This window comes from Eptatretus burgeri, chromosome 10 (assembly GCF_056783735.1).
Source record: "Eptatretus burgeri isolate ZD-2024b chromosome 10, Ebu_testis_v1, whole genome shotgun sequence".
NCBI lineage: Eukaryota > Metazoa > Chordata > Myxini > Myxiniformes > Myxinidae > Eptatretus > Eptatretus burgeri.
In genome coordinates this window covers 101,972,109-102,044,197 of record NC_140970.1, presented here as the reverse complement: position 1 = coordinate 102,044,197, position 72,089 = coordinate 101,972,109, and the positions used below count along the sequence as shown (strand labels likewise).

Sequence of the window (72,089 nt, the reverse complement as noted above, 5' to 3'; positions counted from 1 at the left end):
AAAGAAAGAAGTAATAAATGTACTCCAGATCAGTGATCTTCCCAATTCTTTGAAGGGGGCCCGCTTTTGCTGATAAGACATCAGTGAGAGCCGCCACACCGCCTGCAGGACTCCAAAACGGCTGCTGTGAAGGCCCTGCCTCCACATACTCATGGGCTTTTTTTTTCATTGTAGTTACTGAGCTGCAAACATAATTCTTTGTCCACTGCCATCGACTGATGTAGTTATGCTACTTTTATGCATCGCATTGCAACACTCGTTTGAAACCATTGAATCAATTTCTATAGCATTTATGGCAGATGATGATGGGGGTGTTTTCATATTTGTGTATTATCGGCCGCACGTCAGGGGCCGCACTTTAGGCCATCAGGGGCCGCTAGTGGCCCGTGGGCCACGCAATGAACAACAGGACACGATACTCCTTCCTTACCGACTTCATCTCAAAATCTGTATGCTACAGATGATTTGATGAGGATGAGGATGTTGGTGTCGGGGATGAGGAGAGGAGATTGGGACCATACTCTGTGCAGAGCGTTGGTGCTGCTTAAGCAGTCTCCTTGGCTATTGGGCACAATCCTTGATGGGTCCCCACTCCGACACAGGAAACCAGCAAGCTGGCACTCATTTTGCTGACCTCTGAAGGATGACAGGCAGAGTCAACCCACCTGGTATTAATTCAACAGCCGAGTGGGATTTGAACTCAGGATCCTAGGATCCCAAGCCCACCGCCCTAACCGTTAAGCCAACACCACACATGCTGTTTAACACTAAACTGAAAGAGTGGAAACCCGACGTTCTTGAGGAATTATATGCTTATTGCGTCCCCCACAGACAAACGGACCTGAGCCTCGCTCTACTGTAATATATACAAATACAATTCAGAGGATAATAACATGACCCTTCCTGCCGCTTCTGCAGGGAGTCGGTGTACTTGTACAATTAAATAACGAATAATGTGCACATACACATCCAATGGATTCAAATATAATATCTGATTGATATGTTCTTTTTGCATCCATCGATGATTTTTATGGATCAAAACATTTTTTAAAACTTTTCCTTCCATCCACTTTGACTAAACAATGCCGATTTCTTAATTTCCACACTGTGAAAGGGCACATTGGAGGAGGTTGCTGTGATCCCAGAGTGTCGCAATTTTTATGGGGGACTATCCATTTATTTATTTCTTCATTTTTACATTTTGGGTGAATCAGTGGGTGGGGAAGGTGGGAATAGCACAGAGGGGACTGTCACCTCACCCTTTCCACCACATGACCCATCAATTCACAAGCACTTTCATCTATTAGTAAAAAGAGAAGCGTCTGTCCATCCGCGTGTCACGCACGCTTCTTGCAAAAGGATTCCTGCTGTCTGAGAATAATAATAAACAAAATAGTACCATTGGACAACCAATAATCGATTTAGTTAAACAAAAATTTGTGTCCGTTTAATCACAAAAATGCCTTAAAAATTTTTTTTCTTAAAATACAATAAAATAAATCGAGCCCTCTTTCCGAGATTGAAGACGAAGCGGTTCCAACGGTATCATCTATTATTCTACAACAGCAGGAACCCTTGAGAAGGACACCAAAGGAGCACACAAAATTATATATCGTAATATTCCTCGAAGCAATGGAAAAAAATATCTAAAAAGTAAACAGGAGCACAAAAAAAAACAAAAAAAAACTTGTGATAAAAGATTAATTTTTCACTTCTTTCACTTCATTTTACATTCTCATTGAGATTCACAGATAGACATGCAATATGTTTGTGACGTACAACATGCACTCCTTCGATTAAATCCACCGGTAATGCGACGGGCAGGCATGCCTCCAGTATCGGTGGCAATGGTTGGCCTGTTGGTGTATCCATCTGAACCTCTGGCTCATTATGCAGGAGAACTCAGGCTCAAATCCCATTTGTGATATATGTTTGCCCATTGTTTATTAATGTCTTTGTAATTAATGTAAAAAAAAGTATGCTGATGTGTTGTAGGGTCTGTGTCCTCAAAATAATCTATCTGCAAGCTCCACTCAAAGCCGAATGGAAAAAATAAATAATCAAATTGGTCTATGACAAAGAATGTTTGATTATCAGATTAAATGTAAGCTTTGATGGAGCAGAAACTACAATGCATTTTGTTTAACACCACCTCGACCGTCGTGAAAATGTATAGCGATGAAAGTGATGAATAATGAGTGAGAAGTTGTGGTTAAAATGCTGCCTTCAACACTGTCCCTTCGTTCTTCTTCCTTCTTTGTCGATATCTCATTACACCCACTGCTTTCCCTCTAACCACACACTTCTCTAATCCCAGTTTTATTCTCATTCTTCTGTGATTCCATTGTTTGTTTGTTTGTTTGTTTTTTTCTTTCTCATATCCAGATTGAATTTGAAGATGTGATAGCAGAGCCAGACAGCTCTCACAGCTTTGACAGTATCTGGAAGGCAAGCTTTACCACGTTTACCATCTCCAGGTAAAACCCTGCGTCAACACACAGCCAGACCATTCCCATGCATAAAGGACGGTAGTGTTGTCGATGTGCGAGGGTCGGTACGAAAGTAATGCCTCCTATTTTTCAGTTCGTAACCAAAACGGCATCGGAAAGCTATGCGAGATCACAATGAAAGGTTTGTATCTCCCGTCACCGATAAGTTGAGCGGCGCTGTGATCAGTCATGGTGGCAACATGACACCGTGTTTTCAAAATGGCTGCCACATTAGATGTGTGGACAAAGCAGAGGACAGTTAATAAATATCTTACTGCAGAAGAGGTTCCTCCAGTGGCTATTCATCGGCGTTTAAAGAATGTGCACGACAACTCTACCATTAGAGATTTGGCAAAGCGTTTCAAGAACGGGGAAACCAACATGGACGACAAGCGTCGAAGTGGTCGGCCTGCGTCTGCAGTAACACCGGAAAACAACAGTTGGAATGATATGCTCATTAAAGTGTGTTGCAGTTGTGGAAAAATAACTTCATATAAAAACAATAATAATTTTAAAAAATAAGAACAATAAACAATAATAAAGGTTTATTTCAAATCAACTTCCATTGTGGCCAAAGGCCGAATTCAAGTCAGCTTTACGATCATTAATCTTACAAATGAAACAGAAATACAAAAAAAAAAAATAGCAGATGAGAGCAAAAACATCAAATTAAAAACAAAGGAAACGGACAAATTACATGTGGATTTAAATAGATACATGACATCAGAGTTCAAAACTTAACAACCACTGGGATAAGTAGTAGTTCAGAAAGTAAATACGCTGGAAATGTGTAGTAGTTCAGTGGTTGTAAATCACTTCCGACGGATGCAATGTATGCATATTCCCTGTAATTAGTGTCTCCCCGAAGAGGATGTGAGACGATTGCAATGCACGTGTGCGTGTACGTGCGCGCATCTATATATTTTCGCTTACAATATTTTTTTTCTCTGCAATTGCTTGTCTGATCGATGCAAAACTTTAAACAAAGGATGGACTTCTGATGGAGAACATTTTAGTGATAACTCTGACGTCATACGTCGCCTGTTACGGCAGCCATATTGGATTAAAGTGCTCAACGAAAATAATTTAAACTTGGCATATGTCATCAACTCCTCCGTTGGGTATATAGGGTGACAGCGATGATGTCATCGGTGAAGTGGTATTCAAGCCATAATTGGTTGAATCAAAATCCTTATCCGAAAAATCTGAAACTTCATATATCTGGTCTACGACCCGATTTGAATGCAGAATTAAATTTATGATATCATCAGTCATGTGGTCTGGCAGCCATGTTGGATTGAAAATAAAAACCCCCCCAAAAATAAATAATTTCTCCAGAACCACTCAACAGATCGGTGCGAAACTTCGTACATGTGATCGACTAGTCATGGAGAATATAGTTTTCAATTTTTTTCATATTCATCTTGATTTACGCAATTTAGTCGAAATGTTCACAAATGTGGTCACTAAATTTCTCCTGAAAATCGATAAAGCTATGGATAATGGCAATGTATGTGACATAATTGGGTGCAAGGATGATATTGATATATGGACGATAATAGCAGTGGGCCTTAATGGTAGAGCGTTCAGAATGAGTGCGTGAGGCGAGACAATGCCCTCCATGAGTGCTGTTGTCATTTTCATTGTAATTGGAATTGTATTAAGTGAGAAATAAAATAAGAGGCATTACTTTCGTACCGACCCTCGTTTTATCTGCAAGGTCGAGGACATTGTGCTATTCAACGTCATCAAATGGTTCAACTGTGATGACTTTGAACAGAACATTGTCCACATTTACCAGCTGTTTGATAGAAGGCTTCATTACTGGCATAATGGAAACTGTTGCTGTTTTTTTTCAAAAAACACCTTTTACAGAGATGAAGGGAACAATGCAAAGAGTCATTTGTACAAAAACAAGAAGGGCACTCGGTGGAGCACATACCTTCACCAGGCTCAACAGCTTACGTTTTGTATCCCCTGGATAGGCCAGATCCGGATCCGGATCTGGATCTTCACCAAAATCGAATCAATTCTTCCTCGTCACATACCCAACGTGTCCACAAAATTTCGTCCAAATCCATCTAAAACCTTTTGAAATACCCTGCTGAGAAACAGGCACAAGCAAACCAGACAGACAGTGGTGAAAACCTAATGTCAGTCCACCTTCAGTGGCAGAGGCAGCAAATGAATATGCAACAGTGCTACAGACTAATGAAGTGTTATGCTAGAAAAAAGTTGTTGTCCCGATAGGTTGAGCAGAGATCGAAAAATATATTTCGGCCTGTTGTCTTAAAAAAAGAAATCATTGCAAACATCTCACCCGTCTTAAGGCTGGAAGCCTCGCTTTAGATATTGAAATATGGGCTGATATTTCTGTTCATGGTCATGATAATGACAGGGAAAACAGTGCTAATGACAGTCACGATGTTCTCCAGGTACTGGTGTTATCGGCTGCTGACGGCTACTATCGGCCTCCCACTGGCTCTGGCATGGGGCTTAATTTTCGCTGTGCTGTCCTTCCTGCATATCTGGGCCGTAGTTCCGCTGGTCCATGGGTTCCTCATACAGATACAGCCCATCGCTCGTATCTACGCTGTCTATGTCCACGCATTTCTTGACCCTGTGTTTGACTCCATGGGTCGATGCCTGCACCACTTGCGGAGTGTGCATCACAAGGATTCGCAACTCGCCATCGCCTGAGGTTATTCGGCCATCTTGCGCTGCCCGGCCTTCCATCGCTCTTTACTGCACCATTGTGTGTAGATTGGCACTGCCTTACTTTTTCTTGCAGGCTATCATCGTAACCACCATCACAAGTTCAATCCTTGTTGCACTCCATTTTTTTCTGCGCTGTGCTTGTGTCTAAACCGGTAAATGCCAATCCTTGTGTAACAGACAGCAGTGCACAGACTTTTCATTCCAGGATTTCATTGAAATGCAAACTTCGGTTTTTGCATACATACTTATTTGGCCACAGATTGTTTTTATTCTTCATTTTTTCTTTTCTTTCCAAAGCAAATAATATGCTTGCTGCAGGTGGTGAACTGAACGATGGCCTTTCTCTTTCTCAACAGAGCATTTTCAAACAAAACATAGGTTAACCAAGTGAACCAAAAACTGCTTGTTCATTCTGACCTCATAAATAACTCTCCAGTTGACTATTCCATCAAATGTTAGACGGACTACGATGTGATAACACGCAATAACGTAGTGAATTTTATTTGCTTGCACACTTTATTGAATGTATTTAAAGTTATTATACAAGCTTTAGGCAATGAAAACACTGAGTAAAGTTATTGATTGCACAAATGGCCAAAGTTCAGATGAACTTGCTTAAGTATATATATATATATATATATATATATATATATATATATATATATATATATATATATATATATATATATATATATTGAACTCTGATGTGCGTGCATCTGAGTGGACTGCAAAATTCGAAATTGTTCATAAATATATATAAAAAAAACTGATTCTTCAAAGTTTTTTTTGTCTTTCTTTTCATGCAGCAGATCAATAATTTGATATGGGAGGTAATACTATACTTGAACATAAGGCAAACTATCCGTCGATTGCAGCGACAACCTATCAGCACCACATTTGTCACCTGGAAGCCTTGGATCGACGATGTTTGCAGAAAATCCTGCACATAATAGGGAAGGAAAGAGTTTCCAATCTGGAGGTGCTAATTAAATCTGGCTGTGTGTCGGTGGAAAGCATCATCAAAAAACGACAACTGCAGCGGGCTGGTCACCGTGTAAGAATGAGGGCCTTAAGGATCCCGAAACAGTTATTTTATGGGGAACGGGCCATGGGCAACGTGGCGTGGAGAAACCTAGAAAGCGCTACAAGGATCGTCTAAACGCGACTCGAAAAACCTGCGATATTGACCTGGCCAAGTGCGAACATCAAACCGCAGATCGCTCGTCTTGGAGGAGAATTGTCAACAAAGGTGTTACGAAATTTTAGGAGATGAGAAGTAAGCGTGATCACCAGGCGCACTTGAGGAGTAAGAATCCAGACTAAGCGGCATCGACCAGATTCTAGTGTGACATGTGCGGGAGACCGTGTGGAACTGGTGCTAGTCTCACTGCGCATTCTTGTGCTCGCCACAGGAGGTAATAACCCACCAGTCTTCATCAGACTCGACGTGACTTCCATCATAATCATCATCATATTAAAATGCAGTGGAATAACTGCGTGGCCACAGATACCTGTGCGATCCAATGGGTTGCAAATGTTACAGCGCTCCCGTAGCCACTTGATTTAGAATTACCAGCCTGGCAGGGTTATGTTTCCATTGTTACACATTACCTTTCCATGAGCATGCAAATCTAACTAGGGGCTATGCCCTCAACAACCACCCATCTATTTATTTAAGGCCGAGCGAAACCAGAGATGGCTTTTGGCTAAACCTGGAGCCAATGAAAGGGGTACAAACCTCCCGTCTAATGAGGCTTATACACTAGGTTGGACCAATGGAAGAAAAGACAAAAGTGAGCTGGTTGGTCTGAAATGCCTCAATCATTAAGACTGTCTAAGGGAGCTCCGTAAGTGTTCTCTTTCAGTAAACAGAGGACATGACGCGTGTAAAACGTGTATTCTTTGAAATGAAAGGTTTTGATATGGTGGAAATAAAAATAATCAAACCCCTTTTGTCCATTAATTACATTCATGGATGGCAGGGTACAGGATACTGGATAGAATATTGGATACTACTGAATAGATAGATGAAGAAGGGAAAGTCCGAGCTAAACCCACACAACGCATATGTCCCTCAACCCTCTAAACATGGGGAGAAAAAAAAGCAAATGTAATCTATGAAGCTAATTAATGACTTCGCTCACTAAGGCAACCTACGTGTCTGTACGCTTGGGGTGTATTTGCAAAAATTCTTCAATATTTATCGGCCAGTGTGTGTGTGCACATGGAAAGGTTTAGCACATCAAACAAAATAATGCTGTCTGTGTGTATATATATATATATATATATATATATATATATATATATATATATATATATATATATATATATATATATATATATATATATATATATATATATATATATATATATATATATATACAAACAAACAAATAAATTAATCGAATCTAATTCAAAAAAAAATTTCCAAACATGAAAGAAAGCACCCTACAGGCATCGACTGTATTTTACATCATTCACTGAACCAAAATTAATTTGCACACCAAGCACGTACAGCAAGGTCGGGGTATCAACTTCAAAAAAAAACACTTTACATGGTCATGGTTTGGAGAAGCGACCTCTATCAGACTTTAAAAAAGTTTTTACACTTCCACTTATTGTGGTGGCATGATTTCATGCTTTCAACTGGCTATAATCAACGGTGTATCGCCACTATCGTGTATGGGGGCACCGCTGATGCTGTGCCCCTATACCAGTACACTGGTACTCATTTTGTCAACCTTGCAAGGATGACAGGCCGAGTCAACCCCACCTGGTGTTAATTCAGCAGCTTATGGGGTTTGAACTCAGGACCCTAAGGTAAAACTAAGATCCCAAGCTAGCCACCCTTACGACTAAGCCAACACAAGGCTTCATATAAGGCTTGGTGAAGCCCAAATATGGCAAATTATTGGGGTTAGCAATGCTGGGATATCCTGCAGTAAAGTTTGATGTTAATTTGGCTTCCATCGGACTGTTATTAACCGATTGGTCCACAGACATCAACAAATTGACGTTAAAGACAGACCTCAATCTGGATAATGAGAGGTATCCTCCAACAGAGAAAATGCAGCCTTGATCAAGCTTGTTAGACGTATTAGTTTTGCCACATTCAATGTGTTGCGGAATTAAAGGAATCTCCCTCAAAGGTTATCCATGTGAACCGTCGAGAACTGGCTTCATTCTGCGGGAGACAAAGCTTGGAGATCAATAGGACACCCTCTTCTCACTGCAGAACAGCATCCATCAGGGCATGGTGCCAGGTACATCAACGCTGGAATCTCATATCCTGGAGAAAGATCCATTAATCTGATGAGAGCCGATTTCTCCTGCATGCGACTGATGGTATCACTGGCATTTGCGGAAACCTAATACAGCTTATTCACCCAAGAATATTGTAGATTCAATCCCATCCGGTAGCGGATCCGTAACGACGTGACGAGTCAAAATTTGACCACGTCACTGCACAGGGTAACCCGACAGGTGAAACGTACCGTGGGGACATTTTGGATCAAGTTGTTGTTCCACATTCTGATAGCCACCAACGTCTCACAAAAAACAAACAAACAAAAAAAACTATTCATGGATGACAATCGATTCATTTTATTGGTCGACACAAGACCAGACCCCATCATTCTCGTGCAGTTCCACGTTACCTTTCCATGAGCATGGAAATCTAACTCGGGGCTATGAACTCAAAAACCACCCATCTATTTATTTAAGGCCGAGCGAAACCGGGGATGGCTGTTGCAAAACTTCTTGCAAAACAATGACATCTTAACATTGCCCCTGCCAGCAAAGAGCCAAGATTTAAATCCAGAAGAGCAAGTTTGTGACATTCCTGGGCATATATTTAATAAAATGAACCCTCCTGTGTCGACCGGCTTTGTACCAGGGAACCAGTAATGGCAACAACTCCATTTGGATTTTTCTCTGGAGGCTTCTTCAAGGGATGAAGATGGTTACGGCAGTCATTCATTCTAATCGGAGATATTCCATTTTTAACCTTTTTGAGATGTTCATTACGATCTGACATCATTGGTCACGAGTCCGACATCACATGGCGTGTTCCCAGCAGCCCCATTCTCACGCCATCATGTTTGTTGGTGTGAATGAGTGCCATGACAGACATCCTCATTTGGTAAATTTTTTAGTAAAAATCCACAAAAACTCTGAATTTGAAGTGATTTGCGAAACCTGCTTACTTTACTAATCAACACATGGTTTTGTTTTTTGAATAATTTGCTCAGTTATTGTTATGATCCAGAAAAAAAGAAAATGCAGCCCGTGCTTAATTATTATTTTTTTTCGTTTTACAGACACAATTCAACAAACTGATTGAAAAAAAAAAAACAACAACATGCCTACCAACAACATACAAATTTCTAACAGGTATCATTACAGAAATGATGTACCATCACCAAACACAACAAGGGAGGTTTGGAGGCAGAACAAAAATTGCAAAATGTGATGAGCCAAATTGTCCACCACCTGGATAGACTACAAGAAAGCTTTGAACAGCGTCTCACATCCGTGGATGATAAAATGCATGCAAATGTACAAAATCAATCCCCAAATTATCAAACAGATACAGAAATCAATGGAGTTCTGGAATACCACAATATTACAGCTCTCGGAAGGAAATATCCAAATACCAGGCGTGAAGATACGGCGTGGGGTCTCCCAGGGAGACAGCCTTTCCCCCTTCTTGCTTTGTCTGGTTTTGGACCCACGGAGTTATGTCAACAAACTAGAAGGGCACTCGGTGGAGCGCATACCTCCGCCACGTAATGCACGATCCACGAGAACATATCGGGCCCAATACATGTTTGAAATATCATGCTGTACAGTACTATATCGTTTTTTGGCCCGATCTCTCAATGGTGAAAGAATGGCTTTAAAAAAAAAAAAAAAACAACTCGTATTTAGATCCGAATTCGGATCTTCACCAAAATTGAATCAATTCTTCCTCATCACACACCCAACGTGTCCACCAAGTTTCGTCTGAATTCGTTCACAACTTTTTTGAGATATCCTGGGACATATTAGTTTAGCCCGATCTGTCAAAATGGTGAAGAATCACTTAAAATATAATCAGATCCGGATCTTCACCAAAATCGAATCAATTCTTCCTTGACACACACACACACACACACACACACACACACACACACACACACACACACACACACACACACACACACACACACACACACACACACACACACACACACACACACACACACCAAGTTTCGTTTGAATCCGTCCACAACTTTTTGAGATATCGTGCGATATATATACTTTTTGGCCCGATCTCTCAATGGTGAAGAATCACTTCAAAAAAAAAAATTCTAGTAATCGGATCCGAATCTGGATCTTCACCAAAATCTAATCAGTTCGTCCTCGTCACACACCGAACCTGTCCACAAATTTCATCCAGATCCGTCCACAAATATTTCCTCACTTTTTGAGATATCCTGCACACAAACGAGACAAACAGAAAGGGGTGAAAACATAACCTCCTTCACCTTCGGTGGTGGAGGAAAAAAAAAAAAAAGACAGATAAACCTGAACAACCAATAGAAGAACATCCAAAGAAACAGGAAAGGTGACACACCTGCAATACATGGATGATTTAAAGCTCTTCACACCGAATGAAGAAAAATTGAGAGAACAGCTCAAACGAGTAAAACGGTTCTCTGAGGACATTTGAATGGAATTTGGACTCGATAAGTGTACCAAGTGCACATTTGTAGAAGGTAAAGAAACAAAAACAGACAACATAAAAATTGTCATCGAGACAATAATACAGCAGTTGGAAAAACGAAGCATCATAATAAATACCTTCGGGTGGAAGAGGGCCACCAAATACGTCACAAACGAACACACAAAACAATCGCCAAAGAATACCGACATAGAACGAAGCAGATCCTGAAAACATACCTCTCCCCCAAGAAACCAAATCAAAGCCAAAAACCAACTCGCAGTACCAGTGTTCCAATACAGCTGTGGAGTCATAAACTGGCTGCAGACAGAAATCAAGAAGTTAGACATAAAAACAAGAAAACTTCTCACCATCCACAAAAGCAGTGAATCCCGAGAACGTACCTGCCGAGACGAGAGGGAGGGAGCGGCCTGATGGAACTCCACCAGGTGCACAGAGCGACGAGTGTAAGGACTAGCTGTGTATGAGAGACGTTCAACAGACCATCGGATTCAATTTGAAAGCAAACATGAACACAGCAAACCTGAAAAAGTATCCCCAACTAACTTTGCAATGAATTTCCAAAAACGAGTGCGGATAGAAGATACCGCACAGGAAAATTAAAACAGCAAACAAATAAAGCCCGAACGATAACAAATCATACAAAATAAATATATAAAGTGAAATATCAACAAATATACACCAACAACTGGGAGAACGACAAAAGAGCAGAATATAAAAAAACAAAAAACAAAAAGAATTGGGATCGACGAAAAAGGCTCATCGGAATGGCGAAGAAGAGATCCGCTCAACTGGGATGGAGAACGAATAATATCATACCTCCGCGAGGCTGATTAGTTTACGTTTTGTATCGGAGCGATACGCCAGATCTGGATTCGGACCTGAACTCAAATCTAACCGGCGTGTTCTCGTCACCTAACCAACTCATCCACCAAGTTTTGTCATAACTCGTCCACAAATTTTTGGGACGTCATGATTTATAAATCGATTTATGCACTATCTCTCGGTTTTAGAAATCAGGCCTATGTTGACCTTTTGACCTTAAAAAAAAAATTGGGGGTTGAATTCATTCACCCGATATGCAAATTCTGTTCAATTTTCAAGTCAATCGAGTAAAAAAAAAAAAAAATTGAGGATTTTAGAAATTCGAAAAAGTTGTTGACCTTTTGACTTTTTGACCTCAAAAATACATTCTGTCAGGCCACCACAGCCACCATTTTGGTGAAGTTTCGTGAAGATCGGTTTAAACATTGTGACCTGTAAGCAATTAAAGGTAAGCGGACAGACAAACAAATGAAAGTGATCAACATACTTATCAAAAATTTATTTTTTTTTTTTTTTTTTTTTTTTACAAGTAACAGACAGACGGACAGACAAACAAACAGACAAACAGACAACATCCATCCACCTTCAGTGGCAGAGGTAAACATCTGAAGATATTCATTTATTACCATCAACGTTACAGACATGAAGAGGTAACCAACTCCCGTTACAGAGGGGGAGTTCAGAACCTCATCACATCACCGACACACCAATGTTGCTTTGTTATACCATAGGTCGGGGTATGTCGAAATTTTGGGCCCTCGGCCGCGAGCCTAATTTGGAAATGTTGAGTTTATTAATCTGGACACGTTGAGGAGACGACACAGTGTTCCTTATTCCTCCTCCCTTTTCTGGATTGTTGGAATTTCGAATGAAAGAGGAGATCTTGGGCAAAATTTGTTTTTGCTGGTGAGTGTAGAATCGATGTGAACCAAATTCCAGAATTCTGATTTGTGGTGTGGATGATGGTGAGAGAGTAGCGATCCCTACTGGAACGAGTTCCCAGTTAAAATGGAATGAGGAAAGATGGAGAGCTTTAGAAGATTTGGATTTTGGAGCTGTGAAGCTGCTCGGCCATTGGGCATGGTAAATATATACTGTAGTGAAAGGAAGGAGTCGATAGGGTAAGTACAAAAGTAAAATACAGTGAAGTATGAGGTGTGGCCTCGATTGTTAGAAGCAATGTTGAGATGTACACACGAAGCTCTGTGGTCTCTGAACGGCTTTGGCCAGAGTATGCCAAGTGGTCATGGGAAGTAGATAAATTTTGATGGTCCAGGTAACCAAGGAGAGGACCCGAGGTGACGATTGCCAAAGGAAAAACGGAGACGGTGCAAAAAGGGCCCTCAATTCATTTGGTATGTAGTGTGCCAGTGTGGTGAGATGCTCCAGGTGGTCCCAGTGGCTCAGGTGCATTAGAGAAGAAAAAAAAAAATCAGGCTAAAGAGGCCTGGAATTGGGGTCACACCTCCAGACCAACTGATTGTACAGAGTACCGAGAGAGTGGGGATTGATGAGAGGGCCATTACCCAGAAATCTGTAAGGAGTGACCAGCATGCAGATCAGGAGTTCAATTAATCATTAGGACTGAATTTTGTTCGTTCTTGTAAATGAAGAATTTGTTGTGTGTGTGTGTGTGTTAGGATTGTGAGGTTCTCTCTCTGCACCATGAAATGAGTACCACCGATCTGCTCGGGATTGTTGGGTAAATTGTTTTTTTTTTGCAAGGATTGTGGAGTGCCATTTTTTTGATTTAATGAACCTTCATGGCAGACAACCTCCCTGCCAGAAAACCATACAAGGTGCGTCTCACCAGCCTCAATACCTTTTTGAATGCACACCGCAAGACGGTTTGAGCCAGCCATCCTGGCTGGTGCGAGTTGCTTCCCACCAACCGTAACTTGTTACCATTACGTGAGCTTCGCAAACCCGTGTCCGATGCCACGGCATGGGTTTGCACGGCAAAGCTTGAGTGGGCCGTACGCAATCCGTGCCTGGAGAGCTGCCATGCCGAGAGACCGGAACCTTGCAGCCATGCATACCAGCATGGGTGATCGTGGGAAGGTGAGCAGCTGTCCACACTCTGGCCCATGGCATGGACATGCCACCCTTGAACAATACGCGCACCTCGGTGGGGGTCAAAGCCACGTGCTGTGTGCATATGGTGAGTGTGGCACCGGCATGCGAGCACCTGAGGCAGGAAGCCGCTAAAGTCGATAGATTTAGTGAAGTTTCCCCAAGGTGTTGTGGGTACGAGTCCAGTTCAGGGCGAGCGATGGGTGCCACATGTGGAAAGTGCATGCATGCATGCATGCAGGCCCTCGCAGGAAAGCTATGATTATGTTTAAATGCTCCTGCTGAGTTTCATGGAGAACCTGACGGTTTAAAAAGAAAGAAGCGTCGCTGGTTCCACGCATTTCATTGCTCAGGTCAGCCTTATTGAGAAGGATCGCAGGATGGACTGAAGACCACGTCAAATAACTTTAATCTGAGTGGCACCGAGGCAGCAGCTTTGGTGGACCATGCAAGTGGCAACCGGTGTCGTGCAGTTCGACATGCATTTACGATGCGGCCGAGGCCTGCAGTTACGGCAGCTTTGATGAGGCCTAGGGCCTCGCATGTGGTACCTGGTGTCGTGCTGATTGACGTGAGTTTGGGATGCAGCCTGACCATGCAGGCTGGAGGGCTTTGTAGACTCCATCCCACCGAGGGCAGGTGGCACCGAGTTTCGGCGGGTGGCACCCTCATGCTGAGGACTCCCTTTCACCGACTCCCTCCGTAGATGGATGAGACCAAGCTTCGGTGGGACCGCCTGTGGAGATGGTGACCAGTGGCAGCATGCAGTGTCTGAGCCAGTGGGGGATGGAGGGGAAACTGAGCATGAATAAAGAGAAGGCTTTGTCCACGAGTCGGTTTCTTGCTCGCGTGGAGATGGGTGGTTCGAGACCAGGGACGGTTCTGTTGAGTCTTGGGATCTGCGTCTGGAAATGACGGCTGATGGTAGCAAACAGGACACGCACACAAACACCCACACAGGCTCATGGAGATGGATACTTTGAAACTTGGTCGGTCTCTGTTCCACCTCCTGAAGAACCACATATGGAGATAGAACACACACACCTTTTAACAAAAATCTAGTATAATTTTCCTTGTGGTCCCAGAAGCAAACAACATATATCTGTCTGTTGTCAGGTTTGTTTCTACAATTAGTGCCCCCAAGTTTTAATGGCACCACAGTTTCTTCACCGCCGGGATGGGTTTGAGGGTCGAGGCTGAAACCCGAATCCTATCCAGGTTGCTGCCAACGACTCAACCTTTGCTCTTTACGTTTCGGGTTCCTTCTGATGACCCCACTGCAGTATTTGGTTTTCCGTTTGATTAGACCCGAAGTAGGACAAAAGCACCGTTTAGAACTAACTTTTTTTCTTCCTGCACTCCATTTTTCGAAAGTTCCAAGCTGCATCGCGGAGCTGGCTGGGACTTTCGGAATGAAATTTTGCATCAATAATGTGAAGTATGTGGGGTTAACGTAATTTTGACCTTGGGCAAATCAAGGTCATGACCCAGACATTTAACCATAACCGAAGGTTTGTCCGATCGGACCAAAATTGCTCTCCAGATAGCAGAGAGCAGGCTGCATTTACACTATTTTATATCCTCACACTCTGGGTTAAAGGTCAAGGTCAGTTGGCGATCAAAACAAGTTTTTGTCATCGCTCAATTTTGCCATAACAGAATCTTAAAGACTGCTTGGACTTACAATAAATTCTTGTATCACAATAGTGTACCTGCATGAAAGTTGTGCACCTGATATTTAATTCGTGTTTCTGACCTAATTAACAAAACTCGAATCATTTTCCTCTGCTGTTCATGTTGTGTCATGGATAGAGTGTAGATGGGGGACATATTTTCTTCATTTACACCATCCCGAAATGGTGAATGCCAAGGTCATATGGCGGTCCGAACACAATATGCCATCAAATTGAACCCTGGGTCAAGAGGCAAGTCGTGGGAGATCAAGGACAAGCCGCGAGAGGCTGACCCTTAGCGATCGCAAATATGTCGTTAAAAATTGCCATAAGAGTTATTGTAGAACTTGATCAAGTGTTCCAAAAGATTAACCATGATCTGTTGGGCAAACCACAGATTTAAGTTGGCTTCCAGAGTCAATCACCAATTAGGCACCCTCTGTTGTACAAAATCCTTCGACACACCTGAACTCAAAACGATAAGACAAGACCTTCGACAGCTTGGATGACTGCTCTACACTCTAGGCTGGCACCGCTGCCTCGTACCTTGCTCAGCTGGACGCTGTGGAAAACAAGGCCAGAAAGATCACTGGAATCTCAAACAACAAAGCCGAATCTCTCGGCCTATCATTGCCACGGAGATAGGTCAGTGGTCTGTCTTCTACCACCTTTCTGGTCCACCCTTCCCCCTATGTTTCTGAAGGGTGAACATGGTCTGACAGCCCCAAAATCCACTATCACATCTCACCTGCACTTATTTGTTCTTTCCCACCTGTCATTCTCCCTTTTCCTCAGTCTCTTCAATCTCATTTTTCCCTCTCGGTATTCAAGACAGCAATTTACCATCACCAAGCGTAACTTTTCTACCCCTATTTACCCTCACCACCAAGCCCCTACCTCTTTCCAGGTTTAGTTTTCAAAAAAAGGGGACTGGGGGAGGGGGGTGGGGAAGAGGAAAAGATACCAGCTTTTCTATGGGCATTGACAACACGAACAAAAATGTTTCGTCGTATCTATATCAAGCAAATAAACACAAATTATGAGGCAAACAGTTTACAACTCGGTCCAGCACTCGAGGATTGATGAAGCTACTTTTTCCAAAATAATTGTAATGCACAAGATTTATTTTCAATGCTCATGACACAATCACCTGCCCCAACCAAACCATTTATATAGGGAATGTGTAAACACCTTTTACGCTTTCATGTCAATTTGATACGTGTATCTCCTGCAAATTATAGTTCAAAAAAAAGAAAAGAAAAAGGATACATTCAAGTTTTTAAATATCTGAAGAGTAGATAAAGTACTTATGGTGTCATTATCGGCTTGTGATAAAAAAAATTAAAATAAATTGGAAGTAAAAATAAAAAATAAGTGAAAGATTTCCAATAATGGATACAAGATGCTGATATTAAACATTAAATGTGCTCAAACTCGAGGACTTTCATAACTTGCTGCAATTTATTTAGGCTATCTTGATCTTTTAAAATCATGAAAACCTAAAATAGTACAACATTGTAATTAACCAATTGATGAAAGAAAGAGGGGGTGGGGGGGGTGAAGCTTCTATCAAATCAATCATTTATCAAAACAAAATAAAGGATGAAAGTAACAAAGTTCTGAAACTCAAGATGAACAAAGGCAGGAAGGGAGGAAGAGAAAGAAGTATAGCAAAGCATTAAATATAAACAGAATCCTTCACTTGCTGCAGAGCAATCATCCTAGCCAGGCCTACGGAAAGGTTTATTGGCAAAGGTTTCATGAATGCGACGGTACCCATTCCGAGTGGACCGAAGTCAACATGGTCGGAGCAGTCACACGCCGCTGCTTGCAGCAAACGTCAGGAATGAGACTTTATCCCCGCTGTGTTGCCAAGTACCGGCACTTGCACCCCTCACCCTACAAGGGCAAGAGTCAATGCCAGTGAACATCCGGCAAGGTACAGCGGGGCTTAACCTCAGCAGCCTTCCGTTTCAATAGTCTGCCCCGAGCGTTTCGTGATGGTCAGAGTGGTGAAGATCTACAAATAAAAACAAAGGAATAAATTGCTGGGAGAGTTTCCTTTAACATGCACACCAGCAATTAAGGGACAGTCGATCTCCAACCTTGGCTTCACGGTCAAACAGAGCAAACCTTCCAAGTCAAACAAGAATTTAAAAAAAAAAAACATTTCGTAAGTGACATTTCACAAGATGTTGATAATGCACAGATGTTTATGGTTGTAAATAGCAAGGCAGAACAGGACAAAACTTAAGACGATTGACAAAATTATCATTTTTAGAAAGGTTATCAATTTATTTATTTTTCTTCGACCTGTTCTTGAAGCTCAGGCTCAGACAATTGCTGTCAATCCTCTGAACTGACCGAACAGCACAATTCATTCCCCAGTGTTCTTCCATACCAAAATGTAATCTACGTGACATTTCTCGTTATTGGAGTTGTTTAAACATGGCCAAAGCTTCCCTTTGAGAAGCCATAGTTTCACGACGAGCAAATTCTCGCCAAAAAGAACGAACAATTTGGTGTGAAGGTGGCACACTTGGTTTATAGCGGTCAAGTCTGGGCTCAAATCCCATCCCGACCATAAATTCTGCACAGGTACAGCGATACATCAGTGTGCAGTGTTGCAGTCTGGCTTTTTCCTCACAGCCACCCACCCCCTCCCCCACCCCGAGTTTGACTTATTGATTTTGCCCAAACTGCTTCTTTCTCTTCTTCACCCCTCAAATTGAGTTTGAATTACTTGGTTTGACCCAAGATTTGAGATTCTGCGATTGGCTGTTGGTGGCATATACAGGGAAGTGGGGATGGTGATTGGGAGGGGGGGTTCGGGTCAAACTATACATGAGAGGGAACAACGAGCACCGTTGGATGGTGCAGTTTCTGGGTCAGAGGGTGCTTCTTCCGGTATTCCATTTCGTCTCTTGCCGTGCTGTACCGATTTGACATTTGTTGGGCCAAATTTCACCCTCTGCGGGTCCCCATGGGGGAGTGAGGGAATGGAGTAGGTATCGGGTGATGAGGGGTGTGTCCCCTTCGGGGAGGAGCCCCAAGAGGGTCAGGAGTGAAGAGGATGAGAACTGGTCAGGAAAAGTGACGAATCGGACGGATCTAATGTGGCCAAGGCCCAAGATGAGCCTGAGGATAAATCCCCCATTATAATCTCAGTGCTGAAAGGCACAAAATCGTTAACCTTCGACAACCCGATTAAAATGACTGTTGCAATTAGGAAAGAATGTGATGTTCATAGTGCTAAAAAGCTTCTATCAGGGGACCTATTTATCCTGTGTAAATTGGCAGTTCAGTGGGGGGGGAGGGGGGACAAATGGAGAAACTCCCTTTTTGGCAGTGTCCGAGCCTGCCATCATCCCGAGGTCCTTGAGGGAAAGTCAGGGAGTTATTTATGGAATCGACTCTTCCGTTAGTATGGGGAATTTAAATAATCATTTGGTGGACAAGGGGGCAGTTGATGCCAATCATCTCTCACTACGGTTAGGGATGAGGCTAAGGTTGAGACCACATCTGTGGTGGTGTCCTTCGCCAACCCTACTCTTCCCCATAAAGTGTTCCTCAGTTACCAAGCTTTTCCTGTTCAGGAACACATCCTCCTCCCCCCCCCCTTGCGATGTTGCAGATGCCAAAAATTTGGACATACTGCACCATCCTGTAGGGGTAAACAACACCGCAGCAAGTGTAATGTGGAGCATGAGTACGGTAGCTCTTCGAGTGGTAAAATGTGCTGCGTCAATTGTGGTGGTGAACACAGTGAAGCCGACAGAGGTTGTCAGGAATTTCAGAGCTGCCCAAGTACTAAGGGGGAAAACGACAGGAAAGGTTTCCGATGCGGAAGCAGTCTTCAAAGTTCCAATCGATTCCAGATTCCAGGGTGTACTCTCATACGTCGAGATAGATCAAGTGGGAATGGGGGTGGATGTGGGGTTTTTAAAATCGAGCTTGGTATTCCCTTCACGGTAACTGAATGAATTCCTGAATTTGAAGGGTATATTATTAATATTCATGGTTTCAGGAGGGAGATTACAATCAAACTTCGACAATCCTTGCAAACAGTTGGTGAAAAAGCCGCAACAGGAGGTTCTTCGGAGCGTTGGGTGATCCTTTTGTGTGGTGGCTTGAATGGTCACATCCACTGGGGGTCGAGAATCAAGGATAGTAATGGAGGGTGTAATCGAGGAATGAATGAATGAATTTGATTTGGTGTGACATGATGGGGAGGGGGGGGAGGCTTTTATTAATCCATCAACAAGGAAGATGTTCCCTTTGAATCTCACGATTTCATCCACGGAAGCAGCGAAATGTGATTGGAGAGTTCATGATGACAATTTGGGAAGTCTGCAACCTCAAATTGGAGAGCTGAACACTGAACAGGCTCCCAGCGAGTCCGTTGGGAGATGATGAGTCAGTTGAGAACGTCCAATCAGAATTTACTTCGTTGATGGGTGTCTATTAGACTGTTCTTCTTCATTACGCATTCACTTCGTGCAAATTTCACCTGAAGACAGCACAACGAAAAGTTTTGTGGTTTTCCTTTGATGGTAATGCCCTTCAAAATGTCTGTTTATGTCTATATTAAAGTTTTGTAATACCAAGCATCTTTTTCGATCCTCGTGGAGGATCTCCAAGTCTAACTCACGTTGTTGTTGTTCTTCTTCTTCTTGTGGGCTTTTTGTTTCACAGCCTTCAGTTTTCATTGAAACTTCCTGAAACTTGGCATACATATGTAAAATTACCCTGCGCAGACAGTAACCATCTCAGATTTTGAAAATTCCTCCGAGAAAAAAAAAGTTATGATGTCAAAATATCTCCGCTAATGGAAATCGCCGATACCATTATCTCCGAAACTAGGCAAGCTGTTTGAATTTTGTTTGTGGGAATCAAGCCGGGCATTAGCACATATAATTTATGGCAAACCTGATACATCACAATGACGTCATATTCGTTTTTATGACATCATTAAGAGGATGAGGATCTTCCCTTATTTGAGCTTGTTTTTTTTAATGCCATGACAAACTTTAATACATCAAGGGTGATGAAGGTTGTGGTCAACTTTCATTGAGATCGTGTGCGAAGTTTTGGAAAAGAAAGCAAATACCTATTTTTGTTTTTTTTGTGGGGGGGGGTCAACAACCCCCACCCCGTCGACCCCCTGAATGAGCACAGATTTTGATGTGGTCGATAAATCTTCGTTTGGCATCAGATATGAAGCTTGTGGCAAAGTTTCATTGAAATCATGTGTTTAGTTGAAGCGATGACTGAAGAGTTTACGGACTGACCGACAGACACTACACAATCGCATAAGCTCACCTGCCTGATGTCCAGGTGAGCCAATAAAACTCGTCAACGCCACTAGTTCTCCTTTCATAAGGTCTTATACCAAGTGTTTAGGCACAAAATTTGGAGATCAGCTTTCGTTTAATAAATTTTGTTGGGTTCTTGAGAAATCGGTGCAAGCCCTTCATTGAAGGTGCTAATGCAGCAGGTCATGCTCCAACAGACCCACATACCTCGACCGCAAAGACTCCAATCCATGTTGGACCAATGCAACTTCATTGTTGCTCAGATTTATTTATTTTTTTTCCTTTCATGTGGCCGTGTTGCGGCTTGCAGGCTGTGGACGTCATTGGCAGAATATAGGGTGTGGCTCACCACCTTATGGTGGAATTTTTGTGTCACAAAAATGACACCACCATGTCGAAGGCACTGCACGCAGAAAGCTTCTCTCGTCTGTTGGCACTTCTCAAGTCAGGTTACTTAACCAGATAGCATATACTTGAATCACAGTATTCTTAAAAAGGAAAATAAAAGCAGCAGGCAAGTTAACATGGCATGAATCGATGGGGGGGGGGGGGGAGAGGGGGAAGAGCAAGCAAGACATCCTCTTTTGATCAAATCGTTAACACAGCTACAAGCAGGACTTCCATTAAAATAGAACAGGGGGTGAGAAGTCGACATATTTTTGAAGGAATGGGGGAGGGGAGGAGGGCAAAGAACATCAGTTGCAATAATGTGATGTTATTGGGACAAGTGGTCTCATTGAATGTCGATTTCAGCAAAACATTCGAGATTCCAGAAGCCTTAATAGAAAGACGCATAAACAGTTGAACAAATAGAAATGATGCATTCATACAAATGATAAAAACCTCAAAATATATATATATATATATATATATATATATATATATATATATATATATATATATATATATATATATATATATATATATATATATATATATATATATATATATATATATATATATATATCAATAATGATAATTGTTGCTTCCTACCTCCGCACATGTTGGATGAATTCCGATTGTACTGTCCAACGTAGTCTTCGTAAGGCCGCATTTCATGGCAACCGCAAAGCCCTGTGTAACTTCGCCAGCATTGGGGCCCAGGAAATGGAATCCCACAATACGCTCCTGCCACAAATACCAGCACAGGTTCATCATTGCACTTCCACAAGGTGATGTTGGTCGATTAAGCAAGGGACAACATGATAAAATAAACTTCAATTTGCCTTCCTTTGGTGTTTTCACGTCAAAAATACACTTTCATGAACACCTGTCTCAAGTACATTTCGAGAACTTGCCAACAATCCGCAATTCTATTGACTCAGCTGCTGGGAATTTTTCCACAGAAACCTGCTCCCTGTTACACACAGATCCATCCCATCTTGTCTTCAGTTATCCTACCCTTCTTCCTGTGGTGAGGCTGATGCTCAAACTTGCCTTCTCTTCCTGGGAAATAAATCCAACTGAAGGCAATCTCAGACCATTCTACAAAGGCTGCAACAAGTGTGTCCACTCTCAGGAGAGCCAGAAACCAACATCGTCCAACCTGAATAATGAACTTTCAAACGTCTCTCCCCTCTAAAACCTGGTGGTGCCTCAAGTCTGTCTCTGGTGTATGCTCTCCTCCATCCCTTCCCTCTTCAAATGGCACCACAGCAGACTGCTTCTTCTTCCATATGGCAGCTTGACTGCCAGGTAGCTATCTATCATTTTGTTGGGGCACGACTATGCCACCGATTCTGTACCCCGATACCAGTACACTGGTACTAATTTCACCGACCTCGGGAGGATGACAGGCTGAATCAACCCTATCTGGTACTAATTCAGTGGCCAACGGGGCTTGAACTCAAGACTGAACTCTAAGATCACAAGCCAACTACCTGAACCACAAAGCAAACACCAGACATAGGCTCTGCTCAAGAGAAGGCTGAATGCCTGAACTCTGAGTTTCCTTCCAAATATTTTGTATCCAACACCTCGCGCTCGGTCCCCATCCTCCCGTCGCTCCTGAACTCTTTCTTTTGTGACTGAGAAAGTGGAGAAGTTTATGGCAACGCTCAACTCTGATTTGACAACTGGACTGGACTGAATGGCATCAGCTCACGAGTCCTGGAAAAACTGCACTGCAGCTCTTGCACTTCCTCTGCCATTTGCACCCCATCATTTGTCCAAGGTCACATTCCATCTGCTTGGAAAACAGCCATCATCACTGCATCAAATTAAAAAAAAAAAAAAACTACGACGACAACCTTCGACGTCACGTCGCCACCAGTATGCCACTGACAAACGTATATAAACGTTGATTCTTCATTTTAAAAAATAAATAAATAAAATCATGGCTGCCAAACTACGTGACCTATGACATCGTTATCACAAATACATTCCACACGAGTAATTGCATCCATGGTGAAGAACAAAACCATGCTGCCCCGCCTTGATTGGACACCTGACCCACGATGCCCTCTATCAAATAAAATTCGGAATGGGTGGCCGGTCGCATCTTTGGAGTTTCGCATTGATCGGAAAAGGTTGTTTTTTTGTGCAACACCTATGTGACCATGCGACCGATGTTGAAATTTTCAACAAATATTACCAATGCTGAGTATCATATTTTTTTTTTAATTATTATTTCTCTGAAACCACAAAACCTTTTGATGGGAGGCTTTGCAGTGATGACGGTCCACTACTGTTGCTGCAAACATTTTATTTCACAATTACATCAGTCACATGATGTGGCAGCCGCTTTGGTTTTAAGGAAATAATTAGACAATCTTTGCAGTTGTGATCTACTGACATTGCTCCATGTAATGCAACACGTTTCATATTGATCTGCAAGCGGTTTTGGAGAAAGGTTTTTTTTTTTGAAAATTTTCGGTTTTCAAACAACCGCCAAACCACGTGACCCTATGGCATTGAAAATTTGGACTCCGCCCAGGATTGGGGAGGATGGTGTGTAAAGGTTCATTTTTCTCTCCAATATGACTGTCACACCACGTGACCCATGACATTATCATTTCCACACTCCATGCAGCTACATTGTTAGATGCTACTTGGTAAATTTCACTTCTATCAGAAAAGCAGTTGCAGAGAAAACACTCAATATTTTTCTTCCATTCAACATGGCCAACAAACCTCGTGACTTAATTATTCTTTATCACCCCAGTATCCCCATCTCATGGTGAACATGTCTGACGTTTCCCCTCAATCTGTGTGGCCATTCTGGAGAAGATTTTTTTGTGGTTTCAGGGCAATTCAAAAGATGGCTGACTGATAACTGTGACGTCATCGGTCACATGGTCTAACTTTATTCAGCATGGCGACTCGATCATTTGGATGCAGTTTCACTTTGATCTGTAAAGTGGTTCTATTCAATATTTTTTTTTTCCTTTTGTGAAAACAAAAAAAAAACAAAAAAACCAACAAGGCTGACAAACCACGTGACGGATGACGTCAATGTTTTTCTGCATTCACATCTTTCCCGAGATCAACCACAGAAATTTTTATACCGATGGGATGCAGCATTCCACGTGTCAAATCTTCACTGGAATACCACTTCAGAGATGACGTCATCGCGAAATCGCTCTTATCCCCCATGCAAAGGAGTAGCCAGATGCCAAGTTTCAATTTCTTCCATGGTGCAATTTGAGATAGAGGTCCAAAGTTTTCCCAACATGGCTGTCAACCCACATGACCTATGACATCATAATTATCATTAAAAAATTCTGCATGGCAAGTTGCATCTATGGACAAAATTTGTCAATCGGACAAGCGGTTGCAGAGAAAACAGAAAATTCGCATGTACGTACGTATGTACGGATGCCCCAAAAATACGCCACTGGAGGCAGAAAAAAAAAATAAAAGGTGCAAAAACTGATCCTTCACTGCAGACCCATCAACAAGGTCATGAATTCCATCATCGTAGTTGATGTGAAATCCTTCCTTTTCTCCAACAATCTCATCTCAGATCACCAATTTCGTTTCAGACCAGGTCACTTGGACGTGCTGCTTCGACTCACCAAACAATGGATCAAGGCCCTCAAGATCATGGCCGTCTCGCTGGGATTTTCAAAAAGCTTGATACAACTGAATTCCTGCCATTTCTTCGTTTTTTTTTCACATGCTACACCATTTTCCTTGCCAAGGTTTGGTGGTGCTATGGTATTTGTTCCCTGTGATTTATAGCTCCATAGCTCAACTATGCCATTGACAGAAAAAGACAAAAGTGGTGGCTCGAGTATCACACAAAAATCAGATGCAGACACCCGTCAGGTTCTGCCGGGAATACCTCAGAACACATGATGGACCCACAAATTTGGCCAGTCAACGTATTGTGAAACTTTTTTTGCACAAGGGTGCAGTGCCCAACCAGAGCAAGGTCAACAGTGGCAGGCCAGTATCAGTAACCAAGAGCTAAGGCAACATCAACGCAGTGTAGGATTCTGCAGTGGACAGTCCTACCGCCGGCACTCCTGGGAGCTAAGCATCAAACCAACATCAGTCTGGCATATCCTCGCGAAGGAACTGAAGCTTTCCCCACACATCATCTCTATTAGGCATAAACCGAGTCAAGATGACGTGAGGAGGAGACATGATATGTACAATTGGCTCAGTGACAGGATGAATCGGTACCCAAACTGGATCAACCTGATGTGGTTCAGTGATGAAGCCCATTTCCACTAAAACGGTGCCATCAACCACCACAACAACATTTTCTGGAGGGCAGAACCACCTGAGATCACAGAGACGTACCTGAAAGGGCCCAAGGTCACATGCTTCTGCACCTTCAATGCCAGATGTGGAATGTTTGGGCCTTACTGGTTTGAGAATGACAACAGTAGAATGGTGACAATCAACAGTGAGAACTACCAGGCCATGCTCCAGAAGTTCCAAAATGATCGAGCCCAAAAGGTCACCCCAAACGAGCTCAGCACGACCGAGTTTATGCAGGATGATGCACCCCCGCATACAGCTGGTGACACCATCACTTTCCTGTGGCAGCTCTTCAGAAACCACCTCGTTGCCCTGGGTACCACTCATGACTGGGCACCCCCACAGCCCAGACTTGAACCCTCTCGACGACTGGTTCTGGGAGGCTGCCAAGAACTCTGTCAACAGCAACCACCCTGCCACACTGGATAATCTGAAGCAGGTGTCAGACTACCTCCAAGCAGTGCCACGTGAGACCAACAGGAAAGTTGGACAAAACATTGGAGTCATTCTCTTTTCTATTACTAAGACTTGGATGAAGATCTGATCACATTTGGTCAAATTCACGCAGAAATCCAGATAATCCTAAAAGGTACATAAACTCTCAAGTTTTTGGCCCCATGTCTCAGTGGTGAATAATCAATTTTAAAAAAAAAATTCCAGTATGTGGATCTAATTAATTAATTCGACATATCCAACTCGTCCACCGAATTTCACCCGAATCAGATCATCACTTTGAGATATCCTGCTCACAGACAAAGACAGATAGGAGTGAAAACATCACGTCCATCCACCTTCGGTGGTGAAGGGAAATATGGTGGAAACAGTTAACCCCATCAATGGCGTACATTTTCACACAGTTCATTTACTGTTATTTTCATCTCCTGCAAGCTTTCGTTTCCTCTTTTTACCCCCAAACACGAGCCTTTCTTTCCTCACCATTCACTCAATACATTTCACCCCTCACCCCCCTCCTTCCCCGACCCGCCTCCTGCCGCAGACTCACATTCTCTTGCTTATGGCAGATGATTTTTGCGTAGCACTGAGTTGACTCCCTCTGTGGAAGCACCCATTCCAGAGGCTTGAAATTGCTGTGGTACACCTGTTGCAGGGTCACAAAGTTATTGAAAGTACAGATAGGTTACCAAAATAAGTTTTCGCTCAGCAATAAAAAAAACAATCTGGCCAAAAAAAACAAAACAAAAACATCACACTGATGTGGCTCATTACAAATCAAAGATTCCTTACTTCCAAGTTGTCGTCTCCATACATGGTCAGAGCACGTTCCTCAGACAACCCACAGCACCCGTACTCCAACGGTGTGAAAATGGTTGTAGGGACAGTCAAGTAGTCGCACTGCAGGTAAACAAGTTCAAGGAACACAATTCCTTCGTCGCAAATTTACTACAATACCCCAACGATGCTCAGTGCTACATTTTGACCCTTTAACTCCAAAATACTGTAACGGTTGTGGGGGTAGATGGAGGAATTTCATAGGAAAGATAGGAGTGCATAGAGTAGCTTGGTCTGTGGACGTGTAGGAGACATCTCGATGTACATTAAGTAGGGAAACTGAGCTCAAGTTTTACTCGTCATCACCGGGGGGGGGGGGGTGTCGTGGGTGCTGTGTTAATTAGAAAGGTATCAAGACCAATTTTTCCCAGTATGTAAATGCCCTGTGACCTTCCCCTCGGTTTTTGTATTTACAAGCCAACCATGAAAGAAGTACGTTTTTATAACCACAACCATAACCAGCACACCAAACGTGCCGAGCAGGACGGTGGAAGCCTGGTTTTAGTGCCAGCAAGCCACACGCCCCCGCCCCCCGAGGTGTATGATTTATGGGCATTACGTGAGTTGGAGGAAGAAGAGTGCGTGAGAAGACACGTTAGTCAGAGGACACGCGGCTGGGACAGAGGATCTCGCTTTGCTCTCCTCTCGGCACAACCAAATTGCTGCGCGATTCTCGTATTTGTGCTGAAGAAAATTTGCAGCTTCCCGAGCATGACGCGAGCCATTGACTCTTGGTTGGTGATAAAAGATGGACCTCAAAGCCTCATGTACATCACTGAAAGAGACGGCACCATTCTGCAGAGAGCAAGCGTGATCGACGAAGAGGCTGCACGGCGATTCCTGAGCCCTGGTGTTGAGTGCTGCCTCACGAATTACTTCACGTACATTTCCTGCCCAGAAAAGCAGCTCCGCACCATTGATGGGCAGGATGAAGGATGAAGCACCTCGATTCCAAAAGCTCAATAAAGGCAATCTCTGGACAAAGCAAAGTGCCAGAATAAAGGGAGGATTTTCTTTTGTTAATTTTCCCCTCTTCTGTATTTAAGTTAGTGTGGAGGAGCCTCAAAATTAGATTAAGATTTTGGTTACCTCACATCTTGATTTGTTCCATTATAACTGTTGCTTTTTTGGTTATTAAATCATGACTTGAGTTGCTGGCATCCATGTATCTGTAGTGGATTCGAGTAAAACCCGTGTGCCTTCATCCTTTACCACCATAATCTCCGAGAATGTCAGCTGTAGCTTCCAAGGGAGAACTGTTTGGTCATCCATCCAGGTAGAGGCTAACCCTCTGGACATGACAATACTTAAAGGACAGTTATAAAAAAAAAAAAAAAAAAAAATAAAAAAAAAAAAGGACGGAGGGAAACAAATCAACTACTCCGCCTTGCCTTGACTGTGGAGCCTCCATACAGCCTCTGTGCCAGCAGCAACCCAGCTTGAATTGCAACAGGAGTCAGTTGCAGCCTTCCTTCTTGTATGTCCCCAATGGCATACACATGTGGAACATTCGTCCGCTCGTATTCATCCACCGGAATCTTGCCTGTCCTGTGGCACAAACCCAGAGCTCAAAACCAAACTGCACAAGTACTGTGGTCATTTAACTGCATAATCAAGCACTTGTAATCACAATTATAAATGCAAGATATGCTTTTTGGGATGCTCTCTTACATGGGCATCTGCACTATTCGATGGGAAAACGTCTTACTTGGCATTCACTTTTATTCCGACAGTGTCCAACCCAATGTTCCTGGTGCAAGCATCACGCCCAACTGCAACCACCACCTTGAAATTGTGAAAAAAAAAAGTAGAGGGTGGCATTAAAAAACAAAAACACAATGGCCACATTTTCAATCCGACTTGCACGAGTTCATATAAAAACATGAACAAGAAAACGAGCAGAGATTGCAGACCCTCACCAGGACTTCTTTTGAGTGATGTATTTTGCAGGTTTTCGGGTAAATCTAATATGGCTGCCAAACTATGTGACCTACATCATATGTGCGAACCTTTTGTTCCACATGGACAGGCAGTCATATGTGTAAAGTTTTGCCTCGATTTGTTCAGCCACTCTGAGATTATTTTTGAAGGTTTAAAAATAAAAATAAAATAAAACGGCTGCCGAATCACGTGACCGAGTCATGAATTTCTTTTTCTGTAAAACTTTTGATCCCGAGATAACCCTCAAATTTTCATACAGATCGGATGTTGCATTCCACATATGCAATTATGACATCATTGAAAAAAAATAAATAATAATAATAATAAAAAATAACCCATTCCCCATGAGTACTTGCCACGTGCCAAGTTTCAAGTTTCAATTTTTTCCTTGGTGCGGTTTCAGAGATAGAGGTGCAAAGTTTTTCCACTTTTCCAATATGGCTGCCACACCATGTGACCGATGACGTCAATCATTAAAACATTTCACATGAGTAGTCGCAACAATGGTGAAAATTGTCTTAATCTGACAAGCGGGTGCAGAGAAAAACACAAAAGTTCTGTGTGGACAAACAAAAACGGACCCAAATGCAATACCCTCTCCTCTGGCAAGGGAAATAATTGATTCCCTTGTTGATCGGACCTGCATGTGCCTCGCAATGTAGATTCCCAGCAGCTTGCAATGAGCAAAGCTGTTGCTGTAACAACCTCCACTCTTCTGGGAAGGATTTCCACTAGATGTTGGAACATTGCTGCGGGGATTTGGTTCCATTCAGCCACAAGAGCATGAGTGAGGTCAGGCACTGATGTTGGGCGATAAGGTCTGGCTCACAAATCGGCATTCAAATTAATCCCAAAGGTGTTCGATGGGGGGGGGGGGGGTCAGGGCTCTGTGCAAGCCAGTCAATGTTCTTCCACAGCGATCTTGACAAACCATTTCTGTATGGACCGTGCTTTGTGCATGAGGTCATTGTCATGCTGAAACAGGAAAGGGCCTTCCCCTAACTGTTGCCACAAAGTTGGAAGTACAGAATCCTCGAGAATGTCATTGGTATGCTGTAGTGTTAAGATTTCTCTTCGCTGGGACTCAGGGGCTGAGCCTGGACCATAAAAAACAGCCCCCAGACCATTATTCCTCCTTCAGTGAACTTTACAGTTTGCACTATGCATTCAGGCAGGTGGCATTCTGCCGATATCCACCAAACCCAGATTCGTCCGTCAGACTGCCAGATGGTGAAGCGTGATTCATCACTCCAGAACACGTTTCCACTGCTACAGAGTCCAATGGCGGTGAGCTTTACACGACTCCAGCCGACGCTTGGCATTGCGCATGGTGATCTTAGGCTTGTGTGCAGCTGCTCGGCCATGGAAACCCATTTCATGAAGCTCGCAACAAACAGTGTTTGTGCTGACATTGCTTCCAGAGGCAGTTTGGAACTTGGTAGTGAGTGTTGCAACCGACAGATTATTTTTCCATGCTACGTGCTTCAGCACTCAGCGGTGCTGTTCTGTGAGCTTGTGTGGCCCAGCACTTCATGGCTGAGCTGTTGCTCCAAAACATTTCCACTTCAACAGCAGCACTTACAGTTAACCGGGGCAGCTCGAGCAGGGCAGAAATTTGACGAACTAACTTGTTGGAAAGGTGGCACCCTGTGGCAGTGCCACGTTGAAAGGCACCGAGCTCTTTGTATGGCCCATTCGACTGCCAATGTTTGTCTATGGAGATTGCACAGCTGTGTGCTTGATTTTATACACCTGTCAGCAATGGGTGTGGCTGAAATAGCTGAATCCACCAATTAGAAGGGGTGTCCACATACTTTTGGCCATGTCGTGCATCATGCTAAATATAGATTTTGGCCCCCACCCATCTCAATGGTGAAGATTCATTTTTAAAAAACATTTAAAGTATCGATAGTATCCTGATCCAGATCTTCACGAAAATCTAATCAATTTGACCTCGTCAGACACCCAACCTGTCCACCAAATTGTCTGGCTGCGAGCAGGTATCTCAAACAGTTGTGGACAGATTCAAAGACAGACAGATGAAAACCTCACTCCACCTTCGGTGGCCATGGTGACCATTTTCTGAACATAAGTTAATGCAATGGACAAAGGAGAAATTGCCTGAACCAAAATCGAGATACTATAAAATAAAGATTACAAAAGTGTCTGATTGGGAAGCATGTCATTTTGCTCTGATGAAGGGTTAAGTATGCCTGGTGTTGGCTGAATGGCTCGAGTGGTGGGCTTTGGATCCTCGGATCCCGAGTTCAAATCCCACTCAGCTGATGAATTAATACCAGGAGGGGTTGACTCTGCCTGTCATCCTTCCGAGGTTGGCAAAATGAGTGCCAGCTTGCTGGTATCCTGTGTCGAAGTGGTGACCCGTCCATAATTGTGCCCAATAGCCAAGGATATTGCTTAGGCAAAACCAACGCTCTTCACAGAGTATAGTCCCGATGGATGGATGGAAGGGTCAAGTCCAAAGTGGTTGGCATACCTCCTCCTGTCGAGTTTGTACACTGTTCTATCTGTCCACCAAAGCAGGTAGACACTTGCCTTCACAAGCAAGATGAAAGATGCCTTCATTGGATCAAAATCACTCATCTATTCAGAAGTACATGTACTCGCCATAAAAACCAAACATGTAGAATCGATAATGCAATTGTTGAAGGACCGCTCCAGCGTGCATCCAAAGCGCCTTTTTGGCACGAGGGATGTGCAGAACACCTGATTGCAAGTTTCAACGGAACATAACTACCTCGTGCAACAATCACTCAGCATGTGCAACTCATGCACAGTTAGGATTTTAGAGATGACACGAGGCATTCGGAGCAAATTTAAAAGTCTTTCCAAGAAGACAGCATGTGGTTCATCCAAAAAAACAAAAACAAACAAACCTCAATGCAGTGATTGCTGCTGGAGTTGAACATAGCCATTATCAAGGTTGTTACTTCAACGTTGGAGCCCAATGTGAAAACATTCTCCATAATGCAGCATTAAATGATTAGGTCCGATTGAAATGAACGTGTAATTAAGCAGCATTTTTGTTTGCACCTCATCCGCGTCCTATGAAGTCACAAACAAATGACATCAACACTCACACGATCAGTTTTTTATGGTGTGGAGTAGATATTTCAAGTAGTGTATGATGGTCAATTCCATTTATTGCATTATACGCTAATGTATTGGCTTGTGGAATCATCGTCCGCCGTGCAGAGCTTCTGAGAACACAAGATCCTCCCGTATTATTTATTCATTCACATTTCCTGTAAACAGTCAAGTATTACATTGTGTACATACTTACTCACATTGTGGTTGCTACTCTAAAGTATTCCTGCACTCAAACACTCACTCATAGAAAACAAAACTCAGGAAGTCCATGATGAATGGCAATGGGATTAATAATAGTGAGCATATAACATAGCTTTCATGATGGGGTTTCATAAACAATACAGGAGCACCTTGGCAGAGCGCAAACAAGCATGACAAAAAACAAAAAATTCCACCTGTTGATACAAGCATTGCACACATGTTTGGAAGCAGTGATCGCTGGCGATGTAGCAGCTGTGATAACAGTTAAGTGTTCTCAAACACTGATTTCATTTATTTGACATTGGCAGATCTTTTCCTTAGAATCAAAAGGTTCTATCTCAACTGAACTTTTGTCCGTTAGAACCTTTTGATTCTGATGTGACGAGATGTCGAGCTTAGAGTTAAATGCTTTTGCTTTGTGATCCAATTGCCTTTAAGGTACTCGAACTACATTTGTGGTAAGTTCTCAATAAAGGGTCGGAGCAAAATAAAAATATTTTTAAATGTCAAATGCTGTACCGTGTTGAATTCTCCAGTGTAAGTTTCTTCACCCTCTGTGGATTTTGCAAAGACACGCAGCCGGCCAGGTGTCCCAGCCTCGAGCTGTTCAACCTGCAACACAGCATTTTTTCGACAACAATCAACACTACGGTAGTAGTCTTGCAGTAGTTTTACTATGAGCATTGTTATAATACAAAAATAAAGAATCACAAGATGCCTTGAGAAAAAGGATTAACTACTGCAAGATTGTTTTGTAAATGCCAATCACAGGTGAAAGCCACAAAAACCAAATTAACATTTCTTACTGGAGGTTCCTCAGAACAATTGGACCTGGCAGAAACAGAGTAAAACTCATCACCAATCTAACACCATCCCGACCGTGAAGCATGGTGGTGGCAGCACCATGCTCTGGGGATGATTTTCAGTGGCAGTGAGACTTGTAAGGATTGAGGAACAATGCATGGAGTCAGATGCAGGCAAATCCTTGAGGAGAACCTGCTTCAGAGTGAAAAAGACCTTGGACTGCAGCAAAGATTTAAATTCCAACAGGACAATGACCCAAAGCAGACAGCCAAAGCAACATTGAAATGGCTTCAGAACAAGAACATGAAAGTCTTGAGTGGCACAGCCAAAGCCCAGACTTTAATCCCATTGAGAATCTATGGAAGATTTTCAAAGATTTCTGTTCACCGACACTCCTCGTACTTTCTGAAGGCACTGTATCTCAAAATTTTGATACAATCTGACATCCTGCCTTGCTCTCCAAACTCTGTGCCTTGGAATCAAAGGGCAATTCCACTCTTTGATGACTGACTTCCTCCGCTCAGACAACATGCGGCTCTCAACGGAACCCTTTCATCTCCTCTCCGTCAAGGCTGGAGTACCCCAAGCAGTGTTCTCAGCCACATCTTACTCATAATCTTCATCAATGTTCTCACCGACTCTGGAAAATCCTCTATCTCTTTGCTGATGACTCCACACACTGCCATGACAAATGGGTCAACCAATTTTGTTTATGTATCCGTATTGTCTACCCTTTGTGTTCTCCCTTACCCGTAGTCATTACCTGCATCTGTTGCTCGTCAGTCTGTCTACCTTCTCCCTCTGCCCTGCTATTTGTCCCCCCCGACCCACCTTTCCCTGCTGTTCCCTTTGTCATGTCGTGTCCTGATTTGCTCGGTCATCACTCTTCAGCATGTAAAATAAATAATGACCAGACAGTGGACACCAACATTCACGGCAATTTTATGGAACGCATCCCCTACGAATGTCAGAGTACGCCAGTGCTGTCACATGGAAGAGTGAGGGGGAGGAGTCCATAATTAGACGGTGGTAAGTGTAACATGGCACCGTGTGTTTTGAGCAGGTTAGATTGCCATGTAACAGGAACATGCCTGTCAGAATAAGTAGTTTTGTTACACGTGACACTGACTCAGCGCATGCACGTTCGAGACAAGATAGCCAGTTATATACGTAAACACTTCTGGGTTGCAGGATAGACCAGTGGAGAACTTCGTCACAAAGTGTCGCATACTTCAAAAAGTATATAATCAAAAAAATATGGCTTCGGTTTTATTTCAAAAAAGAGGGAGGGATTCGTGAGTCGGATCTGTTGACCATTTTCAACCATTTGAACCAAAAGCATTCCCGACTTCGAAAGGCGGTTCTTAGATTTTTAAGAGTGGGAAATCCATAAAGTATTACAAATTACCTCAAGGCTCCTTCATTCACTGCTGTTATTTCTAGGCAGGAAGAAAAAAAAAAAAAAAAAAAAAGATGAATACGATCTTAGCTACAAGAAGCAGCCGACAGACAGGGCTTTATACACAAGGAAGGTGGTGGCTACGAGGTGATACGATGGATGTTAAAGATAATGATGAAGGGTATAAACAAAAGTGCAGAATAATTATTCAGCAGAGTAGACAGTGATAAAGCCTGGTGTTGGCTTCGTGGTTAGGGTGCCGGCTTGGGATCCCAGGGTCCCAAGTTCGAGCCCCGTTTTCCACTGAATTAACACCAGGAGGTTGACTCAGCCGGTCATCCTTCTGAAGTCGGCAATACGAGTACCAGTGTACTGGTCACAGTGTATGCCCCGGTTAGAATAGGGGAACCATATCTCTGTGTCCTAAGAGGAAACCAGGGTTGGCGTCAGGAAGGGCATACAGCCATAAAACATTGCCTCAAGAAAAGCTAAACACTAAAGGTAGAGGTCTTTCACTCAGAGTAGTTAATGCATGAAATGTTCTCCCGAGAAAGGTAGTGGATGCAGAAACAGTAGATAAGTTAAACTTGGAATTAGATAGGTACCTGGATGTTATGGAGATAGAGTATAGTGATGTTGGTAAGACTTTTCGGCAGCTTGAGCATTGATGGGTGATGGGGTGTTGGTGGGGGTCTCGTCAAGGGGTGTCGTGCAGTTGAGTGTCTGTGTCTGTGTCTGTGTCTGTGTGTATATATATATATATATATATATATATATATATATATATATATATATATATATATATATATATATATATATATATATATATATATATATACACACCCAAAACAATCTACACCTATGCCCCCTTCACTGGAACCCCCCCCCACCCCCACCAAAAAACCCACTTCAAATTATTTTTTTTGCATTTTTCTTATTTTGATCTGGTGTTGATGCAGTGCAGGCATTATGGGCTGAATCACCTGCACCTGCATCTAATTTCCTTGTATTGTGTATCTCTCCTCCATTTTAAGTAAAGTCAGGTCAGGTCAGGTATGGGAGCATGTGCCAGAACAGCGCGTCGCTGCGTCCACTTTCCGACAGTACTCCAGGGGCCTCCGTCTGGCCTTCCCCCAGGCAGATGCCTGGCCCATCCCCATCTCCTTGAGATACCGATCAACCTGCTGCAACCACAAGGCACGTGGTCAGCCCATTGGCCCATCAGCCCTGACTCCCCAGGCCCAACCCAGACGTCGATTGACCTCTGACTCACAGCCAGCAGAGACATGAATATCACTGCCAAGGTAAGTGAATCTCACCACGACCTCAACATCCTCACCACAAACAGACACAGACAGGACAGCAGCATCCAAGATGTCATTGAAAGCCTGGATCTTAGTTTTGACCCAAGAAACCCATAATCCCAGCAGCTCAGACTCCTCATTCAGCACCTCGAGGGCCCGCAAAAGGATATATATAAAGTCTCCTCAAAGATGACTGCATCATCTGCGAAATCAAGGTCCGACATCTTGACATTCCCAAACGATGCACCGCAGCTTGATCTTTCCGACATCCTCCCTAGAATCCAGTCCATACAAGTGCGGAAAAGTGTGGGGGCCAGTACACACCCCTGACGAACTCCAGTAACAACTGGAAATAAGTCAGAGATGGTACCACCACACTTCACAGCACTCTCAGAACCAGAGTAGAGTTCAGACATCAGATCGATCAGTTTTGGTGGAACCCCACGAAGACCAAGAATCCTCCAGAGGACATCCCGATTCACTGAATCGAACGCTTTACAGAGATCAACATAGGCTGCAAGCAGCCCCTGCCGAAACTCTCGTCTGCGTTCGGTGAGGACACGAAGAGCAAGGATGTGGTCAATCGTTGACCTCTTTGGTGTAAAGCCTGAGTGCTCTGGATGCTGGTGGTCAAGCAGATGGTTGCGAACCCTATCAAGAATTATAATCAGAGCAAAGACCTTGCCCGGCACTGAGAGCAGCATCACCCCTCGGTAGTTGTTGCAGTCTTGGCGATCACCCTTACCTTTCCAGAGAGGCACAACAAGGCCCCTCTTCCAATCAGTTGAGAAGATGCCTGTGTTCCAGGCAGAGCACAAATGACTGATGGGTGGTATTTTGAGAGGGACCTGCAGTGCAACCCCACGATGGTCACATACTTCTTTTTACAACACAGCAATGCCAAGTGAAGTGAATGACGATGTATTACCTACACAGTTATCACCTGAAAAAATAATGTGTATGTGTATGTGTATGTGTCACGGTAAAACCGCATAATCTGCAAAGAGCAAAAGCCTGTCTGCCACCCACACGATTGTTCCCACCAATACAAACCAGAAGGTAAATGACATCGGGTGGAGATGTAGGCCAAATTGTGTGAAGCGCGACTAAACGCTCCCACCAGATATCAAACAGACGCGAGTCTTGTACATGTGCAGACCAAAGCATTGCCTCCAACCAGGAGGCTTCAGTCTGGCCACTCATGTCAAAAGACTGAGATTCTAGGTCATCATTGGTAAAATATCAAACAAAGACACCAATGTGGATTTCGGGCTAATTTGCCCTCATCAAGACGGCACACCGTATAAATAACTAAGCAGTGATGACCACAGTTGTCATTTAAATGCTATTAGCAACCCCTGGCTGTAATAGTGAGCATTTGCCGCAGATTATGGCTCGCACAGTAAAGCGACATAATCTGCAAATAATTACAACTTCAATCACTGGAGGGAAGAGTGGGAAAGATGTCATGGAACAAAGGGGTTGAAGGCTTGCAATGCTAAAGTCAAAAATGTTTACATCTTCCAACAAAAAGCAATCGCGCATTATTCACCAACGAAACTGTTTTTTCTTTGATTACATCTCAGAGTTCAGAAGTGGCATGGGGACAGGAATAATTCAATCAGTCAGCAAGTGTTAACTTCAGAGCCAGCACATAAATTTCAACATTTTGAATTGAAATGTAGTCTGGCATGATGAACAAGCCAGCATGCCAAGGTCAGATGGGAAAAAAAAATATAAAAACCCATGGCAAGACAATATTTACCTTGGTTGGAACAAACTTGCGCACAAACTTGATACCGCAGTGATCCCCCATGAAGTCACCAACGAGATCTGCGAGCTGCTGGTCAAAACCTCGAAGGAGAATCGAGCGGATCATTACGGTGACACTTAAACCAAGGCTCGAGAGAAATCCTGCACATTCCAAGGCCACGTACGATGCCCCCACAACCAGTGTCTCACCCGGGCAGTAAGGCAAGGAAAAAAGGTCATCACTGCAGCAAAAATAAAGATGTTTCAGAAACATAGGTAAAACTTGTGCACAAAATTATGAAAATAAAACAAAGGCAAATGTAACTCATCCTGCCTTCTCACAATTCAGGTCATGTTTGTCAAAGGACAGACTGAAGCAGCAAAGCTGATGAGGGATGTAATGAGGCATTGTGTACCAGTATATTGATAAACTTACCTGACCGACATAAAAAGGGGTGATGGATGTTAAGACCCACAAACACGAACGGACTATCGCTAACACGTGATACGAGACAAACTCCCAAGGCAGAGCAGAGGCAGCCCACACAGCGCTTCTGTGGGTCATGTGGTTAGAATTGGCAATTTAACGGCATGGTGGTTTCAGCATGTACAGTATGTACGGTTGTATGGGGAATTTGATGATTCTGGAGGATAATGCAATGACACTTTAAAGTTTAAACCAACAGGTTTAACAATCAATGAAATAATGGGTTTAATAAAGAAAAATGGCAGAGGAACCCAGGCGACACACAAAAACTGGATTGTAACAGTTTCAGCTATTCTTAACATGGGTAGACTTGGTCGAGAACAAGGTGAGTGAGTGAGTGAGTGAGTGAAAGTGTTCTTCCCTGTGAAGCGCCAGGAGGTGCTGCACAGCTTGAGCTTGCGGGTCAACGGAGACGCCAAGGCTGCTTCACTGCAGGCACAGCTTCAGACTCCTTTGCACTGCACAGCCTTCAAGAACTCGTGGTGTCTGGTGCACCATCGTGTCACCCTTGGGTCTGGCGAGTCGTACCTGCCCTGCAAGACTCCAAGCTCGATGCCGATTCTTCATGGCTGTCGAGCTTTCACTGTGCTCTGTGGCTGTCCCTGGCTGCCGAACAGCATGCCTCGACCTCTTTTATAGCCAATGCCTCTGCTCCCCAATGATATCAATCCCTCCCAACTCCCCACTGTGTCAGTGTAACACAAATGCTTTTGCAGCGTGGAAGTAGCTCACATGAGCAGCCATGTTGCCAAATAATGTCCGAGAGGCTCCATGGTAGCTCACGTGCAGCATTCATGTTATGTATGAAAGGATGATGGGGGAGGCGGTAGAGTTAAGAGTCAAACATGAATATGGGAGAAGCAGAGGGGTGGGGAGACAAGGGCAAGGATGGCAGGAAAGCTACTTGGAAATCTGATTCCTGTCAATGCTAAATTAAGGTTACAAGCATTTATGCTAACTCGTTAAGATATAACTGATTAATAATTAACCAGTCATTTTCAAAGTAAAATATATTCAGAGCATATTGTTTGCATTGGCTCATGTTGGCAAGTTGTTGGTCCAACTTTTATGCAAGGCCTTGACCTACCCTCTCGTGCTCTGGCACCAACCAGCAAAACAATTTCATCCAACTTACTTTTCTCATATCCACAAAATGTGCTGCTCATCACTATTACAACTACCAAGTCAGATTCGGGGTTGCAGAGAAAACAGAAAAAAAAATTAGCACGGACGGAAGTATGTACATAAGTACAACCCAAAAAGAATGGCTCTGGCGACTTCATCAGCAGAGGCATAAAAACCATACTTGTGTGCATGACACCAGCATTTGCAATTGGTAGTGGAAACAACGTTATCCTGTTCTGAAGAAAATGACAAATGGCTGTTTTCTTAGTGGAAGAATTGCACAAAACTTATTTGTTCCAAGCAAATCATTTCTGTGACGTTACTCATTGTCAAAACCAATAAGTGAACATGCTGTATATTTTAGCAAGTTTACATGCAATTCAGGTCACTGGATACATTGATACGTCCTGCATTCCAAACCTTGTAATGCAGTATTCCTTGTCACCAGGAATCCCAAGATATCGAGGCCGCTCCCCCATTGCCAAGATGAACGTTTTGGCAGTGTGTGTGGATTCCACTCCCTGCTTATTTGTTGCCTGCAACACCAACACAAAATAGCACCATGTAAAGCAATTTTTTTTTTTTACATTATTTCATGCAATTAGCTCTCAACTGTTATCCTTAACCAAAGCATTAACGTCTGTGCAATCAGCGAGATGTAAGTCAGGCAAGAGATGCCTCCGGACTTCGTTGCCACACCTGGTTATGCAACATTTGGAAAATCTCGAGCCAAATCACATCGGAGTGGGTGTGAGTACGTGAAACATCATTTTAACCCATCTCAACATCCACGGTATAAGCAAGTGGTTGACAGATCAACTCGAGAACATATTGGACAAGATCATTATAAACATCCAATTTATATGGAAATGTGCAAATTACTTCTCCCATTGGTCTGTCTCATCAAAACACTGCAATGTACTTTGGTCCCAATGAATGCAGCAAACCAGAAAGCCCAAAACAACCAAGCGTCATTATAACCGGGCAATGCCCGAGAGTTACATTCGAGTTTTTGGCATTTGGATTTGTAACCGCGATTGGAGAAGTAACCAGAAATGTAAAACAGCATTCAATCATGGAGATACTTTGATTTGGACAAAGAATAAAAAAGTAAAGTCAAATCAACTAGAGTCAAAGCTAAAAAAAAGTGTTATTACTTCTGCCACCGAAGGTGAAGGAGGTTATGTTTTCACCACAGTTTGTTCGTTGGGCCATGTACAGGATATCTCAAAAAGTTGTGGACAGGTTGGGTGTGTGACAACGACGAACCGATTAGATTTGGTGAAGATCCGGATCCAATGACTAGAATGTTGAAAGTGATTCTTGACCATTGAGATAAGGCCAAGAATGATACATAGCATGATAGCTCAAAAATGTATTGGGCCCGATAGGTTCTCACGGATCAGGCATTGTGTGGCGGATTTATGCGCTCTACCAAGTGCCCTTTTAGTTTCGCAAGTGTTCAACACCTGAAAACAAACCCCTCACCCTGGTATTGTGCAATTAGTGCTTCAACTGGAGGCCGAAATGTTCCTGGAATAGATAAGGACAACTCAATGAATCAACCCACTATTGGACTGAATTTCCAGCGACTAAACAATGTCCCACTGTAAACCCATGGGAAGTCCAAAAAACATCGGCAATGATTCTGCACAAAATTTGTGGTGGGTCTGACGGGATGTATGTGCACATTGCCAATGAATTCTCTGTTGAGTTAGAAACACCAATAATGATCAACTCATGTTCAACTAGAGGGGGAGCACTCGGGAGAGTGCAAAACCTCCGCCGCCAATACTGCTGGGTCACTCAAGTGAACCTTATATCTTATTAATTAAATATGATGTCAACAGTGCTGACAGAGTTATAGTTCTTTTCTCCAATTTTTTTTTTTGGGGGGGGGGGGGGGTTGGAAATCACTTAAAACAGGAAGAAATGCAAAAAAAAAGAAATCGAAATTGTTGAAAAAAAAGGTTGCAAAAATTTTTTTTCTCTAAATTTTTTTTTTGGGGGGGTTGGAAATCACTGAAAGCATGTAGAAATGCAAAAAAAAAAAACTTTGTTCTCCAAACAAATTTTTTTTTTGGGGGGGGGGGTTGGAAATCACTTAAAACATGTAGAAATGCAAAAAAAAAAATTTCTCTAACAATTTTTTTTTGGGGGGGGGGGAACCAAGTCCAAAATCTAATGGCATGATCCTTGGATCATACCTAACCGCCCCACCAAGTTTCGTCGAAATCCGTCGAGGAGTTTTTCCGTAATACTGTTCACAAACAAACAAACAAACAAACAAACAAACAAACAAGCAGTCATAGACTGGTACTTACGAAATCGTCAACTTGACCTCTGACCTTGTCTAATAAAAGCTGTCTCGAGAGAAGGTAGCGACGGAAACCAGAAGTTTCTACGATGATTCTGTACCAAATCATCAAAAATCGTAACGTCGACCGAAGCAAAAAATCTCCATTTCTCCACACAATTATTTTATATTATTTTATCAAAGCCACAAAACCATAATTTCGGCCATCTACCAACAATCTTTACATAATCCAACGGCTTAGCGAGTCAGGCATGCGACGATAACCTTTATTGGGATAAAAAAAATGACTTTTAAACACGATCTTTATCAAAAACACAGTCAGCGCGCACATGCAAAACCTTTACATGATCAACGCCGCCTCTGCTCAAGTGACGACCCGTGACGCGCGAGTGAAATATTTTTAATACAATCTTAAAACATCTCCAAAACATCCGATTTTTACCAGAATTTCGACAAACGAGTTTTAAGCGTCCCAAGCAATCGCAAAAACCGAAGACAAAATTAAAATCGAAGTTAAAACGAACTCGTAACGTCGAGCGAAGCAAAAATCTCCATTTCTCCACGCAATAATTTCATATTATTTTATCAAAGTCACAAAACCGTAATATTCGGTCATCCACCAACAATCTTTACATAATCCGACGGCTCAGCGAGTCAGGCATGCGACGATAACCTTTATTGAGATTAAAAAATGACTTTTAAACACCATCTTTATCGAAAACACCGTCAGCGCGCACTTGCAAAACCTTTACCTGACTCAACGACGAGTCTGCTCGAGCGCACTGCATCACGGGACAACCCGTGACGCGTCGAGTGAAATATTTTTTTATACAATCTTAAAACGTCTCCAAAACATCCGATTTTTACCAGAATTTCGACAACCGAGTTTTAAGCGTCCTAAGCGATCGCAAAAACCGAAGACAAAATTAAAATCGAAGTTAAAACGAACTCGTAACGTCGAGCGAAGCAAAAATACTCCATTTCTCCACATGAATTTACGGAATTATGGTTGACCTCACTATGACCTTGACCTTTGACCGATTTTGCCCAAAATCTAATCAGCACTAGCCATCACCCTCCTGAATCACGTGGTGTAATTTGACATTGGTAGCTTCTTCCGTTCGAGTTATCGTGCCTGCAAACAAAAACACAGAACGGAAGTGATCAATACACTTTCGAAATCTAAAGATTTCGTAAGTAACAAACAGAAAGGGGTGAAAACAGTAACCTCCGATCTTCGATGGCGTTAACAAAGAACGAACGGTACAGGGGTCTTGGAGAGACTGCCACCAACGAATGGCCAAGTGGTCCCACCTGTGTTTTGTTTTTCTCCCATCACCCCTCCACCTAAGGACCATATGATGGCCAACTGTTTCCCAGAAAAAGGCTGAAGAGCATTTTATTTTCATTTGCATACCAGTGACCGAACCAGTGCGAAGTATGTAAATTGCAAAAAATAATAATAATAATAATAATAATAATAATAATAATAATAATAATAAGTGTGTTGAGGTATAGAATTGCATTTGGAACAGTCTCGTGTGAATGTGTCAGAGTAAAGGAACCCAATGCATTAGTTTTCATTATTTTCAGAGGGGGTGGGGGGAGACAGGTATGCATTGTTACAATCAGGGGACAGGCGAGGTACACAAAGAGAAGGAACTACACCTAATATGTGCACAAGAGTTGACAGACTCTGGAAGAGTCTTCCAGGAAGGGGATAATGTGATTGTTTTTGACATGGACCCAGGGGGAGAGCATGCATGGACACTGAGGAGACCCGAGGACGACTTATTTCATTAATCTCTGCATTGGCAGACCTTTGTCCCTTATCAAAGGGTTTTGGAGGGACATACATGAAGGTTACTTTGTGTATCCTCCATGTGATGTGTCACACACACACAAAAGTTTGTTTTTGTGGGGAGGGGGGGTTTCCCCTCCTTACGTTTCCATTTCCAGACGTTTGACTAATATATTGTGACAAATTCTGGCCTGCCTGGCGTGTGAGCGATTGCATAACTCCAATCGCAACCGCGTCGCCCACCGGACGGACAATTCAGTCGTGACCCTCCTGGACCTACTGCCAGGAGCCAATCACGGGTGGGGTTTAACCTCACCACGATCGTGCCAATTACCCACCCGCGCAGGATAGGGTTGCTCACCCAATTCGACCTACCTAAGTACCTGCGCGAGTAGTCGACCGGGCGATCGTACCTCGCCGCAGGTCGGCCTAGGACACGAACGGCTTTAGCGGTCCGTTCCGTGCTACAGTGATAACCGAGTGGTGTTATCGCCGACCTCGAGGGATCAGATTCTCTTCTTTACCCGGGTGTTCAAAACCCACGACTAATTTATTCCGTGATTCAAGATGGCACTTTCAAAAGGGAAAAAGACGACGAACGGGATACATTTCACACAAGGACATTTATTATAACACACATGTATTCAGAAGCAAGGCAGTCATGCAATGTACAGGCACATAGAAGCAAAAGGAATACCACCGACTACGAATATTATTTACAAACACAGTCACTTAGGCAAGTTCACTTCACAGAGACACGGCACCACAGCAGTCATCCAAAAGCAAGAAAAACCCTCCCCATAGGCAGGGAGGTAGACAGTGTTCGTAAACCTTTATGGCACGGGACCTGGAGGACCAAACGGGTCCCGTGAGACCGAAGGGTCTTATCCGCGCCCTCTTGGCGCGACGGTGGGCAGGTCGCGACGTCGACTCCCCACGGCCTTGCGTAGCAGCGCCTGACCTCGGGCCCCTGGCCTGGTCAGCGAGCTCTCTCCGGCGCTGGGGCTTTCACGACCCACGACCGAACAAGAAAGGACTGAAGGGAAGAAGGGGCTTCAGGACCAGAGAGAGAACGGATGATGGACCACAGGGCAAGAGCTCATGAACCAGAGAGAGAGAGAGAGAGAGAGAGAGAGAGAGAGAGAGAGAGGGAGAGAGAGAGAGGAGAGAGAGGAGAGAGAGGAGAGAGAGGAGAGAGAGAGAGAGAGAGAGAGAGAGAGAGAGAGAGAGAGAGAGAGAGAGAGAGAGAGAGAGAGAGAGAGAGAGAGAGAGAGAGAGAGAGAGAGAGAGAGAGAGAGAGAGAGAGAGAGAGAGAGAGAGAGAGAGAGAGAGAGAGAGAGGAGAGAGAGAGAGAGAGAGAGAGAGAGAGAGAGAGAGAGAGAGAGAGAGAGAGAGAGAGAGAGAGAGCTCATGGACCAGAGAGAGAATGACGTCGACGACCCAGAGAGAGAGAGAGAGCTCATGGACCAGAGAGAGAATGACGTCGACGACCCAGAGAGAGAGAGAGAGAGCTCATGGACCAGAGAGAGAATGACGTCGACGACCCAGAGAGAGAGAGAGAGAGCTCATGGACCAGAGAGAGAATGACGTCGACGACCCAGAGAGAGAGAGAGAGCTCATGGACCAGAGAGAGAATGACGTCGACGACCCAGAGAGAGAGAGAGAGCTCATGGACCAGAGAGAGAATGACGTCGACGACCCAGACAGAGAGCTCATGGACCAGAGAGAAGGAGAGAAGGAGAGAAGGAGAGAAGGAGAGAAGGAGAGAAGGAGAGAAGGAGAGAAGGAGAGAAGGAGAGAAGGAGAGAAGGAGAGAAGGAGAGAAGGAGAGAAGGAGAGAAGGAGAGAAGGAGAGAAGGAGAGAAGGAGAGAAGGAGAGAAGGAGAGAAGGAGAGAAGGAGAGAAGGAGAGAAGGAGAGAAGGAGAGAAGGAGAGAAGGAGAGAAGGAGAGAAGGAGAGAAGGAGAGAAGGAGAGAAGGAGAGAAGGAGAGAAGGAGAGAAGGAGAGAAGGAGAGAAGGAGAGAAGGAGAGAAGGAGAGAAGGAGAGAGAGAGAGAAGGAGAGAAGGAGAGAGAGAGAGAGAGAGAGAGAGAGAGAGAGAGAGAGAGAGAGAGAGAGAGAGAGAGAGAGAGAGAGAGAGAGAGAGAGAGAGAGAGACGTCGACGACCCAGACAGAGAGCTCATGGACCAGAGAGAGAATGACGTCGACGACCCAGAGGAGAGAGAGCTCATGGACCAGAGAGAGAATGATGTCGACGACCCAGACAGAGAGCTCATGGACCAGAGAGCGAGTGACGTCGACGACCCAGACAGAGTGAGCGCCGCGCACGGTCCACCTTATATAGCGCGGGGCTCCGCTCTTCGCTCCTGCCCGTTTTCCGCTCCACCTCCCTTCGAGAAGGTTTCCGAAAAGGGGCGTTCCCTCACCCCGACCGCCTCACGCTGTTCATCCACCAATCGACGGCGAGCTGCCCTCCCCCTGCCTCCGTCACACTCCTCGGAAAAACAGGTGGGAAAAATCCGCGCGCCCATCGGAACTCTTTTGTTTCCCTTTTTCGTTCGACAGTTTTCAACGCGGCTTGTTGCTTGCGTGGAGGTTAGTTCAAAATAACAATAGAAAAAGAAAAACGGCTATCTCAAAGAGTCGCAGCCCGGTGAACACGAAGAATTCTCTTGAAACAACTATCTGCACATAAACTTAGCGTCATAACTGATCTGATGACCCTTTATGGTGTATTGCGAATTTCCACAGCCGTAACAAAATATATATATATATATATTTTTCATCTTTCGGCTGCTGTTGTTGTTCATCACTTGTTGTTCATCTTTCGGCTGCTCCCGTTAGGGGTCGCCACAGCGGATCATCCGTTATGATCCGCATACTGATTTGGCACAGGTTTTACGCCGGATGCCCTTCCTGACACAACCCTGGTCGCCTCTAACGACACAGGGATCAGGATTTGGGTTTCGCCATGATTCCAGGCTGCTCTACACCCTGCCCAGTGCAGAGCCCCCGTCCTCAAGCGATCCTCCAACCCAAGCCTCCGAGTAGCCGGATTACAGGCGCACGCCACTACGCCCGGTCATATATATATACATACATACATATATATATATATATATATATATACATATATATATATATATATATATATATATATACATATATATATATATACATACACATATACATATACATATACATATACATATACATACATCATATAATGTGAGACGCCAAACCACGAGTGGTGAAAGTGCCAACAGAGTCCCATACAGGCCTTGCTGTGCGACACCAGAAGCGATAAGTGCCATCTACCATGTGGAACATTACCTCCCGCTTTATCAAACACAACATTGAGTCATTAAGGGTTTGCGGTCAGGCGCAATGATAATTAACGTCATTCTCCGACCTGAGATGACTCATGATTTGGAGTCACATTATCTGGTTTATAACCTGCTTTGGTAATTAGTGCTGCGAGATGGCTCTTCCAGGAGCCGAAGACAAAATGTACATATATGCGGAAGAGCCCAAATCCTCAATTTTAAAACTATACAAAAGCTTTTCATCAAACTGATCATAATTACAATCACAAAGCAAATCGATATTTGTTTGCATCCCACGAACATTCTGCATCTCAGATTTATTGTTACTCTCCCAGCAGTGCATACCAATCTTTCAATTCACTCTGATTGGGCATTGCTCAATACAGAAGTCATCTCAAAGAACACTTGGGACCCATCAGTCTTTTTTTTTTGTTTGTTTTTAGTGATGATCAATGACGCATTGCTGTCCGATGAACGAACACAAGTTGAAAGTCATCAAGCCACCTTAAAAATACAACTAGCGGCGAATAATTTTCTAAATAGTTCAAAAGCAACATTAAATTAAACCCTGCAAAATTAACATCTCAGTCATATGAGATCCCTTCGATGAGCCAGTTGTTCAGAGTGCGAACCATGAGCTTGAAAATGAATGGAGGGCAAAAGTTCAGCGTCACCATTCAAAATGACCTGAGGTCGGAAGCGCACGTGAAAAATATCGAAAAGCATGCTCCTAACAAACCATGTTACACCTCTCGAAACGATGGTTCGTCACCGCAATATTTTCGCCATATTTACGAGCAACGTTCAATCTCTTACCAAATATTCAGAACCTGGCTGAAGCTGAGCACTCAAAACAAATCTCCAGATTGAATGAGTTTTTTTAAAAAGTGGAACCAACCAATTTATACAATATATCCCTGCTAATAACTCCACAAGAACCCTTACGTGGGCAGTCAAGATTCAAGAGTTGCATTGTAAAAAAATATTTTGAAGAGTAGTGCTTCACCACACTTGGCTTACATTTCAACAAAATTGGATTCAGTGTGGTCATAACAGTCAAACAAAAATGAGTACAGTATTTTTTCACTGTTACTCGATTGCCCAATCCTTTTATCTGCTCCCCTGTCCTTGCCAATTCATGCTTTCAATTTTTGGTCAGCCATTCCACTTCTTGAATTTAAGCTTTTATAATGCCTATTCATTGCTGATATCCCTGTATTGTTTTGGGAAAACTGCTTTTCTTATTTTTCTCCAATATAAATATATTAACTCTAAGAGCATAAATACTATATAGCTTTTGTCGCCCATCTCTCCGCCAAGGTCGGTGACTGGGGACATTAAAATGAGCTTGGTCGACCAATCGTCTGTCCATGTACTTTTGTGTGCGTAATATTTCAAAAACCGTTCAACGTTTAGCTTTCATATTGCAGATATCGATTCATGACATCACAACCTGGCTTATGTCCATGCTATTTCAAATTAAAAAAATATTAAAAAAACCCAAACAAAAAGGGTGGTGGCCAGGGCACTTGTGGAATGCAAACAACACCTTAATAGTGTGCGGTCCAATAAACTTTGCAAGAGCATTGTCGTAGGTCACAGTCTTGGTGCGCAGGGCAACTCGATATCCAAAGTTCAGCGAGTGAATGTAGTCCTGAATTGCATTCTTCATCGTTTCCCAGTTGTGTTTTACTACAAAGAAAGAAAGAAAGGGGGGGGGGGGAAAGAAAAAAAAAAGATTGTCAAATGCAAGGTAGTGAGCACAAGCAAGACCACTGAACCCAACCTTTAAACTCTTCCAATGGAGGAAAGCTACAAATTCGAGAAGACGAGCAAACCTCCAAATGTAGTGAGGAGTGACTGGTCTCTTTCCCAACAATCAAGTCCATACCCATCACCAATGGCAATTTCAACAAATTATAAGGTGAAGTTTTTGTAAATTGTGATCTTAGCCTCAAGATTGACCGAGTACTTGCATGCATTACCAATACAAGTATGCTTTTACACATCACCAAGAGATACAGTGTTCAAACAACTGACAAACAGTACGAGACTTGAACTTTGGTTCCCAGCATCGAGCCATGCACTCAAATGGGAGTGCCAAACAGGCCACACTCTGCAACAAACTTAATTGTTTTTGAACACCTGTTGAGCTGACACTAAATTCCATGTCTGTGCTTCGCACATTCAATCAACATTTGCCTTACCTTGGTCCCCGAACTCCCATCCGAAGCTGCGAGCATCATCCATTCCATGTGCCAATAGAGCAGCTTGGTGCATTAGTTTCTTTGGGATACAACCCACGTTCACACATGTCCCTCCAAGCCCTGCAAAAAAATAAATATATATATTCATGTTCAAGATTACACCAGCAACGAGAGCATAAAGCAACTAACTCCAGATGCCAAAGACAACTTGTGGTTGTAGAGGCTCCACTTTTGTCCATGCAAACAACCTGAAGCTCTTAATACAATATTTACATTAGCCCAATTAGTGACACTCACCCCTTCAGAACAGCAATTTGTCAATTTTTCTTCTTGATGAAAGCTTCTGAGTTTTGGATATTACACCAAAATATTCAGGATGCAAGCTGGTCAAAGTTCAATCCAATTAAGAGGCCTGCACAAAATTAAAAACTCATACCTGCTTTGGCACAAGCCACTCCACAACCAGCCAGCTCCCGTTTATATTGACTTGTCCCAATTAACATTGGGTTTCGACGGAACAGTAGCAGCAGCTGAAACCTGAATCCTATCCAGGTTCCTCCTGATGACCCCATCTTTGCTTATTCTGGTTCATTCTGACAACTCCAATGCAGTATTTGATTGTGATGAGCATTTTCACATTGGGATCCAAGATGGAAGTACAATCGCAATACCGGGTATGTCCACCTCCTGCATTGACCATGTGAGCACTCAAACCTGAGCCTTGGGAACAGCACAAGCCCAAATCAGCTACTGTTGCAGTTCATCAAGGGTCTGTGGCTGTCCTGGCAAGGTTCAAAAACACCATTCAGCGATATCCCAGAGATGTTAAATTTGAATTGAAGAGCTAGATGGCAGGTAAGGGTGTCATGATACACTGGCATCGACAAAAACATTCCTTGGTTGAATGGCCCTGTGAGCAGGAGCATAACGACAAATCCTGGACCATGTCAACAGCTTCCGGTTCTGGGTTTGGAGCATCGGCAGGTCTCCTTCAGGGCTCTCTGCTGACGATCTCAAAGTTAAGTTTCCGGTCATTATCTGTCCGGTTTTAACTGATTATTTTCTCACCGACATGTTACTGTACGTTCCGAGTTCAGTTTTGTTTCAAAAATCGTGCTATTTTGTGAGTTTTCGTCGACCTTGTCTTAACGGGTGCTTGAGGCCTTCCCATCCCTCCCCTCGGTGTACGATCGTGTATATTTGTATTTTCTCCCCATTACCTTCAATTTCTATCTTCCCCACTTCCCCAACGTCCCCCATCCCTCCCAACTAAACACTCTATTTCTTGTTTTAAATCAAAAAAATAATAATTTTTTTTAAAAAACTACCTTTCTCCTTGCACACGCACGAGTCTCGATCCTTCTTCTTCTAACTCCTGCCGGCACACCATCTTTTATTCTACTGAGCTGACACTCTCGCCATTACCTTCACGACTTCTTCCCACAACCTTCCATTCCGGAATCTTACCTGTTCTTCAAAAATTAACAATCTTCCTTGTATCCTTTCGATATCTACACCGTCTGAAACCACGTGTCTCTCTCTACTCTTCCTGGTACTTTTCATCGACCCAGCAGCTTCACACTGCGTTTACCATTCCAAATTCACCACACACTTCCACGATTTTACTTCAACCTTCCCTTTGCCGAATGTTACGCAATCCTTATTTAAAATAAATAATTTCACTTTTGACGATACACCGCCCAGAGCAAAGTGCTTCTCCCATAACCACGTGATCTGTTTAGACCCCCTGCATCTACCGATCCAATTTCACCATTCACCTCACGATTTTTTCTACAACACTTTCATGACCTAATCTGATGAAAACTCTCAAACAATAATAATAATCAAAAAAACGATCTCTGATAATGCTTCATCTTCCTCTTTCACATGTGTGGTACTCTTCACTGCATCATGCACTACTCTTCTAATATTTAAACAGACTGCTCTCAATTTGACCTCTCCTTCATACCATTCCTAAAAAAAAAAATGAAAATCCAACTGTTACAGTGTTTCTTCTCTCCATTCTCTGAATTTGCCTTTATTGCATCCATCAAGAAATGTCTTCAATCACAACTCTCACCTTAAACTTAAAAAAACCCCAGGTTGCAATAAATGTTCACTTTCCATCAACCATTCTTTTTTTCCAATTTCAGTGCCAATGCACCCCTCTCACGCCTCACTCTGAAAGCAACCATGACACTTCTCCCTCGAAGCCTCCTCTCGCCTCTTTCAAAAACTCCCCCCTCACCTTTCTCCCTCAACTCCCCACTCACCCTTGTCCCACCATTCATCCCCCTCAAAGTTGCCCCCCTCTCATCCACAAAGCTGTCTCCTTCCAGTGCCCTCTCACCTCCAACTCTTCACTCCACCTCCTCAAATACTCAACCGCCTTCTGCTCCTCATGTCCACCCTCTCCCCCAGCACCACAGAGCCTTTTCTCCTCCTCCTCCGGCCCCCTACCCAAGCTATTCTGCAATCCCCCACTCAACAACCCTCCTCACCTCCCCCCCCCTCGTCCTACCCTGCCCCCCCTCCCACCTCCTGCACCCAAAGCCTCCTCCCCTCCCTCTTCATTAACAGTGTGGACCTCAATTATCCAGGGCATTAACTCGAACCTTTCAGATCTTTCCATACAGGTAACCATTGACAAACCAGACAATCCGCCTTACAGAAGCTTTCCTCCCCCAAGACGTGTCTGACTCCCAAGTATCTCTCCCTGGTTACTCCCTCCTCCGGTATGACAGACCTGAGCCTCGCCCTGGTGGAGTTGCTCCATTTATCAAAGACTCTCCTCACTCTCCATGCACTGCCCTCACTCCCCCACACCCCCAGGAATACCTCTGGCTTCGGCTTCCCCTCCACTCCCACCTCATGTTTAGATGTGTACTGTACCGTCCACCAAACAGTGATGACTCCATCTCCACCTCACTATCCGAAAACATGGAGCAACTTCAATCTTCTCATCCAAACTCTCTCTCCCTCATATGTGGCGACTTCAATTGTCATCTTGGCAGTTGTCGCGGTGTGGGTATCTCTCACCTGTTAAGGCACTTCAGCAAAAGCTTTCTGTGACTCATTGGGACTGACGCAATCGGTCAACTTCCCGAACCGGATCTCAAACAATGGTATTCCATGCCTTTCACGCATGCGCTGTGTGAGTTTACAGCAACTCTGTTGTCCTCGCCAAGAACTTTCAACCTCCCATTAGCACAAAACCTGACTCAAGTAATCTTAACACTTTTCAGCATTTAGACCAGAGTGTGAAAATTTCAAAATGGCAAACCACAATTATTTGTTCTGTTCCTGAATGCAAATCGGACTCACAAGAAACATCTACGAACCTTGGGCCTTTCAAAAGGTGCAAAATCGGTAGCTTTTGCAGCATGGACTGCAACATATCAACTTTTTGGACGAGTTGATCGGGAAGTTCTAAAACTGCTTCATTGCGCAGAGGCATACCTTTCTCGCAGGTATGCTTACAAGTACTTATGGCTTCTTTTTAAGTTTCTTCGTCGTCTAATTTTACAATCCTTATCTGAGAAGCATGAAAGATGTCCAGGCCACCCAAATTTACTTCGTCACTCAGGGTTTCTGCACATACACGACAAGCAATCTGGGGCAGATTTTAAACAACTTACGAGCATCCATCGATATATTGAAGGTAGGTCGACATGGGATTTTCATATCAAACGATACGAAGGTGGCAACTACGATTCCGTGCTGAACACCATTTAAGGAGCAAATATGCAACAATATTACTTGGTTTTTTGTCAAGGTCTGAGGAGAGGGAAGAGGCTGCTGCCTGTGTCAGAAGTATGAAGTTCACTTTTCAGAAGTTTTCACGGCAGAGAGTGGAGTCAAAGAGATAGAGGATTTTCCTGAATCAGTGAGATCATTGATGAAGATTAGGAATAGGATGGGGGCCGACAACAGTCTTGGGATGCTTCAGTCTTGGCAAGGAGGGGAAATGAAAGGGTTCCGTTAAGAGCCACGTCTATACGAGAGCGGAGGAAGACAGTAATCCAAGAGATGAATTGGCCTTGGCTTCCATAAGCAGTTTGGAAAGCAAGGCAGGATGCCAGACTGTATCAAAGGTTCGAAATATGTCCAGAGACCACCCGGATCTCATGTGTGATCATGAGGGCCTCCATCCATTGTTGGGAGAGTGGAAGCAGCATGTCCAAGGTAGTGACCAAGTCTGAATCCCAATTGATGATCTGAGATGAGGCTGTTTGAGAAAAAGGAATGATTTTATGTCAACTGCAGTGACGGTTTCCATGACCTTGCTGATTGGAAACAAGCCAATTGGTCTGCATTGAAGGGGGTCTGTTTTTGCACCTTTTTCTATGTAATGCTGTAATGTTAGCCAATTTCCAAGCAGAGGGAAGATGACTCGGGTGAAAGGGTGAAAAGGGCAGAAAGAGGAAGTGCAAGAGCAGCAGAGCAGGTTTTTAGGACACGAGAGCTGATGCTGTCGAGTCCAGTTGCAGAGTCCGAGTGGAGGGTTGCCAGAAACTTTCCCCCTTTTCAGGTGGAAAAGACGATTCAGGAGCAATTGGGTACGACTGGGAAGGTTGGCTACAAAGTGCAGAGAAGTGTGTTTGGGACCAAAGATTTCAAAGCAACCACAGAATCGAGGCATTCAGCCTTCTCAAGAGCGGAGTTGGCTGTGATGCCGTTTGAAGGAGGAAAGGGGGAGAAGGGAGCATACATCAGAGACCGACTTGACGAGGCACCACCAGCTTTTAGAGGAGGGAGACAAGTTTGAAAGGTTATTCTTGAGTTTGGACAGATGTTTTCTGGCTCTCCTGAGGGTAGACGCTTGTTGCAGGCTTTGTGGAATGATCTGAGGTTGCCTTCAGTCAGATTTGCCTTCGAGGAGGAGAATGCAAGTCGATAAAAAGCAAGAGCCTCACCATAGCATTTAGAGCACCAAGAGCAGGAGGATGGGTAAGATAATTGAAAAAGAAATGGGATTAATCTGTAAATAAGAAAAAAAATAAAAATAAAGAAACTTAAATTTGGCCTGGGAGTATATTTCAATCTTCAGCAAACTAATCTGCAAGGAATTTGCGAATGGAAAGTAAAGTAGTATGGAATGACCTAATCATATAATACAGGAGAAACTTACCCCAAGTGGTCCCCAAAGGAGTCGGCACAACAAAGTCCAGCACAAGCACCTTCTTGCCAAAAGTGCTTGCTTCCTGCAACGAGGAAAAACAAAAACAAAATGTAATTAAACATGAGCTTCACATTTAAAAAACAAAGAGTCCAATAAAATTCTGAATTCAGTCTGAAATCTGAAGACATTAATTTGCAAATTGGGACGTGGGAAACAAACCAGACCAGAGATTACACTTGTTATTGGCCAGTTCTCATCACTTACCTTGTTGAACAATCAAAATATCATCCAGGACCAAATGCAATGTGAATCAATAAGGATGGACTCAAGTCTGCAACTTCATTTCACCGACAAAATACAATAAACCCAATTTCAATTCCCTCACCCCGCTCCCTCATCCAAATAAAATAAATAAATAAATTTCATCAAAGGCAATTCCTCCCTTCATCGTTTTTTTGGCTTGCTCAACAATACAAGGTGTGTCCAGATAAGTTCAACAATCTTAAATTGAGTTGGTAAAGGAATGATTAAAACAAGGAGTCATAGACTGGTACTTACGAAATCGTCAACTTGACCTCTGACCTTGTCTAATAAAAGCTGTCTCGAGAGAAGGTAGCGACGCAAACCAGAATTTTCTACGATGATTCTGTACCAAACCATCAAAAATCGAATGTTTTGGATGTTTGACCTCACTGTGACCAAAATCTAATCAGCACTAGCCATCACCCTCCTGAATCACACGGTGTAATTTGACATTGGTAGCTCCTTCCGTTCGAGTTATCGTGCCGACAAACAAACAAACAAACGGAAACGGAAGTCATCAATATACTTGCGAAAAATTTAGATTTCGTAAGTAATAATTACATTCATGGTCAGGGTGCACAATGGGAATGCCTGATTGAAGGGGGTGGCTTAACTCATTCCACATTTGCAGTAAGGATTTCTGTCCAGTATCAAGGGCAGTGTTTTCTGCAAAGTCATCCTTCATGTCCCCACTGGGGGAACGGTGATGCTCAATTTAGTGGCAACAGGATACGGGTGTTTCCTCCAGGTGTTTCCCCCTCGGCTGAAACCGGTTTGGGTACGGGGTGTCACGGTGGCACGATAGAGCCTCGTGGACCTCTGACCAGGTTGCCAGTGATTGGCTGGGTCCTTGTCTGGCCGAAGGGCTCCAGCAGAATGGAGAGTGGTCAGGGCTGCAACTGTGGGATCAAGCCATTGGCCCACTCAAACACGAAAGTTTGGCCCCATCCTGGAAGGGAGATATGCTTGCTGAGATTATATTCGCTCCCGAGGATGTCTGTACATCTCCGGCTCTGCCTGTGGAGTCCGTCTCACTGCTTCCTTGGTTATCCTGCCCGGCTTTGTGAAATTACGACAGTTAAGAGGGTGGGGGGGGGGGTGGGGGGGAAATGGTCCACCAAACTGCACACACCAGCAACACTGTCCAAACAGCCTGCTTTATACGTGGTTTCGCTTCGACATCACTTATGGACAAGGGAACAAATCCATGAGCATCACCATTTATCCACTTGTACTGTACATCATTCAAGCTCTTGGGTCTCTCCCAGCCATGATCGCCCCAGGGCAAACCACCTTTCAAAGTCGGCCTCCAAAGCCAGATACTGACTTAGGCATCCTCTGTCATGCAAATAACTTCCTTGGCACACCCAAGCTCTTATCCACCTACAAGGCTTCATCCACAGCTTGATGGAGCGGCACTGGTCTCCCCTCTGGGCTGGCTCCCGTCTCATCTTGCTCAGCTCGACGCCGTGGAAACAAAGGCTTTCAACATCATTGCAATCTCTCACGATGAAAGCCGAATCTATGGGCCAATCACTTGGCCTTCGCCATCAGGTCGGTGATCTCAGTCTTCTTCAGCCTCATTTCTGGACTTGCACCCTTCATGCGTTGTCACCCCCACCACACTAACCCCCCACGTATACCAATAACCCCATCCTAGTGAAAATGCCTAAATGCAGACCTTCACCAAAAGTCATTTCTTCCTAGTCAGACACCCCACCTGTCCACCAAGGTTCATCCCAATCAGTCCGTAACATTGAAATATGCCACATCTTTCCAGGCTGAAGAATCACTTTTTAAAGAATCATCACATCTGGATCTTCACCAAAATATAATCACTTCGGCCTCATCACACACCCAATCTATCGACAAAATTTCGTCCAAATATGTTCACAACTGGGATATTCTGTTAACAGACAGAGACAGACACGGGTGAAGGCACAGCAGGAGGTAATATAAACGACAAGGTTCTGAATACAAGACTTATCACATTTTATATGTTTATATAAAATAATAATACAATAACACGAATAAGACTGACAAGTCCGAATATAATAAAATGGGAGAAGTCATATATTCAGAACCTCGTCGTTTAGTTATAGTACCACGTGACCTACGACATCATAATTATCATCAAAACATTCCACACGAGTAGTCACACCTATGTTGGAAATTGTCAATTGGATAAGTGGTTGCAGAGAAAAAAATTAGCACGGCCGGACCACAACCCGAAAACAATGCCACCATCGACTTCGGCAGCGGAGGCATTAAAAAAAAAAAAAATTCTTGAAAATGCCACCATCAGTGGCTATTTTATCCAATGTCTGTTGGTGCAAAATGAGGTTGCGATTTTGAAAGGAAAATAAAAACAAGAAAAAGACTCCGTGCAGAGCACGACACTTGCAAAATCCACCCCCTTCTCCAAGGGTTGCCATGGATACATCAAATTGTCCATTTCATCAAGATTAAAATTGCCAATCTTAATCAAAGCTCCGGTGAATCGGATGAAAATTATTTTTCAGATCGATATTGATTTTAGAAGTTTGACCTCGAGTTGACCTCTGACCTCAATTAGTTGGTTTCCCCAATTCAGTGATGCGCTTTGAAATTGCTGCTTAACTTCCAAGTCGATCGGATGGAAAATGTCAATTTTAGTAAATTTGACCTCAAAATCAAAAGGCTTCTCAGTCGAGACGACCTGTACGACTTGGTGAAGTTTTGTGACGATCGGTTTGGAGAATCATGACCTGTAGGCGACTGAAACGGCATACTTGAAAACAAACAGCGAGATCTGACAAACAAAACCAACTGACCAATATACTTGAAGTCTTCGATTTTGTAAATAACACGAGGAAAACAAACTTGGTCAGACATGAGATCGAGTTTAGGGAATACAATTTAAAAGTTTAAGGAAGTGCAGGGGAGTTTTCAAGTCATAATTGTGGTTTCACTGAGAAAACAACAAATGGTACCATCTCAAAACAGGGAAAGTGAGGCCACACTGCTGGTGTTTTTTTTGTTTGTTTGTTTGTTTTTTTTAAACCATCACTTATCCACTGCCCATGTGTTATCTGGAATTATGGAATATCAGACTGCAAAGGCCGAGAACAACCTTGCTGCTCACTTTGAGGATCTCATTACAAGATAAGCACGTTCTGGCAAGGAATGATAATGAGCTCAACTACAATCAACAGATCAGACGAGCAAGCACCAAAACAGAGGATGGAGAATTTAATCCGAAAGTGGATGACACCAATGATCCAGCAGAGAAAAATAAAGTTTCAAAAACAAATATCAAGCGAATCCTACAATGGAGCGTCAGAGAAAAAGAGAAAACACAACCGGCAGAGGCTCCGTCCGTGGCATGGGGTGATTGGGTACAGCTGTAAGTGCAGTGACAACCAGGCATTACCCATGTGCAGCTCGTTAGATCAATTACCCACATTCACAAAACAAACGACATTGGTTCTTTCGATACAAAAACCACGCACGGTACATGGATGCGATTAAACATCTGAAGCTTGTCCTCCACACCTCACTACAATGGATGACTACAACGGCACCTCCAGCATGCTCAACAGTTTACGTTTTGTATCCCACCGACGGGCTGGATCTGCATCTGGACCTTCAATCAAAATCAAATCAATTGGTCGACACACACGCACAATCGTTTTTTTTGCACGATATGACAGTCGTGAAGAATCACTTGAAACTTTTTTTTTTCTTTTTTTTTTTTTTTACTTTCGAGGATCTGGATTGGGATCTTTACCAAATTCTAATCAGTTCGTCCTTGTCACACAACCTGTCCACAACTTTTTGAGATATCCTGCGAAGACATATCAGTGGCAGAGGTAAAAACACAAGTTGGCATTTAATGCGTTAAAAGCATTTCTTCGATGATCGTATGCCCACTGAGGAGCTTGTAACGAGACATTAAATGGACAGAAATTACAAAGGCAGTACACTTGTTCAAGTACTTGGGAATCTCAAAAGGAAAATCAACAATCCTGGGACAATGGAGTCATGAGCTGGGTCCACACGAGCTAACGTTTGTACAAAACCAAAAATTGATTGCACAAGAAGTCGTACAACAGCGTGGCCGAGAGAAAGAGGAAAATAAAACCATGTTGGGTGAGATGAGAGCGATTACGCAGAAGGGCTGAGTCGGCTGGGTTTATTTTGGGTTGTAAGCTGTTGGCTGGCGTGCCACACCTTGGTACCACCAGGATCAAGGTAATAAGCATGGCCAGAACCTTTAGAGCAAAACTGACAGTGCTTGCAGAGATAAGTCACCAATTTAATCCATAAAAAGTCTCGGCTCTCGCAAGAGGTAACGCAAGAGCAGAACAATATTTTTTTATCTTATTCTTTTCCTCACGAGTGAAAGCTCAAAGAGCAAGAGACCAACAACATAAACAACTACAAGGGCACTCAGTAGAGCACACACCTCCGCCACGCAATGCCTGATCCACGAGAACGCATCGGGACAAATACATTTTTGAAATATCTTGCCACATATCGGTTTTGGTCCCATCTCTCAATGGTGAAGAATCACTTAAATTATCAGAACTGAATCCAGATTCAGATCTTCACCAAAATCTAATCAGTTCGTCCTTGTCACACACCGAACCTGTCCACAACTTTTTGAGATATCCTGTGCACAAAGAGAGACAAACAGACAAAGTGGGTGAAAACAACCTCCTTCACCCTCGGTGGTGGAGGTAACAATTAGCATGTTACAATTGGGCCATGTCGAACGGCATCATTCTTACACCCATAAAAAAAATAATAAAACTTAATCTGGAAATCAGGTTGAACTTGACATGCAGCAAATTAAACAGAACAGGTTTCATTTCTGGAGGAACAAAAGCTGAAGAACCATTCGAAAATGGTATGCAATGGGTTGCAGCACCTCGACCACAAATACACCATCAACTTTGAGAGATACTACATATACATGACACCAGACTTTTCCATGACATTGGATGACAACCATCAAGGCATTGTACGGCACAGAACAAACACACAGTGGACCATAAAAGGGCAGCATTTGATCATGGAGAGTTTTAGCAGATGGTTGTGTACTTTTTTTTTATGCCTCTACTGACAGTCGCCGGTGGCTATGTTTTCAGGTTGTCCTTCCATCCATACATGCACATCGTTTTCTCTGCAACCGCTTATCCGATTGAGAATTTTCACCATAGAGTGACGACTAATGGAGAATTTTTTAATTATGACATCATAGGTAAAGTGGTGTGGCAGCCATGTTGGAAAAAATAAATAAATAAATAGCAAAAAAACTTTGGACCTCTCCAAATCCACTCTGTGGAAAAAAAAAATTGAAAGTTGGCACATGTCCAACATGTCAAGTACTCTGCATGGGAAAAGTGTTTTTTTTTCTTTTTTTTTTTTCTTTTTTGACGTCATCGGTAGGTTCCTTATGACATCATAATCACATATGTCGAATGCTTTTTCAGATAAATATGAAAAATTTTGAGTCATCTTGGGGTAAATTGTATGGGGGGGGGGGGGGTTGATGACGTCAGTCACGCTGTTTAGCAGCCATATTGTTTTAAACACAAACCTTCATAAATCTTCACCTCCGAAACAGCTGAACAGATCAAAGCAAAACTTTACAAGGATGATCGTCTCCACGAAGAACAAAAAAGTTCTCCACCTATGATGTCATCGGTCACATAGTTCGGGGGGGGGGGCTGTCATTGAAACTTGATAATTGCACAAATATTTCACATTAAAAAAACAATTCACGCATCATCTATCACTGGTGTTAAGTTACGAGTTTTATTGACCATTTTCACAGCGAGAAACCGATTGCATCAGTGCATGGATATGAAAACCCCTTTGAACGTTTAACAACTTGCTACCTGCCTGTATAAAAGTGGAAAATATAGTTTTGTTATGCTTCAAAGTCCACGTTGTGTGGACAAAAATATGCACGGCACTTGAGTGAATGCTGCAGCGACAGTCTGATTTATCAAAGGTGATTAATGATAAGACCAAGAAATATACCCAAAATTAAGGAAAAAGTTGGAAGAAAGGAAGGGTGGGGGGGGGTTAACATACATGTGAAGCAGGACTAAAGACACAAGTTAAATTGTCGAATATTGGATCAACTTGCACGAAGGAATCAGCCTTTTGGGGAGAAAGTGACATTTACCAAAGTAACACCAAACACTGAAGGTTGTACCCCTGGATACATCTGACTCGTCAACATTCTTCTGTCACACAATTTCAAGACACGAACAAAGGTTAAACTGGTGAGAATATTCAGGAATGTAGTCTTGATTCGTGTGTCGTCCATTGTGAAGCTTTCAGCCTTCTTCATGTCAGTCCAATCACAAAAGATGGTCAAATTATGACCATCGGAGTCAAATGTGTAAATAAAGCAATTGGGGGGGGGTGAAAATGAAGGCTGAGCAAGGAAGATTGCAATGCCCACCAAAGCAGAAAGGTGAGATAGGTAGAGAAAAGTGCTGGTTCAAAGAAATTGCAACACCAACACCAACACTATCTCCAAAGAAAAAAAAATATGCAAATGATCCACAAACAGATCACCAAAGTTTGCTTCAAATTCCAGAACTAGGCGTTGGATCACATTCTGGTTTGCTGTGGAGGAAGATTTTGCAACAGAACCTTCATAACGTTCCGTTTTCCTGTGAAAATGAAAGCATCGTGGTTACAAAACAACTGGTCTGCTTCTACGAGATGCAGATAACCTCTCTTTCAAGCAATCATTTCCTTCTCGTGTCCAGCAAAACCAACTTTCATGTTCCTCTCCACATCCCGCAAAACCCAACTAACCCCAATCCTCGGGCATTGGCACGATGGGTGTCAAGGTCTCATCGGTTCTTTCCTGGAAGCGTCACGTCACCAGTGGTGGAAAGGCTTTCTGGAAAATTGGCTCCTTCACTGGACCCACAGGAAGTTTTACATTTAATTTAACCAGCTCTGCTCTTTCTAAACACTGGCAAAAAAATAATTACATCACACGCACGAGGCGAATGGAGGGTTAAGTAATTGGCTCGGTTTGTCTGTCCACAGACGGCAATCTACGATCAAGGAGTAATTTCATTTCAAAATTTGAAAACTGTAAAACAAAACGAGAATGCGAACCTGCAGTTTAGAAAGACTCAAATTGGCAAAATGTATGGAATCTCATCCTGATCGCACATTTCCACATAGGATTGAGATAATATATTTTTTTTTACTCCGTCTGCCAGTGTGGCATTCAAACAAAATTGAAACCAATTCCAAACAGGAAACTCAGGTTTTTCAGGAAGTCAAAGGACAAACAGCCACGAACGAGAAGGGCAATCGGTACAGCGCATACCTCCGCCACGTAATGCCTGATCCACGGCAAAAAAACATTTTTGAAATGTCATGCTCTGCAGTACGAAATCGCTTTTGGCCCGATCGCTCAACGGTGACGAATCGCCTAATAAATTAAATAATTCTCGTAGCCAGATATGGATTCAGATCTTCTCCAAAATTGAATCAATTTGTCCTTGTCACACAACCAACTTGTCCAAAACTTTGAGATATCCTGTACACAGACAGAAAAATGGGTGAAAATCTCCTTTACCATCGGTGGTGGATGTAACAATTAATTTAATGTGTTCAGGTGGTGGAAAGACGGTGCGTCAATGGTGGTAAACTTGCCAAAAGGAAAGAAGAAAAAAGGCCAAATGTGTCCAAGAGCAGCGTCCTAAAGGTTTTGGCAGTAAAAAAAAAAAAACACAACAACTTCCGATATTTCGTCACATGCCTTGATTAAGCCAATAGCGAGACCCGTCATAGTGCATTTACGTATTTACGAAATGTAGTGTATTTATGAAATAAATAATGTATTTACGAATTTACAATACATTAAATGGAATAATCTTTAACTCGTAACGTGAACTTTTCGAAACTTTAAAGCAAATGTCCGAACATATTTAAAAGTTCATGATAGACGCTCTCAAAAGGCACCCTCAGTGCGAGGATGTGTAAAGGTGTTAAGTATTTAAGGAGATCCGGATCGTGTATATAAAAGAGCAGAGTCCAAATATAAAACGTTTTGTCTTCACAAGAAGAACAAGAACAAGAACGCCGAGCATTCTGAGAGCAGCGTTCGCGACGCGAGAAGCTGCGAAAAAGTTTTTCATTTTATTTTGTCCAGCTTTTTGAAATCTATTTTATTTCAATCAATTTATCCACTTGAACGCTGCAGAACACAAATCACCTTCTTGGCACTCTCAATCCCCTTCCATTTCCTCTCAGCAGTACTTGGAAAATTATTTATGCCGACTCATGCCCTGAGGAACTGCAAGAGTCAGCATTCAGACAAATATGTCATTTTTGGCATTGAAGACAAGCTGAGGCCTGTGTTACAACACTGCAGTCATCTCTGGGGCAGTGCTCCTCCAGTCCTTCACATTCTTAATCACATCCAGGCAAAGCATTCGGATCAGTTGGCGACATCAATTAAAAACCTCCAGCCTGTGGTCTCGGGAACCACCGGCGAGTAATTTAATCTCCACGAACGTTTCACTGCAGTCACCATGGTTGTTCTTCAGCAGAATAGGCTATCATCCCTGCTCCAATGGTTTACACTCAAACTCACTCCCTGCATACTCTCATTCCCCAAAGTTTTGCTTTGAAATATTGAGGAAGGCAAATAATTTCAAAACTTAGAATGATAGATTTCCATAAAGTCTTTCTTCTCTACGTTTCCCACCACCCCCAGCATTGCAGGGGGCCACATATGTGACCAAAGGCATTCCTCCACTGCAATGAATGAAAATATTTTCACAAGATCAGAACATCCGTCCAGATATGATGCTTGCAGATGTTAAATCAACGCGTTTGTTTGATTATGGAGGAACAATATCCCCCAAAATCCAGTTTTCGATAAAGCTCACCGATGCACGTCTGAGCTCACCAAGAATCAACCTTGGCACAAGGCACTTGTGTGAAGGACAGTACTAATTGGCTTACATCTTCACAATTTTCCTATCCTCCAGGTAATACAGGCAATTAGAGATGCCAAAAATACAAACAACAGCACATTAGGACTGACTCAATCGGTCAACTTCCCGACCCGGATCTCAACCAATGGTACTCCATCTCTTCTGGATCTGATTTTGACAAATTTCCCTGACAATATCTGCTGCTCTTCTTCCACTCCAATCGGCTCTTCTGACCACGTCCTTGTCAAAGTGGACATCTCTCTGGCAATTATCAGAGAACCACCTCACCGCCGTCGAGTCTGGCATTTCACTCAAGCCGACTGGCAGGGTCTCCGAGCAGCCATCAAACTTACAGACTGGTCTCCCATCACTACTTTTTCAAACATCAACTCATCCTGGGAATTCTTTCAAAGAAACTTGCTCTGCCTCATGCACAGATTTATCCCCTCTCGTGTTCAGTTGTCCTACCCTTCCTCCCGCCCTTGGTTTACTGAAGCTTGTGGCGAGGCAGTTGTCCTGAAACAACTTGCCTTTGCCTCATGGAAAGCAAACCCAACTGAGGGCAATCTCAGTTCCTTCCATAAAGCTCGGAACAAGTGTGTATCTACCCTCAGGAGAGCCAGAAAACAACATCTTTCTCATCTTAAGTCTGAACTCTCAAACCTCTCTCCCTCCTCAAAATCCTGGTGGCATTTAATCAAATCTGTTTCTGGTGTGTGTTCCCCCTCCATCCCCTCCCTTAACTCAAATGGCCGCACTGCTGATTCCACACGTGATAAAGCTGAATGTCTAAACTCGGTGTTTGCAGCTAAATCTTGTGTCCTAAACCCATCACTTTCTCTACCCACCTTACCCAGTCGCACCCAACTGTCCCTGGACTCTGTGTCCTTTACCCCTGACAAGGTGGAGAGTTTGCTGTCAAACCTCGACTCAGATTCTGCAACCGGTCCAGATGGCATCAGCCCACGTGTCCTCAAAGCCTGCTCTTCTGCTCTTGCTCACCCTCTCTCTGTTCCATTCACCCTCTCATTTGCCCAAGGTCATCTGCCATCTGCTTGGAAATCAGCAAACATCACTGCCCTGCATAAAAAAGGTGCAAAAAACAGATCCCTGTAACTACAGACCAATCAGCCTTCTCCCAATCATCAGCAAGGTTATGGAATCCATCATCACTTCAGACATGAAATCCTTCCTCTTCTCCAATGGCTTGATTTCCGATCATCAATTTGGTTTCGGACCAGGTCACTCTACCCTGGATATGCTGCTTCTGCTCTCCCATCAATGGATGGAGGTCCTCAATGCCAGACAGGCAATCCGAGCCGTATCCCTGGACATATCACGTGCTTTTGACACGGTCTGGCACCCTGCACTACTCACCAAGCTCTCTTCCCGTGGTATTCAAGGCCATCTCCACTCATGGCTCGCAGACTTCCTCTCCTGTCACAGTCAACGTGTGGCCCTAAATGGAGTTCTTTCATCCCCTCTTCCTGTGCAGGCTGGAGTTCCTCAAGGTAGCGTTCTGGGCCCTGTTCTTTTTCTGGTTTTCATCAATGATCTCTCGGACTCTCTGGAAAATCCTCTATTTCTCTTTGCTGACGACTCCACCCTCTGTCATACCATCTGTCATCCCTCAGACCGGCAAGCAGCAGATCTGGATAAAATCACAAACTGGTCCAAAACGTGGAACATGTCTTTCAATCCAGACAAATCTCACACTCTCACTATGTCTCTTCGAAAGGACCGTTTAGAAACCCCCCCCATCCACTTTCTCAACAATCCTCTGGAAGAAGTCTTTTCTTTCAAGCTTCTGGGTCTCACCATCTGCCATGACCTTTCCTGGGAAAGTCACATTTCCAACCTCACCTCAAAAGCCAGTCGCCGACTGGGAATCCTCCGTCGTGCAAAATCCTTCCTCGGCCGTCTTGAGCTCCTGACCACTTACAAAGCTTTTGTCCGTAGCCTGATGGAGTACTGCTCTCCCCTCTGGGCTGGTGCTCCTGCCTCCCACCTTTCTCAGCTTCACGCTGTCGAAACCAGGGCATTTAGGATCATCGGCATCTCCCGCAATGAAGCTGAGTCTTTGGGCCTCTCACTCAATCACCGCAGGTTGGTCGGTGGTCTTTCTGTCTTCTACCGACTCCTCTCCAGCCTTGCCCCCCCCCTGCTCTCTCTACGATTTGTCCCCACCACATTTCTACAGGGCGCTCAAGGTCCGCCAACAACCCCCTTCTGGTAAAACTACCAAAATCACGAATCACTGCCCATCTTCACTCTTTCATTCCTCTTTTTTTTCCTCCCTTTGGAATAATCTTCCTCACTCTATTCATTCCCATTCTTCCCTCCAGGCTTTCAAAACAGCTGTTCACCACCACCTCTTATCACCCCCCATCCAAATCCTCGATCTTTTCTACCCCCGATAATCCACCCAAGCCCACTTCCTTCAATTCCCCTGCTTTCCTTCCTGAAAGTCCCTGTAATGTCCATCTTCTCTTCGCCATGTTCACCGTCCCATCCCCATCCCTCTCCCTTCCACAGTTCACCTGTGTCTGTTCCCCACTGTTTTGTCTCTCCCACTCTCACCCCTCTTGTCTCATGCCCCCTTGCTGTGAGTTGTGTGTTTGCTCTCATACGAGCCTCAACAAGGTACACAAAAAAATAAAAATAAAAATAAATTAAAAAAGTATTATATTTGTTCATACAAAGTCAAGACTCATGGAAGAAAACAAAGAATCAGGGTGCAAAGGGACAAAAGTAACAGCAGATCGAGGAAAAACACAGCAACAAACAAAAAACAATGAACGGCAGAAAGAGGGGGAGGGGTGGGGGTGGGGGGGGGAACACCACCAACAGGGCCACTGTACAAAAGAGGTGCACGCAAGAATAACGGGTAAGGGAGCATGCAGGGAGTGGACAAGATAGACACGAGAGGAAACTCATAAGAAGGTAAAGCTGGAAATTTGGAAGGAAGTGGGGGAGGGGGGGTAGGAGCTGATATTTGCCAAGATTGAAAGCCATATTCCCAAGTGTTTCACCAGCTTGCAATTCTATCAAAGTCTGAAGAGGGAAGAAGTTGCTGCCCTCCTATTTGAAGGAGAAGGGATGTCACAGCAGAGGGTGGAGACATCAGCAAATAGGGGATTTTCAGGGATTGTTGATGAAGATTAGGAATAGGATGAGGCCGAGAACACTGCCTTGGGCTTGACAGGGAGATGAAAAGATTTCCTTGAGCTACACATTGGCTCAGAGTAGAGGAAGGCAGTAACCCACGAGTGGAGTTGACCTTGGATGCCATAGAAAAAAAAACTTTGGCAAGCAAGATAGGATGCCAGACTATCAAAAGCTCAACAAAGATCGAGAGATCACCCTGATCTCACGTAGATCGAGGGCTTCATTCCATTGTTGAGCGAGTCGAAACTGCATGTCCAAAGTCGATCAACCTGGTCTGAATCCGAACCAACGGTCCAAGATGAGGTCATTGGAGAAAAGGAAGGAGTTTAAATCAACTTTTATGGATTCCGTGCAGATAGGTCTGCCATGAAGGGGATCGGTTTTTGTTCCTTGTTTATGCAATACAGTGATGTTCGCTGACTTCCAAGGAGACAGGAGAATACCAAAGGGAAAATGACAGGATGAAAAGGGCAAAGAGGATTGCAGGAGCCGCAGAGCAGGTATTTAGGACATGCGAGTTGGTGCCATCAACAAACGTCAGGAAGAGTAAAACAGCTTATCCTTTCAGATCACCACAATACAGGGGTTGATAATGAACCCCACAACAACATGGAAATAACTATGTACAAATGCAATGCCCAAACAAAGCAAACCATGTTACAAAACAATGATATTAACAACTAAACTGCGAAAGAGCACAATGCAACAATTCCAGCAAACCATCGATTTCAATAAAACCCCTGAAAATGGTTGATCAATTCGGACAGACATGCTCCATTGGCACCCCATGCTGAACGAGAACAGCAATGCTTGGAAATTAAAATCCAACACTGATGAACATTATACAAGTACGATAGTTCGTCTTCTTCTTGCGTACGGCAGCGATCATTTTGTTGGGGTACGACTGCCACTGATGCTGTGCCCCTCCACCAGTAAACTGGTACTCATTTCACCGACCTCAGAAGGATGACAGGCTGAATCAACCCCACCTGGTGTTAATTCAGTGGCTAACAAGGGCTCAAACTCAGGACCCCAACATCCTAAGCCAGCCACCCCAACCACTAAGCCAACACAAAGCTTATACGATATCAAGCCAATTGTATAAAGAGAATCACTACGACACAGATCAATCACTAAAAAAAAAAATTAAAAAAAACACTTTTGTGGTGACATGCAACTCGCTCAAGATACACACCTTGGAGGCAGCAAGACCCCCAGAGCCTCCTCCGACAACTATGAGATCGTAATCATAGCTTGTGCTTTGGTCCGATTGTGGCACCTCTGCCAGAAGCTGAGCAAGGCGGCCATTTTCATGGGCCTAGAAATAAAACAAACACGCAACCTTGTCACGACGACCATAAAATTTCTTCCAATGTCAAGCTAATTAACATTCTGAGGAATTACCAAGATTTGAGATAACCAGGGACCTTTGAAGACAGACACCAAAATGGGAAGGAGGAAATTAGAAGTCAGGTTATCAAAAAATAATCCCTGTAATGGGACATGATCAGTCATGGTACCAACCTGAAATGTACTGTCGCAGCCACCAACATGGGTCTTGTTTACAAACACATTCGGGACAGTATTCTGCCCTGTGAAGTCCAGCAGAGCCTCTTGGAGAGCAGAGCCATTCTCTGCAATGTTGCACGAGTTGCAGCGATCAACAACATGAACATTGCAATTTGCATAATAATAATAATAATAATAATAATAATAATCAAAACGGAAAACATTTTCCTTGCTGCTGTGTGCAACATCGTATCAGTTGCATCTCACCAGTCTCATCCAACTCCACAACATCATATTGAACACCAAGCTCTGTGAACAAGTCTTTAACCTGAAAAGAAAGCAGATTGCTGATGCTTGGGGGAAAAAAAAAAAAAATTAAAAAAAAACAACAGGATTCCATATTTATAACATGCCAGTGTTCATCAGATTTGTCATTGGGTCAACAAAATAAATATATAAAAATAGCAAGGTCGATGGGGGCACAATCACATACACCCATGCTTTCCACTTAAAGAAAAGTTGAAAGATGACAAAACTTTCACCAGGAATGAGCTCATCACTTTTTTTTTGAGTTGAATTATTTATTTTTCAGTTTTGACCCCGTGACCCGAAGTTCAGACACACACCCAGGGCAGGAACAAGATAAAATCCAGAAAAAACAAAATGCCACAGATTTCATGCATCTTGCAGCATCACCTGTTGGAAGGAACAATGGAAATTTGGGAGGACAACCCTGCAAGATTTTGTAACCTGGTGTTGGCTTAACGGTCAGGGTGGTGACTTGGGATCCTAGGGTCCCGAGTTCGAGCCCCATTTTACGCCGAATTAACACCAGGGGGTTGACTCAGCCTGTCATCCTTCCGAGGTCGGCGAAATGAGTACCAGTGTGGCAGCCAAAAGGCTGCGCACGAAGGGGAGGGGTTTCAACGGATTTATTAAATCTGGTATTGGTGTGGTTCAGGCATGATGGGCTGAATGGCCAATATAAGATACATCACTTGAAGTTGCCTACCAGGACGGTCTCAAACAAAATCTACACTTTGCAGGACAAAAACTTTACAAGGTTCCGCCAGTTAATGCATACGAGCCACTTCACGCCTTACGAAATGACTTGTTGCCACCCCAACAGGAACACATACAAACACACGAGAGCACAAATTGGAATCAATAAACTTCCAAGGTACCAACGTGTTGCATCCAATGAGGGACAGCTTCAGGACGACCGTTCCACCAATGGTTGGAGTTCGAGTGAACTAAGCCACTTGCGATTAAAACGTATTGCTCAACTTTTAAGCAGCTTGGCATCTCGAAGGGGTTTATAAATAAGCTCGAATACCCGAGCTTTAACTAGTCATCGTAAGGGGATAAATTGGAAATAAAAAGCAGTCGATGGGTTGGTGTCAACACAGATAGGGTAATTGAACGAGGCCTCACCTGGAATATTGTGTTCAATTTTTGTCAATCTGAAGACCAAATGCTCCGGAGGGTTCGGCATGGAACAACGAGACAAAGCCACGAGGAACGGCCGAAGGAAGGACTTGATACACGAGACAGAAGAGTGAGCACATCAAGGCAGGGGTCTTTCACTCAAAGGGTACTAAATGTATGGAATTATCCATGGGAAGGTAATGACGGCAGAAATGGTAATGGGGTGGACGTTCTGCTGGGGAGCACGGGGAGCACGAGTCCGAGGGTCTCGTGCTCGTCGAAAAGGTGAACGCGCCGTCTGCTCGTTCGCTCTCCCCCAGTGATGTCTGTGCCTGCCCAACTGTCATCATTCCCACCCCTCCACCTCATGCAGTCAATTCATGTCGACAAACTACGAGAGCAAATCGATACGTGGATGCAGTGCAGGCTTCGTGAACCGAATGGCTCCCTCCTTCGTCAGAGTTCATGTGATGCAGCTCACACTACATACAACCTGCTGCTTGGAGCCTCGTTATTCTCCTCCAAGACCAACACCTACAATAATACATGAACATAATGGAGTCAACCACCTCGCCGACCTTGATCTCGAATAAACATTCAAACCCAAACAGACGATGGTTTCTCTTCACTCAACGCCGTGTTACAGCACGATTCATCACGACCTTTGGAGTGGGATACAGACCACAGTGGACCCGAGAACCGTTCGGACATTTAATAACGGAGACGCGATCAACCTCAACTCATCACCGTTTCGACTTTAGACATTCACCAAGTACTCGACACACGATTACCCGCAGCAAACCTGAACCACACCTACCGAAGGATAATTAATCGTTAAAACATTAAATATTTGGTTCAGTGTTATAGTTTAAACCCAAAGTAAATATCTACAGGTTAATTAATTATCAGTAATGATGCAGGAAATGGCATGAAGCCGGGGACTCGGGCCTAGTGAACTGTGGAGGGTATGATGGGGGGCCTAGTGATGGGGGGGCCTAGTGAACTGTGGAGGGTATGATGGGGGGCCTAGTGATGGGGGGCCTAGTGAACTGTGGAGGGTATGATGGGGGGCCTAGTGATGGGGGGCCTAGTGAACTGTGGAGGGTATGATGGGGGCCTAGTGAACTGTGGAGGGTATGATGGGGGCCTAGTGATGGGGGGCCTAGTGAACTGTGGAGGGTATGATGGGGGGCCTAGTAAACTGTGGAGGATATGATGGGGGGCCTAGTGATGGGGGCCTAGTGAACTGTGGAGGGTATGATGGGGGGCCTAGTGATGGGGGGCCTAGTGAACTGTGGAGGGTATGATGGGGGGCCTAGTGAACTGTGGAGGATATGATGGGGGGCCTAGTAAACTGTGGAGGATATGATGGGGGGCCTAGTGATGGGGGGCCTAGTGAACTGTGGAGGGTATGATGGGGGGCCTAGTAAACTGTGGAGGGTATGATGGGGGGCCTAGTGATGGGGGGCCAAGTGAACTGTGGAGGATATGACGGGGGGCCTAGTGAACTGTGGAGGATATGACGGGGGGCCGAGTGATGGGGGGCCTTGTGATGGGGGCCTAGGCCCTAGTGAATCGTGGAGGGTATGACGGGGGGCCTAGTGAACTGTGGAGGGTATGACGGGGGGCCTAGTGAACTGTGGAGGGTATGACGTGGGGCCTAGTGAACTGTGGAGGGTATGACGGGGGGCCTAGTGAACTGTGGAGGGTATGACGTGGGGCCTAGTGATGGGGGGCCTAGTAATGGGGGCCAAGGCCCTAGTGAATCATGGAGGGTATGACGGGGCCTAGTAATGGGGGACTAGGCCCTAGTGAACCATGGAGGGTATGGCGGGGGGGCCTAGTGATGGGGGGCTAGGCCCGAGTGACCCGTGGAGGGTATGACGGGAGGCCTAGTGAACTGTGGAGGGTATGACGTGGGGCCTAGTGATGGGGGGGCCTAGTAATGGGGGCCTAGGCCCTAGTGAACCATGGAGGGTATGACGGGGGGGCCTAGTGATGGGGGCCTAGGCCCGAGTGAACCGTGGAGGGGATGACGGGGGGCCTAGTGATGGGGGCCTAGGCCCGAGTGAACCGTGGAGGGGATGACGGGGGGCCTAGTGATGGGGGCCTAGGCCCGAGTGAACCGTGGAGGGGATGACGCGGTTCTGCCATTTGAATCTATTTCCTGTGAGAAAGCTCCGTGACTCACTCACCCGAGAGCAGAAACGACAAAAGCTTTTACTGAAGATAACAACACCACCGGCGGACACCTTCCGCTCCACGAGCACTCTCGCTTGACTCCTGTCCAGCGGAGCCATGTTACAGCGGAACGTCACGAACACGATTCCTCACAACCCAAACACCACCACCGCCGCCGCCGCCACCACCACCACCACCAAACAGTCAACCACGAAGGAGTTCGAGCACAAAAAGACGAGGTTACTCATAAAGGGGAATTTATATCACGTGTCGAGGATGAGTGGGTGGAGCAACGAACGGTTGACCAATGGGAGCTATTCAGGGGTGCGTTCAGTAACCAATCAGCTTGAAGAGCGCTCGCCGAGTGGCTTAAGAACTGAAGCAAGCACTTCATTCAAAACGGCTGATAAGGAACGGCCGGCTTGGCAAGCGATAGCGAGCCGCTTGGTCCCTGAACTCACGTCCGGAAAACCACGAGCGACGTCACAGCTCGGATGAACGAACCTCCGCGGGGATTCAGACCATAAGAGAACTTACAACTTTTAATAAATAAATAAATATTTACCTGTAATAATAAGACTTATTTATTTTTTTGTGTCGTAAACACACAACGGCGGATCAGCGGTGACGACATATCGGAAAGGACGAGTTTGTATAATTATCTCGGGATTCGTGGTCTCTTGCCATTTCCCCTTTACTCCACCACTGAAGTCGAGCTGCTGAACTCACACAACGTCATTGATCATACGGGTTCAGGTAATATTCGTCTGAGAGGGAAAAAAGATCAGCACTCGTCCGCCTGTTGGTTACAAGCTC

At 43.9% G+C, this 72,089-nt stretch overlaps 2 protein-coding genes across 2 annotated transcripts in view; one reads left to right on the top strand and one right to left on the bottom strand.

The window, feature by feature from the left end:
• LOC147019317 (caveolin-1-like) overlaps window positions 1–5,986 on the top strand; it is a 33,648-nt gene extending 27,662 nt beyond the window's left edge. Inside the window, exons 3-4 of the mRNA XM_085899710.1 lie at window positions 2,386–2,477; window positions 4,925–5,986. Of these exons, the coding sequence (XP_085755836.1) occupies window positions 2,386–2,477; window positions 4,925–5,189 (357 nt within the window). The 3' untranslated portion in view covers window positions 5,190–5,986. The remainder of the gene's footprint in view (window positions 1–2,385; window positions 2,478–4,924) is intronic.
• Window positions 5,987–16,606: 10,620 nt separating this feature from the next.
• Window positions 16,607–71,516, bottom strand: LOC147019316 (thioredoxin reductase 1, cytoplasmic-like). Its single transcript, XM_085899709.1, has 16 exons — window positions 71,288–71,516; window positions 67,932–67,992; window positions 67,680–67,789; window positions 67,351–67,473; window positions 53,725–53,797; window positions 48,594–48,713; window positions 47,936–48,078; window positions 39,363–39,478; window positions 37,344–37,572; window positions 32,591–32,683; window positions 28,527–28,603; window positions 28,210–28,366; window positions 26,774–26,881; window positions 26,532–26,627; window positions 21,812–21,946; window positions 16,607–17,523 (listed from the first exon to the last, which is right to left on the bottom strand). Exons 1-16 carry the CDS (start codon window positions 71,390–71,392, stop codon window positions 17,455–17,457), a joined length of 1,815 nt encoding a protein of 604 aa, XP_085755835.1. The 5' UTR covers window positions 71,393–71,516; the 3' UTR covers window positions 16,607–17,454.
• Window positions 71,517–72,089: the final 573 nt, after the last annotated feature.